Genomic DNA, 72,089 nt, shown 5'->3' on the forward strand with positions numbered 1-72,089 from the left:
AATTGAAGTTGGGGGCGAAGTCTGGCTCCTGTAGGAGTCCGGACGAAGTCTATCTGTAATTGAAGTCGTGGGCGGAGTCCAGCTTCCGTAGGAGTCCGGGCGAAGTCTGCCTACAGCCGGAGTCATGGGCGGAGTCTGGCTCCCGTAGGAGTCCAGACGAAGTCTACCTGCAGTCGGAGTCGGGGATGAGGTCCGACTCCCGTAGGAGTCCGGGCGAGGTCCAGAAGATGGTCGATCATCATGGAAATTTGGGTGGAGTCCGTCCTTCATGAAGAATTCGGTCAACACTGGTGGGGGTTTATCCGTCAGCAAAACTTGGGAGTGTTGCAGAGGCTCGACCTCCTGGGAGGTTTGAAGAGACGTCGTCGGAGGTCGGAAGTCGGTTGGATCCCCGGAGGGTCACTCATGTCACGAACTTCGGCTGGGGGGTATTTTATACCCAACATAGATGATTATGCTCCATATAAGTATATGAATTATAAAATGATAAATGTTATCTGGCAGATTCATCATAAGAAATATATCTTCCAAAATAGAACTCATATATTATGATGAAGTCTTTAAAACTACTACCAAAATGATAAAGGAGAATTTATCATGTGATTCTTAAATCTAGCTCGCGACCAAATAATACAATTATTACAAGGATGATAATTGTATCGAGTGTAGGTCATTGTGTGTCACATTAGTTGGTTATCCTCTTAATCAAGATGTGTGGTGACACGGATATGGCATATGGGTGATTTGTAGGAGTACATTTCACTGAGCGTGATCACTTTTGGAGCACTCTGCTGTCAAGGGTTGCTCTGATGGGATATGGTTATATGTGTCCCTCAGACTTAAGGCTGCCTCGGTGACTTACAAGTAACTCACTGTGCTTTGATGTCGGACTATCCAAATTTTTAATTTAGTAATGGAAGATTTCTGGGTACAGTCAAGTACTTGTGAAGTCTGAGTGCGAGTCAAGATGGAATTGACCACTCTAAGTAAAATTGGAGATGATGCATCATTGTGTTTCAATTTAGCAAAATTTTAGCCAAAGTAGTCCTAGTAAGGAGTCACAGGATTTTTAAGATTGAGACATAATGTGGACCACTCATTCTGGGTTGACAATTTAACCTAAAGTTGTCATTGAGCATCGAGTGTCTAAGGGATGAATTATATGGTAACTATATCCACATGGATTATAGAGTGTTGTTGGGCATACATTCTACCTATCCAAACATTGGATCCCATTGCTAAATGGTTACATCAATTAGTATAAAAATTGTTCTTGTACTATCGGCTTAGATTCGAACCTATGGGGTCACACACATAGAAGTACCTGTCTGATCAAATGGCTGATCGACGATTATGAATCATTAAAAGATTTAATTATCAATTTAATTGATGATTAATCTTATGCAAAGATTGAAATAAATAATTTACTAATGATTGATAAATTAGAAGAATAATTAATTAACAATATGATTATTAATTGGCTTAATTTCATTGAGCAATGGGGATTGGATTAGATCTAATTGAATTGGATTCAATTAGATTGACTTTGGATTGATTGGATGCAGCCCTATTGAATGATAGGGCTTGTTCTAATTGATCTCAGGGATCCAAAATTAAATTAACGGGATTAATTTGATGTAGGCTTTGATTGAATCAAACTCTATTGGATAATAGGCTTGATCAAGCCCTATTATCAAATAGCTTTCCTGATCTCCATCAAGAATCAATCTCTTGATCAATGGAGTTTTAATCTAACCAATTGGAGCCTAATAATTGGACTAAGATCCAATTAGTTAGTTTGTTATAACTAATTTCTAAGTTAGTTAGGATTGGATCCAAGAATTAGTTAGAATTTGACCTAGATCTTGAATCCTATTTGGAATGGGACTTAACCAACTTGGAACCAACCCATGTGCTATATAATCTTCACCCCACACCTCTCTTCACCATGAGAATTCCTCATGCCCCAAAGAAGATGCACCCCCTCTCTTCTCTCTTCTCTCTTCTGTGAAGAAAAGGAGGCATCCCTCCCCTTGTTGTCGCCAAAAAAAAAAAACAAAAAAAAGGAAGAAGGGGGCATCCAAGAGTTGGATGCCCCATACCTCATGCATCTTGTGTCTCCTCTTCTCCTCCCTTCTTGAAAGGATTTTATGAGAGTTTATTGCTAATTTTTGAGCATCAAAGAGAGGCATCTTTGCTAGTTTACAGTAGAAAATTGGAGAAGAAAAGTTCTTCCCAAAGAGAGATAGATCAATGATGAAGAAGGGTCTTCTCTCTTATGCGCAGTCCTAAAGAAGAAGTTCTTCTTTCAAATTTTTTTTCTATATTTTTTTAAGATAAAAATTAGATTAGATCTAATTTTTAATATGAATATTTAAATAAAAAATATCAAAAAAATATGATTGGGCTTTTGGGGCTCCTTAGAGTTCAAGATCAAGGAAGAAGAAAGGTTCTTTTTTCTTGTGCGCAGCCTTGAAGAAGGAATTCTTCTTTCAAATTTTTTTTCTATTTTTTTTTAAAATAAAAATTAGATTAGATCTAATTTTTAATATAAAAATTTAGAGAAAAAATATCAAAAAAAATTTGGTTGGATGTTTGGAGCTTCCTGGAGTTCTAGATCAAGGAGAAAAAGGAAGAAGAATAGAGAAGAACGGTTCTTCTCTTGGGTCTCTCCTTTAGATTCTTCTAGGACTCAAGAACTCATATGATTTTTAGCATGAAAAATTAGATTAGATCTAATTCTTATCATAAAAAATTAGAGAGAAAAAGTTCTTCTCAAAGATATAAAAGGAAGAGAGAAAGGTTCTCTCTTATGCATGAGAAAATTGAGAAGAAAGGATTCTTCTCTTGATCTCTATTGTAGATATCAGATGCATGAATCCAAGAAGAAAAGGAGAGGGTCTCCTTATCCTTCATCTTCATTATATTTCTCTTAGATCATCTAAAGGATGGTGTCCTCATGAGCTAGCACTTTCAAAGAGATTGATCAGCATAAGGGCTTCGTGTGGATACCTGTAGAGGTCGGATGTGTGTGCGACTGTCAAGCATCATCAAGAACCAACTATCATGGATTTTGGATGCGATGATCCACTATCCATACTTAGGTATAAGATTTTAATCTCAATTAATATTAAGATGTGATCTAAATATAAATTAGATATCTTGTCGAATTTTAAATTTCAGATGTGCATACATGCATATTAGTGTATGTCATAGATCTTGTATGGTGATTTAGATTTGATTTATGCATGCATTGTAGATTAAATTATTTAATCTATATATATTTTACTATAAAATTTTTAAAAATACATGCACATCACCCACCATGCTTTTCTTCATAGTGATCCACTTAGAAGTTGGCCAAAATCCTTCCAAACTGGTGTGCTGATGCAGCCTTTTCTTCTCAAAAATACTGCTAACTTCGAACTCAAAGTACGACCACACTGAAGCCCAGTCACCTTCAATTTTGCCACCAAATCATGCCAAGAAGATACTCTTCAAATATCTTACAACTTAGAATTTGATTTTGGGCTCCAACACATGGAAAAATCAAACCCTAGGGCAAACTAGCAATGCTTGCTAATTCTCTCGCACCCTTCTTACAACTTTTGCCTCTCAATTTTTTCTTACTTTTTTCTTAGATTTTTTTCAAATTTTTTTTTCTATTTTACAAGCCAATTACCTCTGATTTTTATCCAAAATCTAGCACCTGATCCATATGGGATGCCCTATATAAATAGGTGACCATGGGATATGAGGAAGGACCAAGGGGCACCAACTTTTGGCGCTCCACCTTCTCATATGGTGAAATAAATCATAGTAATTTGTTTTGGCATAGAAGAGCCTTCATATAGAAGGACTCCTCCTCTTCTGTGTCCTATAAATATCCCATGTAAAATTAGCATGAATTCATTACGGTTTTGGAAGAGAATACTAGGCGATAGGATAAGGTAAGAGCTTTCATTAAGAAGAACTCTTCACCTTCTCATGTTAATTAAGAGTGGGTGGCATTATTGTTTTGGCATAAAACCTGATGGGTACAGAGGAGTCCTTCCATACTTGAAACTATTCTAAGTTGGATAAGAACCCAATTAAATTGGATCCAATCCCATTAGGTCAAAAATAACTGGTCTAGTTTAGCTCAAACACTTTGAACTGAAGCAATTTAAGAACTTGGGTTAATACAATGTACTGGCATATCAAATTAATCCTTAAAATTTATATTAAATCCTAATTAAATTAGATCAAGATCAAATTCTAAAGTTTAAGACCCATTGGGTTCCAAATCTAGCTAGCAGTGGACACAAACTCTCGATGTAATCTTAATCCGATCAGATTAGGTCAGCTCAAGAGTCCCAATCAACTAGAACTCTTCCCAATTAATTTTTAAATTAAACTCTTTTAATTCTAATGAGTCTATAAGTTAAAATTGATATCTAGCAACATATCATGACTATCTGAAAGATTTAGAATTTTGGTGAGAAATTATCAAAATATCCTTCAGTGGCAAGTTACTGTGTAACTCAATCCTTTAATCAAACAACATCCCAGATGAGCTGTGGGTATGGAAACATGTCAAACCTAATTACTTATATATATGTATCTTGATCAGAAGATGATGATTCAATTGATGATAAAATAGAAACTCTTTTTTAATTATCATCCTGCTTTGACCAAAGACTTTCAGAATCATCGACCTATGAGATCACATAGGATGTTCGCTCTTCTTATTAGGAGTGACTGATCCCTTATTGATCACTCACAACCTCCATGCACACTTCACCACATCCAAAATACTCCACACAAGGATCAGAGAATCAAGTTAGAAAGTGAACCAAAATATGGATTCATGTACACAAGGTATGTATGCAAAGTACCATGGCATTCTCAGGTTAAACGATCACTTACAAAACTCCCACTAGAGAATCATTAGTTGACATGTAAATGAGACTCCATCAGATGTTCTCTCACAAGTCTATTCAGTGAACTCTCACTCTTTAATGAGCATCCATATCTTTGTATTAGTGTCACCACATAAGTGGTTATGAGATCAACCACCCTCATCTCTGAGCATACATAGGATATGCCAGTCTTACCGATATTATTGATCCCTGACACAATGAACCAATGACTGAAAATATTTTAGGTCATGGCTATCAAGATTTTAGGTCTCACTGGTATGATCTCATCACGGCTCTAAAACCATTGTCTAGACCTATGGAGTTTGTTATAATCTTAAAAATAATAAGATGCAGCATATAATGAATCAAAAAATTTTATTTTATTAATAATATTAACGTTAATTACATGAGTCTGGAAGATAAATTACAAAAAATATTCTATCGCATTCCGTGTGCGATTGACTTGTAGGGCATTATTCTTTCAGAACCATGTGCATTAAGAAGACTAGTGAGAGTGCCATTGTCTTCTTGGTCTTGTATGTAGATGATATACTGCTCATTGAGATGACATTCCTATGTTGCAATTGGTCAAAACATAGCTATCTCAAAAGTTCTTCATGAAAGACTTGGGCAAAGCATCCTATATACTTGGTATAAAGATCTATATGGATAGATCAAAAAGGATGCTTGGCTTGTCATAGTCTAGATACATAGGTCTTGTGCTGAAGAGGTTCAACATGGAGGAAACTAAAAGAGGTTACTTATCCGTGAGTCATGGCATACAATTCTCTAAAAAGATATCTCCTAAGACACTTGAAGAGAGAAATAGAATGAGTTCTATTTCTTATGCTTTGGTAAAAGATGTCGAATGAGTTCTATTCTATGAGTCATGGCATACAACATGGAGGGAAGTAAAAAATGTCTCCAGTTTTAAATCAGATCCACCATATATGAGAAAAATATCTCTAGTCCTTTTCAAGTACTTGAGTATGTTTTTCACAGCTTTTCAATGATCCTCCTTGGGATCAGCCTGAAATCTGCTTACAATGCCTAAGACATAAGCCACATCAGGTCTGGTACATAACATAGCATACATTATTGATCTTACAGTCAAAGCATAAGGAATAGAACTTATTCTATTTCTCTCTTCAGGTATCTTAGGAGACATCTTTTTAGAGAGTTATATGCCATGACCTATGGGCAAGCAACCCCTTTTACTTCCCTCCACATTAAACCTCTTCAATACAAAGTTAATGTATCTAGATTGGGACAAGCCAAGCATCCTTTTTTATCTATCCCAATAGATCTTTATACCAAGTATATAGGATGCTTCACCCAACCCTTTCATGAAAAATTTTTGTAGCAGCCATATCATGATCGATTGCAATATTGGGATATCATTTTCAATGAGTAGTATGTCATCCACATACAAGATCAAGAAGACAACAGCACTCCCACTAGTCTTTTTGTACACACAAGGTTCATCCATATTTTTGATAAAGTCAAACGATTAGACTATCTTATCAAAATTGATGTTCCAACTCCTTGATGCTTGTTTTAATCCATAAATAAATCTATCCAGCTTGTATACCTGATTTGCTCTCCTACTAGAGATAAATTTCTCTGGCTAAGTCATATAGACTTCTTCCTCAAGAATTTCATTGAGGAAGGCAATCTTGACATCCATCTATCAGATCTCATAGTCATGGTATGCAGCAATAGCAAGCATAATCTGAATAAACTTGAGCATGACTACCGATGCAAAGATTTTTTCATAATCAATATCTTATTTTTATCTGAAATCTTTTGCCACCAGCCTGGCCTTATAGGTCTCTACCTAGCCATCTGCTCCAATCTTCCTTTTGAAGACTCATTTGCAGCTTATTGGGGTCACACCCTCAGGTGCATCAACCAAAGTCCAAACTTGGTTGGTATACATGGAGTTTATTTCGGATTTCATGGCATTAAGCTATTTGTCAGAGTCACTACTCATGACAGCTTTCGAATAGGTCATGGGATCATCATTCTCAATGATGTAGGATGTGTCATCATTCTCAATGACAAACCATATCTGAGTGGTATATCATGCACTCTACTTGACCTTCGGAGAGGAAGTGTGTATAGTGGCTGTGCCTCAATAATGGGCACATCTGGTTGAGAATCATTTTGTGAATCCTGGATGGGTTGTAGATTTTAAACTTTCTCAAGTTCAACAAACCTCCCACTGCCTCCTTGGATAAACTCTTTCTCTAAAAAAATGGCATGCTTACCAACAAACACTTTTTGTTGAGTAGGAAGATAGAAGTAGTATCCTATACCCTCCTTGGGATAACTCACAAATCTACATCGTTTTGATCTAGCATCCAGCTTATGTCCATAAATATTTTTTACATAAGTCGGGTAACTCCAAATCTTAAGATGTGTAAGACTGGATCTTTTTTCTTTCCATATGGAGTGCTAGAGATAGATTTGGAAGGCACTTTATTAAAAACATACGTTGCGGCTTCGAGAGCATATCCCCAAAAGGAGATCGAAAGATCCATGAAATACGTCATGGACCACACCATATCTAATAAGGCGTGATTTTTTCTTTCTACAATTCTATTTAATTATGGAGTATAAGGAGGTGTTCACTGAGTAAGTATTTCATTTAATTTTAAATGTTTGAGGAACTCACTAGTCAAGTATTCTCCTCTTCGATCAGATCGAAGAGCTTTAATACTTTTATCAGTTTGTTTCTCAACTATTCTTTGATACTCTTTAAATTTATCAAAGGCTTCAGATTTGTATTTCATTAAATACACATATCCAAACCTAGACATATCATCAGTAAATATGATGAAATAAGAGTATCTACATTTGGCTTGAGTTGACATTGGATCACAAACATCAGTATATGCAAGATCCAAAATGCCACTCGCCCTATCTCTATGTCCAGTAAATGGAGTCTTGATCATTTTTTTCATGAGACAAGATTCACAAATTTTATATGATTCAAAATCACAAGGATCAAAGAATTTATCTTTGTGTAACTTGTTAATTCTTGACTCATTTATATGACCAAGTCGGTAGTGCCAGAGGTATGTGACATTCACATCCTCTTTCTTTCTTTTCTTCATATTATCAACATGAAGTACATTATCATTAAGTGATAGAAATAAAAGACCATTATCAATATAAGTATTTTCATAAAATTTATTAAAAAAATATATAGAATAATCATTATTCTTTGCTTTTATTTTAAAACCTTGTTCTAATAACAATGGCACAGACATAATATTTCTAACGGTATTAGAAATATAATTATAGATCTTCAGTTTCAAAACTTTGCTCAAAGGCAACTTCAAAATTTGAGTTTCCATAGCTTCGGCCTGAATGGACTCTCCACTAGCGTCGAACAGCTCAAAGTCACCTTTACTTAGACTCTTTATTCAAACTCTTTATTTCAATACCCAAGAATCTAAAATGGAAGTACTTAATGATATATTAGTTTGTATCATTTACAAATCTTTAGCAATATTTGCTAGTTTCACAGTTACAAGGTATTCTTTGCAATTTCCCTTCCAATGCTTCTCTTTGCCACAATGATAGCAAGTACCTTTGGCGGATACCTTCTTTACCTTTCTCTTGGAGATGCCAGCCTTAGGGTTTAGCTTTTTCTTAAAATCCTTCTTGCCTTTCTTCCTGTTGATCTTATCGACAAGAAGAACCAAAACTTTTTCGCTCTTAAAATGGCTCTCTGTTGTTTTCAACATATTCAACAGTTCAAGCGGGCTGATGTTCTGTTTATTCATATGGTAATTTATGACAAATTGAGAGGAGTCAGGGAGAGACTACAAGATCAAATCCTGGCTAAGTTCATGAAAGAAGAGTGCCCTATAAGCCAATCGTAAGTATGCTGCGATAGAATTTTTCTTTATAATTTTCAACTCATATAATGATATTTATTATTTAATAATAAAATGAGATATTGATTCATCATTTTAGTTGCATCTTATTTTATCTAAGGTTATGATGAACTTCAAAGATTAGGATAATGATTTTAGAAGATATGAATGGGTCATGTTAGTGAGACCTAAAATCTTAAAATCTTAATCTTTAAATATTTCTGATCGCAAGAGCATTAAGTTGGGGATCAATATTTCGGATAGACTGGCACATCCTATGTATGCTCAATAGAGAGGGTGGTAGATCTCACTAGCCACTTGTGTATAGGATACTAATACAAAGATATAGATGCTCATTTAGAAATGAGTCTACTAAATTGACTCAATAAAAGAGAACATCTTATGGAAGCCTTACTTGTATGTCAAAGATGGTTCTCAAAGTGAGAGCTGTGCAAGTGATCCTAAGACCTGAGATCACCATGAAATCTTGAGCACATAAATCTATATTTTGGTTCATACCCAAGCATAGTATTAAGATATGTATGGGGTGTTCTAGATATGGTAGAGTATATATGAAGGTTATGAATAGGTCAATATGGAATCGATCACTCCTAATAAGAGGAGATCACACCCTATGTATTTTTATTTCAAGATGACTCAAAAAAAGTCTTTTGGCCAAAAATAAGAAGAAGTTTAGAAAGAGTTTCTAATGCTTCACATTGGAGTCATCATTAGTTAATGGAGAATCAATATGAATATGTGTTTGAGTTTGACATGATTCCATACTCATAAATATATTCAGGATGCAGGGATGATCGAAGGATTGAATTACACAGTAACTTGCCACTGAAGGGCATATTTTGTATTTCTATCAAATTTTATATCTTCTAGGTAGTCATGATATGTTACTAGATATTAATTTTGACTTATAAGTTTGATCAAATTAAAGAGTTTAATTCGATCGTCAATTAGAAAAGATTCTAATTGTTGAACTCGGATCAGCTCGATTAGACCTAAATCGGTTAGATTGAAATCTAATTAAATTTGATCAACTTACACCCGAACCTACTGCTAGCTAGATGTGGAATCCAATAGATCACACACATATAAAAATTGATCAAGGATCCTTTGGATAAGATTGATTGAAATTTTAAATTCAATCAGGATTCTCGGTAAGCATACTAGCACGTGTGGAAACCCTAGCTCCTTGGGAGATCAATTTGGTCTCATATCTTGCTAATTTACTAGCCTAATTTGGTGACCAATTGGGTCTAGCTGTGCCACTTGGAAGCAACCAAAAAGAGGCACCACATCTCTTAATTAATGCCAAAAACCAAGAGTCCAAATTGTGAAGGACTCTTGGCGCAAATAAGTAGAGCGCACGCGCTCTTTGGTTTTGGCTTATAGAAGGACTAAGAGTCCTTCTACTTTGGATCTCTAATTTTTATGGCAATAATATCAGATCATAAACCACCTATCATGCCATTTAAAGTATGAAAAAACATTAGGATTATGCATGGAATTTTTGCTGGAACCTTGCCGCACGCATGAGAGGTCTTCTAGATGCATGAAGAGATGCAAAGATTCCTTCTATTTAAGGAGTCTTAGGTGACAATTTTATGTAGTATTTTTTCTTGATAATGATCACATTTAAATGCTGATTATGTGTGACTAATCTGAAAAATAATTAGATGATGGAACATTGCCTTTGATGCCCTTTTCTGGGCGCATGCAGGCGCGACAGAGAGAAGGCATTCGCACATCTCTCTGATGAAGAATCCTTCTCTAGTTTAAACTCTCATCCAAATGGGGTGTCACTTGTTGATAGCCTTCCCATTTAATTAAGGATTATGTGGCAAAAATTCATGGAAATCTAAAATCAGAAGAGATGCCAAATGCATCTCTTTCTGGGCATGCATGCGTGAGAGGGAATTAATCGATGTATCACACCTTGAAGAGTCCTTCTGTCTGAAGACCCTCAGATCTGTGATATGAGAACCTGATATGGCTTTCCAGATAAATCATGCCTTCTCTATTGGTGCCCCATCTGGTGCTATAAATAGGGGATGGCAGATGGATTGATCATTCAATTCTTACGTCCCCTATCCACTCCCTCTCTCCCTCTTTTACAACTCTAGGGTTTAGAACAAAGACTTATTCTTTTAAGACAAGCCTAATCCTAATAGCTCTAAGGATTTAAGAGGTCTAAAAGAAGGTGTTCAAGTCTAATAGATGGTTCTGAGAGGTTCAGACTCAGGTCTGAAGAAAGGTCTGATTGATTGGTGGCTAGTTGAGTTCTAGGGGCTAGAACTCTTGAAGCAAGATAAAGAAGGAGCACTGTCTTTGGTCTAATTTCTGTGTGGATCATCGTTGGAGGATGGACACTTGGATGCCTCATGAAAATTAAATTAATGCTATCAATATTCTTCTTATCCAAGTTTAATTTTATTATGCTTTGATTGTTCTAGTCAAGGGTTGCTGGGCATTAGGGTTGCTAGAGCATCAGATGTTTTGAATGAAAATTTTTAATACCTAACCCTTCCACTGCATCATTAAAATCTAATAGTAGTATCAGAGCCTACCTTGATCTATATAATCAAAGATTAAAATATTATCTTGATTGAGTTTTTGGTTTGGTTCAAGTTGGGTCAAGGGTTGAACCCAATTGAACATTCAAAACCTAGCATGTCTTAAAGATATGGTTTAGTTAATTACATGATGTATTTATAGAATCTTTCTTAGTAGCTTAGTACTTGAATTGGGATTCATCACTAGGCCATCCGATCATAAGAGTAAGTAAGGTTTAAAGATTCTCTCTTTCCATTTCATGGGGTACTCTTATGGTGTGTAGAGGTGCCACTGTGATGTCTCAAGAAGAAGAACCGCGAAAAGAGTATTTTGTATTCATGCATATGATATACTTAAGTTGCTATGTTATAATCATATTGTATGATTATGATTTCATATCTTAGAGATATGATTAGATGCTATGATTAGTTGTGATGATTGTTAAGATACAACTATAATAGTGCATCATTATGATTGATTGAATTAGAATGTGCATGAGACCATTAAAGCCCTCATAAAAATCATATTAAGTCGTAGTGTTGTGAACCAGAAGTTGACCTATTTTGTTGAATCAATTAATCATTTGATATCTAAGCAGTGTTTTAAGTACGGTGGTTCTTTAATTGGTTCCATTTGCTGGCCTGACCAATTTTTATTGGTGTCTAAGAAAAGCAACGGAGGGATCCCCACCAATCTTAATACTTTTCTGGCTAATTGTATTAGTTTGAATCTTGAATAAAGGTTACTCAGTGTTTTGAACACTACACATGCCTTCCTTCATACCTAGTCAACATCCTATCAAAAATCATAGTAGGTTTATTGTGATATCCACAAGGCTTGCTATAGAGATTGATGTGGATTTGTCTTGGTGCATTTTATATGCTTTATGGCATATTTGGATATGTTGCTTTGTTGTAATATCTATAAGGACAGTATTTTTTAGATATGACTATATGAAAATGAAGGGTCTGACTTAACTAAAAATACTTATTGTGATATCCACAAGACTATGAGTATTTTTAGAGGTAAAGATTATGTTGAGAATTGTATGAGATGTAATTGGATAGATTTTCCTACCTTTGAACTCATTGAGATTTGTTATGATATCCATAAGATTTCATTGAGAGATTAGGGTCTCAACCCCATTAAGAAATCAAATTAAGATTTCTTGTTTATCATAGGAGAGGGCTATGGTATCCGATAAAATAATGGAAGACATACCTAGCTAAAAATCTCATCTAGTTATGCATGTCAAACATGAGTGATCTGTCTATACTATTATTCTTTGTTTATATAGATTTAACTCTGTATTATGACTTCTTTATTTTCACTACATGAAATCATAAATAAAAATATGTTGATCAATCCAAACTATGTGGATTGGTTGAGAAACTTACAAATTAGGTTCGTATCAGAGATAAACTCTGATGTTCTGGATATTTCTAACTCTAGATCAATCAGTAATAATAAGAAAGCAAAAGAACTCCCCATGGATATTATTTATGGCAAATTTAGATATTAAAAAAATAATTGCAAGAATTATCTTACAAAATTGAAGCAGGGTGCAAGTACAGCATCAAAAGGTGTGTATATGATACAGATCGATTTTTTATTGAGTGGCTCAGACTCTGATACTTGAGTATTGGATACCATCTGTAGATCGTATATTTATAATTCATTACAGCAACTATAGAATATTAAAAATCTGAAATGAGATGACTTTGAGCTTTATGGTGCAAGTGGAGAATCCATTAGCATAGAAGCTATGGAAACCTGTATGCTTGATTTATCTTAAAAAAAATTTTAAAATTAAAAGACTATTATTATATACTAAAGATTATTAGAAATATTATTTCTATACCTTTGTTATTAAAATAGGGTTATGAAATAAGGCAAATAGAAAATAGATGCTCCATTTTCTTTTTTAATGAATTTTATGACAGTGATTATATTGATAACAATCTTTTAATTCTTATACTTAATAAAAAAAAAATTTATATTGAAAGAAATATGAAAATAAAGAAAGAAAATATGAATATCACATATCTCTGGCATTGCCATCTTGATCATATTAGTGAGTCAAGGATAAACAAGTTATATAAAAAATAATTCTTTGACCTATATGATTATGAATCATTGAAAATTTATAAATTTTATCTCATGGATAAGATTATCAAGACTCCATTTTTTGGACATGGAGAGTGGATGAATGAATTATTAGCCCTAGTACATACAGATGTATGTGAACCAATGACAACTCAGGCTAGAGAAGGATACACCTATTTTATCACCTTTACAGATGATCTATCAAGGTTCGGATATATGTATATTATGAAATATAAATCTGATGCTTTTGATAAGTTCAAGGTATTGAGAATAGTGTCCCAAAGCCAATCGTCAGCCTGTTGACGATTGTGTTTATTTTTGTATATGTACATGAATTATGAATTAATAAAAATAATTTTAATATTTTTTCATCACAAAATGTTTCATCTTTTAATGAACTCTTATGTTGTGGTGAAGTCCTTAGGACTATTTAGACTCGACAAAGGAGGATTTGTCATTTAGTCCTTAAATCTGTTCACGACCAAATTATACGTTGTTACCAAGGACGACAATGTTTATCAAGCATAGGTTGTTGTGTGCCATATAGATTGGTTGTCCTCTTAATCAATGAGTGTGGAGACACTGGTATGGCATACAAGTAAGATGTAAGGGTACATCTGTACTGAACGTGACCGACTCCGGAGCTATTTCTGCTGTCAAGATTTGCTCTGATGGAATATGGGTATAAATATTTCTCCAACCTGAGACCGCCACGATGACTTGCAAGCAACTCACTGCACTTAGGCACTGGACTACCTGAATTTCTAATTCAGTGACGGAAGGCTGCTGGGTGTAGTCAAGTACTTGACTTGTCGGTGCTTGTGTCAAGATGGGATTGACCACTCCAGTTTAGGAGCTATGTACAGTCGTATTTTAATTTAGCAAAATCTTGGCCAAGGTAGTCCTTGTGAGGAGTCACAGGACTGTTTGAGTTGAGCATGATTCGGATGATCTGATCAGGGTTGACAGTTTAACCCTGAGTCATCCTAAACACAGGGGTCAAAAGGATGAATTATACAGTAACCATATTCATATAGGTTCTGAGTGTTGCAATTGTGACTCTTCGACCTATCCGAATATCGGGTACCATTGCTAGATGGTCACTTCGATTAGTACAGAAATTGGTTCCTATGCTATCGGCTTAGGTTCGAACCTGTGGGGTCACACACTTAGAGGTTCCTATCTGATCTGATGGCTGATGAAGAGTCCTAATGCTCGTGGACTATGAGTCCTATGTGTCTGGGACTCTGTGATCAAGAATCAAGATTCTCTGATCACGAGTCCCACATATTTTGGGTACCGAGGTCAAGAGTCTCACTGATTTGGGACTCTTCGATCAGGGTTACATATCGATGAATTTTGATGCCCGATTACCTATCAGATTTGGACTCAATATTTATGAGAGATTTAATTAGTAATTTGATCGCTAATTAACTCAATTTGATTGAGTAATTATTTTTGGATCAAGTCCAATTGAATTGGATTCAGTTGGGTTTGACCCGATTAGGTTAAGAGTTGACCTAATCGTCGAGATGGTTTGGTCCCTGATTTGATCAGGGGTTGGGCTTAATTAATTCTTGATTTTTATTGATCTTAATTAAGCCTAATTAAGTTGGGTTTAAATTAATCTAATTGGGCCTAACTTATTTGATTCAATTAGGTTGGTTTAAATAATGAAACCACCTTGACCCATTCTCCCTGCGCCACCTCACTTCCACTGTGCCCATTTAAATTTATGAGAAGGAAGTTCTCATGAATTTTTCTTCATGCAAAGCCCTCCTCATGCCCTACTTTAATGCACCAAATGAGTGGATAAGGATGATTGGTTGGCCATTCAAATTTAAAATAAAGTTTGAATTTGAATGAGCAACCAATCTTAGCGCCTTGACCTTATCCTCTTTTAGCGCCCCATTTATTATGCAAGAAAATGTTTCTCATGAAATCACTCACACACAAATTAAGCCACGCCCTCCTCTTCTCACACCTTTAGTGGATAGGGATAAATTGGTTTCCATTTGAATTCAAAATTTGATTTGAATTCAAATGTGCAGTTACTCATCTTTATCCTCTCACGTGGATAAGACGTTTGACATTATTTTAAAAGGAGGAGAAGAGTGGGGCGTGTGCAAGAAAAATCTTGGAGAGAAAATCTGGGCATGAGGAATCCTTGTGTGTAAGGTGAAGGTCAATATCCTTCCGAGAGAAAAAGAAAGAAAAGAAAGAAAAAATATGCGCAGGGTTTCAGTGAGTTCTTCAGGATTTCAACTTGGAGTTCGGGAAGTGAGAAGGTGAGCTACGAGTGTCGTGAGCCCATCAAATTTTAGGAATATCTTCAACATCCTCTCAAGCATGTTTGCTGATGATCCAGAGCATTCAAAGAATTAGCAGACATCAATCGAAGGATTTCGATCAGCATCAACCGTCGAAAGGGCTCTACAACGAGCTAGCACTCGTGTGAAGTCGATCAGATCGGGAGCTTCGTGTGGATGATCCACAGAGGTCAGACACACTGTGTGGCTGCATCACGATGATCAGACTCTCTCAACGGTGATCAGATTGTGACGATCTACTATCCGCACAAAGGTATTGTGTTCTGAACACATTACAGTAAGTGTTTACTGTTCAAATTCGAATTTCAAATTTAAATACATGCATGCTATATATCATATTTAGATCCTAGTATAGGATAAATTCTTATTAATTAATTAGATTAATTTATAATTTTTACTATAAAATAGTGATTTTGAAAAATTTTAAAATTACCATTTTACCCCTATACTGAATTTTCTTACAAATGGTATCAGAGCGGGTTCTTAGATATGACATATATATTTGTATGCATAGATTAAGTTGTAATCTAAAAGTTTAAATTTGAAATTTAAAATTTAAAATTTAAAATTTGAATTTTGAAAGTTGTTCGAAATTCAAAATTCAAAAATTTGAAATTCAAAATTTAAAATTTGAATTTTGAAATTTAAAATTCAAAATTCAAAAATTTGAAATTCAAAAATTTGAAATTTAAAATTTGGTTGAAATTTTAAATTTGAAATTCAAAATTTAAAATTCAAAAATTTGAAATTTGAAATTTGGTTGAAATTTCAAATTTAAAATTCAAAATTTGAAATTCAAAATTTGAAATTCAAAAATTTGAAATTTAAAATTTAAAATTTGTTTGAAATTTGAAATTCAAAATTTAAAATTTTAAATTTAAAATTTAAAATTTGAAATTTAAATTTTAAAATTGGTATATTTAGATATACTTGATCCAAGTACCAAGTAATCGAATTGGGTTGGTTGCCATGGTCGTCCGGTCATAGGAGAAAAGTAGGGTTTAAAGGCCCTCTCTTCCCATTCGATGGGGTCTCCTATGGTGGTAGGGGTGCCGATGCGATTATATCCCATGCAGATGAAGCAGCAACAGGAATATTCATGATTTATTTTGATTGAGTTATTTTCTGTTATATAATTAGTAATAGGATTGCTATTTATGAAATGTGCTGATATATTTGTGTAATGAGTCAACATATTTGATGAATAGAAAATAAAACCTTTCAAATTTGAAAATTATTTTTGAAATACTAAATACTGACCCATCAGCCCAAATACTTAATTAAAAAAATTAAGTGTTATCTAGTAGGTCTAGAATTATGAATTAAGACCTAAGACAATTGCATAAACTTGTGGGTTAATGGGTTAGATGGATTAGGTCCATAATTGGGTTAGACATAAGGTTAGCTTAAAGAAATGGACTAAATTAGAGTAATTGGTCAAATCTAATCAAAAGTTGAATTAGATTAGGTCAAGGATACTCTAGACTCAACTCCAATAGTTATAGTTGAATGGGTCCATGTCTTTAACTAGACCAAGATGGACTTAATTCATGGCTACGCGGTGGAACCCTATTTACTAAGTTGATCAAATTAAAACTAATGAACCAGTTGGTGTCTAAAGTAAGTTTGGCAGTTTGACCAATGGTTTTTAAGTGGGAGCTACTCACAGTGATTCGATCTCTGACGAGTTAATGGCTTATCCCCACCACTGATCTCACTTACCTGACCAACCTGGTGAATTAGGTTTTGATTAGATCACTTGATGATTAGGACTCACCCATGTCATTAGGTAAATCAGTTTGACTGATTTAGGTGCTCCTAATGCTAGCTTTAAGTAAATCCTTTTTTAATCTGACTTGGTGAAGTCAGTGGAAGGATTGAAATTGGTTGGATATTTTCTTCTCATCTATTCTTTAATAAAATCCTCAAAAATTATTAGGTCCTAAAAATGATTAAGTTATATTGATAACTAAGTCATAGCCTCCCATTAAGTGAGTGATAATGAGTCCATTAGTTTAATAATCATTGGAGGCCCAAAGGCCTGGTGCTTATTGACTAATGGAATTATCATTCATAGTATGATAATTTGGTTTGAGTCTTTCTGATGGTGGTTAGGTTGGCCGACCAAAGTCGGGCTTGATCATTTATTGGTCTGATTCACCAAATCAAATCATGTTAATGGTTGGACCTAACCAGATTTTTTCAGTGGAGGCCAAAGCCTACTGATTAGGTTCTGGGATAAAATTAATTACTAGAAGTTGTTTAGAGAAATAACTGGATATGAACCTACCCATAGATGCACATGGGTTGACCAACCAAAGTTGGGCTCGTGTGTAGTCTGTGTGGATTCTAGTACCCACTAAGGAATTAAAGTAATTCTTCGAATTGGAGGTTGAGGCTACCAATTCGTAAAAATACTGGGAGAAACTTTAGACTAAAGTCCAAGTCTTTAGTATTAATAATTTATGTACTAATATAGGTCTGGTTTTCCTTTATGCAGCTATGGCCACTACCCTATCGCTCCGGTCATTATTAGATAATGACAAGCTCATGGGACCTAATTTCGATAGCTAGTATCAAAAATTAAAAATCATCCTTGAGCATGAACGGATCCTTTATGTAGTAATGGATCCGACACCTGAGGAGCCAGCCCTGAACGCTAGAGGGACGGTCCGAGACACTTACCAGAAGTGGCTCAACGACCGCACCAACGTTCGGTGCATAATGCTGGCGGCAATGAATGATGAGTTCAGTCGCAGGTTCGAGAACGCCCAGCCACAAGAGATGCTTCAAATGTTGAACGACTCTTTTGGCATGCCTGATGACGTTGAAAGGCACAAAACTAGTTGTGCCATTTTCAACGCTAGAGGGACGGTCCGAGACACTTACCAGAAGTGGATCAATGACCGCACCAACGTCTGGTGCATAATGCTGGCGGCAATGAATGATGAGTTCAGTCGCAGGTTCGAGAACGCCCAGCCACAGGAGATGCTTCAAATGTTGAACGACTCTTTTGGCATGCCTGATGATGTTGAAAGGCACAAAACTAGTTGTGCCATTTTCAATGCTCGGATGAGGGATGGAGCCTCAATCACTGATCATATACTGTACATGATCAAAATGATTGAGCACCTAAGTAAACTGGGTTTTCCCCTGCACGAGCAGTTCGGTAAGGATGCGATCCTTAATTCTCTGCCCAAGTCCTTCCTTCCCTTCCTTACTCATTTTTGAATGACAAAGCCAGCAGTAAACTACCACGGCTTGTTGGGGTTGCTGCAGAACTTTGAGAAAGACCACCAGCTCCATAAAGAGTCGGTGAATGTGGTGGGAGGGTCTTCTTCTGATCGTCGACCCTTTAAGAAAGGGAAAAAGAATAAGAAGAAGAAGAAGAAGGTGTAGCTGCATACTGGGACGTCTACACAGGGTCAGACCAAGAAGCGCAAGCCCAACCAGAGCCAGGCAGAGTGCTTCTTTTGCAAGAAGCAGGGGCACTGGAAGAGGAACTATCCTCTATACATTGCCTCACTGGACCCGAACAGGCCAAAGAAGAAGCAAGGTACTTATATGATAACACCTTGCAACTTTTCCATTTGTGATACTACTGCCTGGGTATTGGATACCGGAAGCCCTTATCATATTTGCAATTCGATGCAGGGTCTGCAGGTCAGTAGGAGATTTGATGAAGGCGAGAGGTTTCTGAACGTTGGAGATGGAAGCAAAATTCTAGTTCTAGCATTAGGAATCATGAACCTTGTAATCAATTCTCGAAATATAATTCTGAGTGAATGTCACTATTGTCCAAGCTTTTTATTAAATATTATTTTTGTAGGCCTTTTGGCCATGAACGGTTATCAATTTTTAATAAAAGGAAACGTTTGCAATATCATTTTGAATGGTGTTACAATATTTATTGGACAACTTTATAATGGAATTTACTTTCTATCATAACCTGTTAATGTGGTTCAAACCTCCGGTAAATGCCCTAGAATAGATAATATGTCTGAAGTCTACCTTTGGCACTGTAGGCTAGGTCATATCAATAAGAACAGGATAAACAGGTTGGCTCAAGAAGGAATTCTTGAATTAGGTGATTGTGAATCACTTCCAACCTGTGAGTCCTATCTTCTTGGTAAAATGACCAAGTCACCTTTTACTGGAAAAGGTGAGCGAGCCAGTGAACTCTTGGCTCTGGTACATTCTGATGTTTGTGGACCTATGAGCTCAAGTGCAAGAGGCGGATATTTCTACTTCATAACCTTCACAGATGACCTATTGAGGTATGGGTATGTCTATTTAATGAAGCATAAATCGGAGTCGTTTGAAATGTTCAAACTATTCCGAAATGAGATAGAAAAATAAACTGAAAAGTGTATTAAAACTCTTCGATCTGATCGAGGAGGTGAACACCTTTCCAACGATTTTCTGACATACTTGGGGAGAATGGGATTCTCTCTCAATGGACACCTCCTGGAACACCACAGCATAATGGTGTGTCTGAAAGGAGGAATTGGACCTTGTTGGATATGGTTCGATCCATGATGGGGTTTGCTGGTCTGCCGATCTCTCTTTGGGGATATGCACTCGAATCAGCTTGTTACTTTCTAAATAGGGTTCCGAGTAAGTCTGTAACCAAAACGCTATATGAGATATGGATAGGACGTAAGCCAGTACTCTCACACCTTAGGGTTTGGGGGTGTCCGGCTTATGTTAAACGTTTAATTACAGACAAGCTTGGACCTAGGTCTGACAAGTGTAATTTTATAGGGTATCCAAAAGAGACCAAAGGGTATTACTTCTACTTAGCTGATGAGCAAAAAGTGTTTGTCAGCCTTAAGGCAATCTTTTTGGAAAGGGAGTTCCTTGGTGAAGGGACTGTTGCCTCTAAGGTTGAACTTGATGAAATTCGACAGGTGAAAAATCTGACGCAAGTTGCTAAACCTGAACCTGATTTGATTAGATCAGATCCGGAGCCCATTGTTCAAGCACCCTTAAGGCGATCTGGTAGAGTACCACGTCAACCGGACAGATACTATGGTTTTTTGGTCTGAGATGATGATCCTATCAAACTTGATGAAAACGATGAGGATCCGATCACCTACATGGATGCAATGCAGAGACCCGACTCTGAAAAATGGCTAGAGGCCATGAAATCCGAAATGGAGTCCATGAAGATCAACGATGTGTGGACATTGGTTGACCCACCTGAAGAAGTAAAATCCATAGGGTGTAAGTGGGTCTTCAAGAGGAAGAGGGGCACAGACGGAAAGATGAAAACCTATAAAGCCCGTCTGGTTGCCAAGGGATATCGTCAACGTTATGGTATAGACTATGATGAGATATTTTCTCCTGTGGCAATGCTCAAATCTATTCGGATTATGCTTGCGATAGCTACCCATCTGGACTATGAAATCTGGCAGATGGATGTGAAGACTGTGAGAAAAAATTCAGTGCAGGGGTAAAATGGTAATTTTAAATTTTTTTCAAAATTATGATTTTGTAATGGAAAAATATTAATTAATCTAATTAATTAACATGAATTTACCCTACACTAGGATCTAAATATGATATATAGCATACATTCATTTAAATTTGAAATTCAAATTCGAACAGTAGATACTTTACTGTAATGTGTTCAGAACACAATACCTTTGTGCGGGTAGTAGATCATCACAATCTGATCACTGTTAGGAGAGTCTGATCATCACGATGCAGCCACACAATATGTTTGATCTCTGTGGATCATCCACACGAAGCTCTCGATCTGATCGACTCCTCACGAGTGCTAGCTCGTTGTAGAGCCCTTTTGACGGTGGATGCTGATCGAACTCCTTCGATCGATGTCTGTCGACTCTTCAGATACTCTAGATCATCAACAGATGTGCTTGAGAGGATGTTGAAGATCTTTCTGAGATTTTGTGGGCTCACGACACTCGTAGCTCACTTTTTCACTTCCCGAACCCCAGGTTAAAACTCTAGGGAATTCACCGAAAACCTCGCACCCACTTTTCTTTCTTTTCTTTCTTTTTCTCTTGGAAGGATATGGACTTCTTTCTCATGCACAAGACTTTTCACATCCCAAAATTTTTTTTTCAAAAATCTTCTTCTTGCACGCCCCACTCTTCTCCTCCTTTTACAACAACGTCAAACGTCTTATCCAAAAGAAAAGATAAAGATGAGTAATTGCACATTTGAATTCAAATCAAATTTTGAATTCAAATGGACACCAACTCATCCCTTATCCACTAAAGGTGTGAGGCATGGCTTAAATTGTGCATGGAGTGATTTCATGAGAAATTTTTTCTCATGTAATAAATAGGACGTAAAAAAAGGGATAAGGTGCAAAGATTGATTGCCCATTCAAATTCAGACTTTATTTTGAATTTGAATGGCCAACCAATCATCCTTATCCATCCATTTGGCACATTAAAGTGGGGCATGGAGAGGGCTTGGTGTGAGGAAAAAATTCATGAGAAGTTCCTTCTCATGAATCCAAATGGGTGCAATGGAAGTGAGGTGGCGCATGGAGATTGAATCAAGGTGGTTTAATTATTTAAACCAACCTAATTGAACCAAATAAGTTAGGTCCAATTAGACTAATTTAAATCCAACTTAATTAGGCTTAATTAGTCTCAATAAAATCTTAATCAAATTAGGGATTGACTAAGTCCAACCCCTGATCAAATCAGGGACCAAACCATCTCGACGATTAGGTCAACTCTTAACCTAATCGGGTCAAACCCAACTGAATCCAACTCAATTGGACTTGATCCAAAAATAATTACTCAATCAAATTGAGTTAATTAGTGATCAAATCACTAATTAAATCTTTCATAAATACTGAGTCCAAATCCGATGGGCAATCAGGCATCAGAATTCATCGATATGTAAACCTGATCGAAAAATCCCAACCAGTGGGACATTTGACCCCGGTACCCATAATGTGTGGAACTCATGATCAGAGAATCTTGATTCTCGATCACTGAGTCCCAAACATGTAGGACTCTACATCAGCAATCAGATCAGATAAGAACCTCTAATGTGTGTGACCCTGCAGGTTCGAACCTAAGCCGGTAGCACAGGAACCAATTCCTGTACTAATCGAAGTGACCATCTAGCAATGATACCCGACGACCGGATAGGTCGAATGGTCACAATCACAACACTCAGAACCTACGTGAATATGGTTACTGTATAATTCATCCTTTTAACCTTTGTGTTTCGGATGACTCAGGGTTAAACTGTCAACCCTGATCAGATCATCCGAATCATGCTCAACTCAAATAGTCCTGTGACTCCTCACAAAGACTACCCTGGCCAAGGTTTTGCTAAATTGAAACATGACTGTACACAGCTCCTAAACTGGAGTGGTCAATCCCATCTTGAGACACACACCGACAAGTCAAGTACTTGACTACACCCAGCAGCCTTCCATCACTGAATTAAAAATTCAGGTAGTCCAGTGCCCAAGTACAGTGAGTTGCTTGCAAGTAACCATGGCGGTCTCAGGTCGGAGGGATATTTATACCCATATTCTATCGGAGCAAATCTTGACAGCAGAAATAGCTCCGGAGTTGGTTACGTTCAGTGCAGATGTACCCTTACATCTCACCTGTATGCCATACCAGTGTCTCCACACTCATTGGTTAAGAGGATAACCAACCTATATGGCACACAACGACCTATGCTTGATAAACATTGTTGTCCTTGGTAACAACGTATCATTTGGTCGTGAACAGATTTAAGGACTAAACGATAAATCCTCCTTTGTCGAGTCTAAATAGTCCTGAAGACTTCACCACAACATAGGAGTTCATTAGAAGATGAAACATTTTGTGATAAAAAATATTAAAATAATTTTTATTAATTCATAATTCATGTACAAATATAAAAATGAGCACAACCGTCAACAGGCTGACGATTGGCTTTGGGCACTATTCCCAGCAATCTCCCACTTGGCCTAAAGCCAATCGGTGCAGTATCTAATACCCATCTTCGACTTGTAGTTGTCGAACTCCTTCACCGCAATGGCTTTAGTGAATGGGTCAGCCAGGTTCTCCTTCCCGTCGATCTTCTGAAGATCGACGTCACCTCGATCCATAATTTTTTGAATGAGATGGTAGCGGTGCAGAATATGCTTCGTACGTTGGTGTGCCTTTGGTTCCTTCGCCTGAGCAATGGCTCTAGAGCAATCACAGTAGAGCAGAACTGGACCAACAAGGGAGGGTGCTACTTCGAGCTCGGTGATGAATTTCCTCAGCCACACCACTTCTTTGGCAGCATCTGATGCAGCGACATACTCCGCCTTGCAAACTGCATCAGCCACTGTGTGCAGCTTGGAAATTTTCCAACAGATAGCCCCACCATTAAGGGTAAAAATAAATCCCGACGCACTTTTACAATCATCATGATCAGACTGGAAACTAGAGTCTATAAACCCTATAAGTCTCAAGTCCGATTCACCATAAACAAGCCACTGGTTCTTAGTATTTCTTAAATACTTCAGGATGGTTTTAACAACCTTCCAGTTATTCTCCCCTGGATCAGATTGGTAGCTACTCACTACCCCTAGTGAGTATTCTACATCTGGTCGTGTACATGTCATGGCGTACATGATAGATCCCACTGTCGAAGCATATGGAATCCTACCCATACGCTCTCTCTCTTGAGGTGTTGTCGGACAATCCCTCTTCGAGAGAGAAATTTCACGGAAGATAGCTTTTCTTGAAATTCTCCATGCTGAACCTCTTCAGCATAGTATCTATGTACGTAGACTGAGATAAATCAAGCAACCTTTTAGATCTATCCCTATAGATCCTCATCCCTAGGTTGTAGGAAGCTTCTCCCAAATCCTTCATGGAGAACTGTGACGACAGCCAAATATTTATTTCCTGTAATGTAGGGACATCATTTTCGATTAAGAGAATATCATCCACATACAATACAAGAAATACCACTACTGGACCATTAGCCCACTTATAAATGCAGGGCTCTTCTCCGTTCTTAACGAAGCCATACGTCTTGATCATCCTATCAAAATGTATGTTCCAACTTTGGGATGCCTGCTTAAGTCCATAAATGGACCTCTATAGTCTACACACCTTAGACTCATCAGTGGATGTGAATCCTTTAGGTTGTATCATATACACCTCTTCATCCAGCTCTCCATTTAGAAAAGCTGTCTTTGTTGGGAATAGTGTCCCAAAGCCAATCGTCAGCCTGTTGACGGTTGTGCTTATTTTTGTATTTATACATGAATTATGAATTAATAAAAATTATTTTGACATTTTTCATCACAAAATATTTCATCTTCTAATGAACTCCTATGTTGTGGTGAAGTCCTTAGGACTATTTAGACTCGACAAAGGAGGATTTGTCGTTTAGTCCTTAAATCTGTTCGTGACCAAATGATACGTTGTTACCAAAGATGACAATATTTATCAAGCATAGGTCGTTGTGTGCCATATAGATTGGTTGTCCTCTTAATCAATGAGTGTGGAGACACTGGTATGGTATACAGGTGAGATGTAAGGGTACATCTGCACTGAACATGACCGACTCCGGAGCTATTTCTGCTGTCAAGATTTGCTCCGATGGAATATGGGTATAAATATCCCTCCGACCTGAGACCGCCACGGTGACTTGCAAGCAACTCACTGCACTTAGGCACTGGACTACCTGAATTTTTAATTTAGTGATGGAAGGCTGCTAGGTGTAGTCAAGTACTTGACTTGTCGGTGCGTGTGTCAAGATTGGATTGACCACTCCAGTTTAGGAGCTGTGTACAGTCATGTTTTAATTTAGCAAAACCTTGGCCAGGGTAGTCCTTGTGAGGAGTCACAGGACTGTTTGAGTTGAGCACGATTCGGATGATCTGATCAAGGTTGACATTTTAACCCTGAGTCATCCTAAACACAGGGGTCAAAAGGATGAATTATACGGTAACCATATTCATGTAGGTTCTGAGTGTTGTGATTGTGACTCTTCGACCTATCCAGACATTGGGTACCATTGCTAGATGGTCACTTTGATTAGTACAGAAATTGGTTCCTGTGCTACCGACTTAAGTGCGAACCAGTGGGGTCACACACATTAGAGGTTCCTATCTGATCTGATGGCTGATGTAGAATCCTACATGTTTGGGACTCAGTGATCGAGAATCAAGATTCTCTGATCATGAGTTCCACACATTATGGGTACCGGGGTCAAGAGTCCCACTGGTTGGGACTTTTCGATCAGGGTTACATATCGATGAATTCTGATGCCCGATTGCCCATCAAATTTGGACTCAGTATTTATGATAGGTTTAATTAGTGATTTGATCGCTAATTAACTTAATTTGATTGAGTAATTATTTTTGGATCAAGTCCAATTGAATTGGAATCAGTTGGGTTTGACCTGATTAGTTTAAGAGTTGACCTAATCGTCAAGATGGTTTGGTCCCTGATTTGATCAGGGGTTGGGCTTAGTCAATTCCTGATTTGATTCAAATTTTATTGAGCCTAATTAAGTTGGATTTAAATTAGTCTAATTGGACCTAACTTATTTGGTTCAATTAGGTTGGTTTAAATAATTAAACCAACTTGACCCAATCTCCATGCGCCACCTCACTTCCATTGCACCCATTTGAATTCATGAGAAGGAACTTCTCATGAATTTTTTCCTCATGCCAAGCCCTCTCCACACCCCACTTTAATGTGCCATATGAATGGATAAGGATGATTGGTTGGCCATTCAAATTCAAAATAAAGTTTGAATTTGAATGGGCAATCAATCTTTGTGCCTTATCCTTTTTTTTACGTCCCATTTATTACATGAGAAAAAGTTTCTCATGAAATCACTCCATGCATAATTTAAGCCATGCCTCATGCCTTTAGTGGATAAGGGATGAGTTGGTGTCCATTTGAATTCAAAATTTGATTTGAATTCAAATGTGTAATTACTCATCTATATCCTTTCTTTTGGATAAGACATTTGACGTTGTTATAAAAGGAGGAGAAGAGTGGGGCGTGCAAGAAGAAGATTTTTGAAGAAAAATTTTAGGGTGTGAGAAGTCTTGTGCATGAGAAGGAAGTCCATATCCTTCCAAGAGAAAAAGAAAGAAAAGAAAGAAAAGTGGGTGCAAGGTTTCCGATGAATTTCTTGGAGTTTTAGCCTGGGGTTCGGGAAGTGAGAAAGTGAGCTACGAGTGTCGTGAGCCCACAAAATCTTAGAAAGATCTTCAACATCCTCTCAAGCATGTCTGTTAATGATCCGAAGCATCCAAAGAATCGACAGACATCGATTGAAGAAGTTCGATCAGCATCGGCCGTCAAAAGGGCTCTACAATGAGCTAGCACTCGTGAGGAGTCGATCAGATCGGAAGCTTCATGTGGATGATCCGTAGAGGCTAGACACACTGTGTGGCTGCATCGTAATGATCAGACTCTCCCGACGGTGATCAGATTGCGGCGATCTACTACCCGCACAAAGATATTGTGTTCTGAACACATTACAATAAAGTATTTATTATTCAAATTTGAATTTTAAATTTAAATACATGCATGCTATATATCATATTTAGATCCTAGTGTAGGATAAATTTATGTTAATTAATTAGATTAATTAATATTTTTTTGCTGTAAAATCATGATTTTGAAAAAGTTTTAAAATTACCTTTTTACCCCTGCACTGAATTTCTCCACAAATGGTATCAGAGTGAGTTCTTAGATATGATATATATATTTGCATGCATAGATTAAGTTGTAATCTAAAAGTTTAAATTTAAAATTTGAAATTCAAAAATTTAAATTTTGAAAGTTGCTCGAAATTCAAAATTCAAAAATTTGAAATTTGAAATTTGAAATTTAAAATTCGAAATTCAAAATTCAAAAATTTGAAATTCAAAATTCAAAATTTGAAATTTTTTTAAATTTTCAAATTTGAAATTTTGTTAAATTTTCAAATTTGAAATTCAAAATTTAAAATTCAAAATTTGAAATTCAAAATTTGAAATTCAAAAATTTGAAATTTGTTTGAAATTTAAAATTTAAAATTTAAAATTTGAAATTTGAAATTTAAATTTTGAAATTGGTATATTTAGATATACTTGATCCGAGTAGCAAGTAATTGAATTGGGTTGGTTGCCATGGCCGTCCGATCATAGGAGAAAAGTAGGGTTTAAAGGCCCTCTCCTCCCATTCGATGGGGTCTCCTATGGCGATAGGGGTGCCACTGCAATTATATCCCATACAAATGAAGTAGCGAAAGAAATTAATTGTAAAGGTTCAATTGTGAAATTTATCATGAATGTGTTAGATTAGATCTAAAAGAATATTCATGATTTATTTTGATTGAGTTATTTTCTGTTATGTAATTAGCAATAGGATTGCTATTTATGAAATATGCTGATCTATTTGTGAAATGAGTCAACATATTTGATGAACAAAAAATAAAATCTTTTAAATTTAAAAATTATTTTCAAAATGCCAAACCCTGACCCATCAGCCCAAATACTTAATTAAAAGAATTAAGTGTTGTCTAGTAGGTCTAGAATTGTGAATTAAGACCTAAGACAATTGCATAAACTTGTGGGTCAATGGGTTAGATGGATTAGATCCATAATTGGGTTAGACCTAAGGTTAGCTTAAAGAAATGGACTAAATTAGAGTAACTGGTCAAATCTAATCAAAAATTGAATTAGATTAGGTCAAGGATACTCTAGACTCAACTCCAATAGTTGTAGTTGAATGGGTCCATATCTTTAACTAGACCAAGATGGACTTAATTCATGGCTACGTGGTGGAACCCTATTTACTAAGTTGATCAAATTAAAATTAATAAATCGGTTGGTGTCTAAGGTAAGTTTGGCAGTTTAACCAGTGGTTTTTAAGTGGGAGCTACTCGCAGTGATTTGATCTCTGACGAGTTAATGGCTTATCTCCACCACTGATCTCACTTACCTGACCAACCTGATGAATTAGGTTTTGATTAGATCACTCGGTGATTAGGGCTCACCCATGTCATTAGGTAAATCAGTTTGACTGATTTAGGTGCTCCTAATGCCAGCTTTAATTAAATCCTTTTTAATCTGACTTGGTGAAGTCAGTGGGAGGATTGAAATTGGTTGGATATTTTCTTCTCATCTATCCTTTAATAAAATTCTAAAAAAAAATTATTAAGTCCCTAAAAATGATTAAGTTATATTGATAACTAAGTCATAGCCTCCCATTAAGTGAGTGATAATGAGTCCATTAGTTTAATAATCATTGGAGGTCCAAAGGCCTGGTGCTTATTGACTAATAGAATTATCATTCATAATATGATAATATGGTTTGAGTCTTTCTGATGGTGATCAGGTTGGCCGGCCAAAGTCGAGCCTGATCATTTATTGGTCTGATTCATCAAATCAAATCATGTTAATGGTTGGACCTAACCAGATCTTTTCAGTGGAGGCCAAAGCCTACTGATTAGGTTCTGGGGCAAAATCAATTACTAGAAGTTGTTTAAAGAAATAACTGGTTATGAACCTACCCATAGATGCACATGGGTTGACCAACCAAAGTTGGGCTCGTGTGTAGACTGTGTGGATTCTAGTACCCACTAAGGAATTAAAGTAATTCCTCGAATTGGAGGTTGAGGCTTCCAGTTCATAAAAATACTGGGAGAAACTTTAGACTAAAGTCTAAGTCTTTAGTATTTATAATTTATGTACTAATAGAGGTCTGATTTTCCTTTATGCAGCTATGGCCACTACCCTGTCCCTCCGGTCATTATTAGATAATGACAAGCTCATGGGACCTAATTTCGATAGCTGGTATCGAAAATTAAAAATCATCCTTGAGCATGAGCGGATCCTTCATGTAGTAACGGATCTGGCACCTGAGGAGCCAGCCCCGAACATTAGAGGGACAGTCTGAGACACTTATCAGAAGTGGTTCAATGACCGCACCACTGTTCGGTGCATTATGCTGGCGGCAATGAATGATGAGTTCAGCCACAGGTTCGAGAACGCCTAGCCACAGGAGATGCTTCAAATGTTGAACGATTCCTTTGGCACGCCTGACGACATTGAAAGGCACAAAATTAGTTGTGCCATTTTCAGTGCTCGGATGAGGGATGGAGCCTCAGTCACTGATCATGTACTGTACATGATCGAAATGATTGAGCGCCTAAGTAAACTGGGCTTTCCCCTGCATGAGCAGCTCGGTAAGGATGCGATCCTTAATTCATTGCCCAAGTCCTTCCTCCCCTTCCTTACTCATTTTTGAATGACAAAGCCTGTAGTGAACTACCATGACTTGTTGGAATTGCTGTAGAACTTTGAGAAGGATCACCAGCTCCTTAAGGAGTCGGTGAATGTAGTGGGAGGGTCTTCTTCTGGTCGTCGAACCTTTAAGAAAGGGAAAAAGAAGAACAAGAAGAAGAAGAATAAGTAGGTGCAGCTGCATGCTGGGACGTCTGCACAGGGTCAGACCAAGAAATGCAAGCCCGATCAGAGCCAGACGGAGTGCTTCTTTTGCAAGAAGCAGGGGCACTGGAAGAGGAACTGTCCTCTATACATTACCTCCCTGGACCCGAACAGGCCGAAGAAGAAGTAAGGTACTTATATGATAACATCTTGCAACTTTTCTATTTGTGATACTACTGCCTGGGTATTGGATACCGGAAGCCCTTATCATATTTGCAATTCGATGCAGGGTCTGCAGGTCAGTAGGAGATTTGATGAAGGCGATAGATTTCTGAACGTTGGAGATGGAAGCAAAGTTCCAGTTCTAGCATTAGGAATCATGAACCTTGTAATCAATTCTCGAAATATAATTCTGAGTGAATGTCACTACTGTCCAAGCTTTTTATTAAATATTATTTCTGTAGGCCTTTTGGCCATGAACGGTTATCAATTTTTAATAAAAAGAAACGTTTGCAATATCATTTTGAATGATATTACAATGTTTGTTGGACAACTTAATAATGGAATTTACTTTCTATCACAACCTGTTAATGTGGTTCAAACTTCCGATAAATGCCTTAGAATAGATAATGTGTCAGAAGTCTACCTATGGCACTGTAGGCTAGGTCATATCAATAAGAACAGGATAAACAGGTTGGCTCAAGAAGAAATTCTTGAAGTAGGTGATTGTGAATCACTTCCAACCTATGAGTCCTGTCTTCTTGGTAAAATGACCAAATCACCTTTTACTAGAAAAGGTGAGCGAGCCAGTGAACTCTTGGGTTTGATACATTCTGATGTATGTGGACCCATGAGCTCAAGTGCAAGAGGTGGATATTTCTACTTCATAACCTTCACAGACGACCTATCGAGGTATGGGTATGTCTATTTAATGAAGCATAAATCGGAGTCATTTGAAATGTTCAAACTATTCCTAAATGAGGTAGAAAAATAAACTGAAAAGTGTATTAAAACTCTTCGATCTGATCGAGGAGGTGAATACCTTTCCAATGATTTTCTGACATATCTTGGGGAGAATGAGATTCCCTCTCAGTGGACTCCTCCTGAAACACCACAACATAATGGTGTATCTGAAAGGAGAAATCGGACCTTGTTGGATATGGTTCGATCCATGATGGGGTTTGCTGGTCTGCCAATCTCCCTCTGGGGATATGCACTCGAATCGGCTTGTTACCTTCTAAATAGAGTTTCGAGTAAGTCTGTAACCAAAATGCCATATGAGATATGGATAGGACGTAAGCTAGTACTCTCGCACCTTAGGGTTTGGAGGTGTCCGACTTATGTTAAACGTTTAATTACGGACAAGCTTGGACCTAGGTCTGACAAGTGTAATTTTATAGGGTACCCAAAAGAGACCAAAGGGTATTACTTCTACCTAGCTGATGAGCAAAAAGTGTTTGTCAGCCTTAAGGCAATCTTTTTAGAAAAGGAGTTCCTTGGTGAAGAGACTATTGCCTCTAAGATCAAACTTGACGAAGTTCGGCAGGTGGAAAAATCGACACAAGTTGCTGAATCTGAATCGGATTTGATTAGATCAGATCCGGAGCCCATTGTTCAAGCACCCTTAAGGCGATCTGGTAGAGTACCACGTCAACCAGACAGATACTATGGTTTCTTGATCCAGGACGGCGATCCTATCGAACTTGATGAAAACGATGAAAATCTGATCATCTACATGGTGCAATGCAGAGACCCGACTCTGAGAAATGGCTGGAGGCCATGAAATCCAAAATGGAGTCCATGAAGGTCAACGATGTGTGGACATTGGTTGACCCACCCGAAGGAGTAAAACCCATAGGGTGTAAGTGGGTTTTCAAGAGGAAGAGAGGCGCAGACAGAAAGGTGGAAACCTATAAAGCCCATCTGGTTGCCAAGGGATATCGTCAACGTTATGGTATAGACTATGACGAGATGTTTTCTCCTGTGGCAATGCTCAAATCCATTCGGATTATGCTTGCGATAGCTGCCCATCTGGACTATGAAATCTGACAGATGGATGTGAAGATAGCTTTCCTAAACGAAGAGCTGGATGAAGAGGTGTATATGATACAACCTGAAGGATTCACATCCACAGATGAGTCTAAGGTGTGCAGGCTACAGAGGTCCATTTATGGACTTAAGCAGGCATCACGGAGTTGGAACATACGTTTTGGTAAGACGATCAAGACACATGGCTTCATTAAGAACGGAGAAGAGCCATGCATTTATAAGTGGGCTAATGGTCCAGTAGTAGTATTTCTTGTATTGTATGTGGATGACATTCTCTTAATCGGAAATGATGTCCCTACATTACAGGGGATAAAGATTTGGCTGTCGTCACAGTTCTCCATGAAGGATCTGGGAGAAGCTTCCTACATCCTAGGGATGAAGATCTATAGGGATAGATCTAAAAGGTTGCTTGGTTTATCTCAGTCCATGTACATTGATACTATGCTGAAGAGGTTTAGCATAGAAAATTTCAAGAAAGGCTATCTTCCAATAGGCCATGAAATTTCTCTCTCAAAGAGGGATTGTCCGACAACACCTCAAGAGAGAGAGTGTATGGGTAGGATTCTATATGCTTCGACAGTGGGATCTATCATGTATGCCATGACATGTACACGACCAGATGTGGCATACTCACTAGGGATAGTGAGTAGATACCAATCTGATCCAGGGGAGAATCACTAGAAGGTTGTTAAAACCATCCTAAAGTATTTAAGAAATACTAAGCACCAGTGGCTTGTTTATGGTGAATCGAACTTGAGACTTATAGGGTTTATAGACTCTAATTTCCAGTCTGATCACGATGACAGCAAAACTGTGTCGGGATTTATTTTTACCCTTAATGGTGGGGCTATCTGCTGGAAAAGTTCCAAGCAGCACACAGTGGCTGATTCAGTTTGCGAGGCAGAGTATGTCACCGCATCAGATGCTACCAAAGAAGCGGTGTGGCTGAGAAAATTCATCATCGAGCTCGGAGCAGCACCCTCCCTTGTTGGTCCAGTTCTGCTCTACTATGACAGCTCTGGAGCCATTGCTCAGGCGAAGGAACCAAAGGCACACCAGCGGACGAAGCATATTCTGCGTCGCTACCATCTCATCCGGGAAATTATGGATCGAGGTGAAATCGATCTTCAGAAGAACGACGAGAAGGAGAACCTGGCTGAACCATTCACTAAAGCCATTACGGTAAAGGAGTTCGACAACTACAAGTCAAAGATGGGTATTAGATACTGCACCGATTGGCTTTAGGCCAAGTGGGAGATTATTGAGAATAGTATCCCAAAGCCAATCGTCAGCCTGTTGGCGGTTGTGCTCATTTTTGTATTTGTTCATGAATTATGAATTAATAAAAATTATTTTGGTAATTTTCATCACAAAATATTTCATCTTCTAATGAACTCCTATGTTGTGGTGAAGTCCTTAGGACTATTTAAACTCGACAAAGGAGGATTTATCGTTTAGTCCTTAAATCTGTTCGTAATCAAATGATACGTTGTTATCAAGGACGACAACATTTATCAAGCATAGGTCATTGTGTGCTATATAGGTTGGTTGTCCTCTTAACCAATGAGTGTGGAGATATTGGTATGGCATACAGATGAGATGTAAGGGTACATCTGCACTGAACGTGACCGACTCCGGAGCTATTTCTGCTGTCAAGATTTGCTCCGATGGAATATGGGTATAAATATCCCTCCGACCTGAGACCGCCATGGTGACTTGCAAGCAACTCACTGCACTTAGGCACTGGACTACCTAAATTTTTAATTCAGTGACGGAAGGCTGCTGGGTGTAGTCAAGAACTTGACTTGTCGGTGCGTGTGTCAAGATGGAATTGACCACACCAGTTTAGGAGCTGTGTACAATCATATTTCAATTTAGCAAAACCTTGGCCAGGGTAGTCCTTGTGAGGAGTCACAGGACTGTTTGAGTTGAGGATGATTCGGATGATCTGATCAGGGTTGACAGTTTAATCCTGAGTCGTCCTAAACACAGAGGTCAAAAGGATGAATTATACAGTGACCATATTCATGTAGGTTCTGAGTGTTGCGATTGTGACTCTTCGACCTATCCGGACGTCGGATACCATTGCTAGATGGTCACTTCGATTAGTACAGGAATTGGTTCCTGTGCTATCGACTTAGGTTCAAACCTGTGGGGTCACACACATTAGAGGTTCCTATCTGATCTCAAAGGGTCGACGACCAGAAGAAGACCCTCCCACAATATTCACCGACTCCTTATGGAGCTGGTGATCCTTCTCAAAGTTCTGCAGCAACCCCAACAAACCGTGGTAGTTCACTGCAGGCTTTGTCATCCGAAAATGAGTAAGGAAGGGGAGGAAGGACTTGGGCAATGAATTAAGGATCGCATCCTTATTGAGCTGCTCGTGTAGGGGAAAGCTCAGTTTAGTTAGGCACTCAATCATTTCGATCATGTACAGTACATGATCAGTGACTTAGGCTCCATCCCTCATCCGAGCATTGAAAATGGCACAACTAGTTTTGTGCCTTTCAACATCGTCAGACGTGCCAAATGAGTCGTTCAACATTTGAAGCATCTCTTGTGGCTGGGCATTCTCGAACCTACGGCTGAACTCATCATTCATTGCCGTCAGCATAATGCACCGTACGGTGGTGCGGTCGTTGAGCCACTTCTGATAAGTGTCTCGGACCGTCCCTCTAACGTTCGGGACTGGCTCCTCAGGTGCTGGATCCGTTACTACATAAAGGATCCGCTCATGCTCAAGGACAATTTTTAATTTTCGATACCAGCTATCGAAATTAGGTCCCATGAGCTTGTCATTATCTAATAATGACCGGAGGGACAGGGTAGTGGCCATAGTTGCATAAAGAAAAATCAGACCTCTATTAGTACATAAATTATAAATACTAAAGACTTGGACTTTAGTCTAAAGGTTCTCCCAGTATTTTTATGAACTGGTAGCCTCAACCTCCAATTCGAGGAATTATTTTAATTCCTTAGTGGGTACTAGAATCCACACAGACTACACACGAGTCCAACTTTGGTTGGTCAACCCATGTGCATCTATGGGTAGGTTCATAACCAGTTATTTCTCTAAACAACTTCTAGTAATTGATTTTGCCCCAGAACCTAATCAGTAGGCTTTGACCTCCACTGAAAAGATCTGGTTAGGTCCAACCATTAACATGATTTGATTTGGTGAATCGGACCAATAAATGATCAGGCCCGACTTTGGCCGGCCAACCTGACCACCATCAGAAAGATTCAAACCAAATTATCATATTATGAATGATAATTCTATTAGTCAATAAGCACCAGGCCTTTGGGCCTCCAATGATTATTAAACTAGTGGACTCATTATCACTCACTTAATGGGAGGCTATGACTTAGTTATCAATATAACTTAATCATTTTTAGGGACCTAATAATTTTTGAGGATTTTATTAAAGGATAGATGAGAAGAAAATATCCAGCCAATTTCAATCCTCCCACTGACTTCACCAAGTCAGATTAAAAAAGGATTTAATTAAAGCTGGCATTAGGAGCAGCTAAATCAGTCAAACTGATTTACTTAATGACATGGGTGAGCCCTAATCACCAAGTGATCTAATCAAAACCTAATTCACCAGGTTGGCCAGGTAAGTGAGATCAATGGTGGGGATAAGCCATTAACTTGTCAGAGATCGAATCACTGCGAGTAGCTCCCGCTTAAAAACCACTGATCAAAATGCCAAACTTACCTTAGACACCAACCGGTTCATTAGTTTTAATTTGATCAACTTATTAAATAGGGTTCCACCGCGTAGCCATGAATTAAGTCCATCTTGGTCTAGTTAAAGACATGGACCCATTCAACTACAACTATTGGAGTTGAGTCTAGAGTATCCTTGACCTAATCTAATTCAACTTTTGATTAGATTTGACCAATTACTTTAATTTAGTCTATTTCTTTAAGCTAACCTTAGGTCTAACCCAATTATAGACCTAATCCATCTAACCCATTGACCCACAAGTTTATGCAATTATCTTAGGTCTTAATCCATGTATACAAGGTACCATGGTGATCTCAGGTCAAAGGATCACTTACACAACTTCTACTAGAGAATCATCAGTTGACATATAAATAAGACTCCATCTGATATTCTTTCGCAGGTCTATTCAGTAAAGTCATTCTCTAATGAGCATCCATACCCTTGTATTAGTGTCACCACATAAGTGGTTGTGAGATCAACCATCCTCATTTCTGAGCATACATAGGACATACCAATCTTACCGGTATCATTGATCTCTGACTCAATGAACCAACGACTAAAAATATTTTAGGTCATGGCTATCAAAGACTTAGGTCTCACTGACATGATCTCATCATGACCCTAAAACTATTGCCCGAACCTATGGGGTTCATTATAATCTTAAAAACAATAAGATATAGCATATAATGAATCAAAAATACTTATTTTATTAATAATATAAATGTTAATTATATGAGTCTGGAAGATAAATTACAATATATACCCTATCATATCCCATATGCGATTAGCTTGTAGGATATTATTCTTTCAATCTCCCACTTGCACTAAAGCCAATCGCCCCTATACTTGATCCCCATGCTATCAAGGTGGCGGTCAAACTACTGTATTGATAAGGCCTTAGTGAATGGGTCCGCTATATTGTTCATGGTGTCAACTCGCTCTACAATCACATCGCATCTTTCTACTATCTCTCGAATGAGGTGGAACCGTCTTAGGATGTGCTTGGATTTATGATGAGATCTTAATTCTTTGGGTTGAGCAACTGTCTCAGTATTATCACAATAAAGAGGCATAGGTTGTTCAATCTCTAGAACCACATTCAATTCTGTAATGAATTTCTTCATCTAGACAGCCTCCTTAGCAACCTCATTAGCAGTAATATACTCAGCCTCAGTGACCGAGTCAGTAACATTTTGCTGTTTAAAATTTTTTCAACTTACTGCAACACCATACAGAGTGAACACATATCCAGATATAGATCTGCTATCATTCGGATCAGATTGAAAACTAGAATCGATATAACCTTTCAGTTTTAAATCGGATCCACCATATATTAGAAAAACATCTAAAGTCCTTCTCAAGTATTTGAGTATGTTATTCACAGCTTTCCAATGATCCTCTCTAGGATCAGCCTGAAATTTGCTTATAATATCCAAGGCATAAGACACATCAGGCTTGGTACATGACATAGCATACATAATCGATCCTACAGCCGAAGTATAAGGAATAGAACTCATTCTATTTTTCTCTTTAGGTGTCTTAGGAGACATCTTCTTAGAGAATTGTATGCGATGACCTATGGGCAAGTAACCTCTTTTACTTCCCTCCATGTTGACTTCTTCAACACAAGATCAATGTACCTACACTGAGACAAGACTAGCATCCTTTTTGATCTATCCCTATAAATCTTTATACCAAGTACATAGGATACTTCACCCAAGTCTTTCTTGAAAAACTTTTATGATAGCCAAGTCTTGATTGATTGCAATATCGGGATATCATTCCCAATGAGCAGTATGTTATCCACATACAAGATCAAGAAGATAATAGCACTCTCACTAGTCTTCTTGTACACACAAGGTTCATCCATATTTTTGATGAAGCCAAACGATTTGACTGTCTCGTCAAAATGGATATTTCAGCTCCTCGATGCTTGCTTTAATCTATAAATAGATCTATTCAGCTTACATACCTGATTTGCTCTCCCACTAGAGATAAATCCCTTTGACTGAGTTATATAAACTTCTTTCTCAAGATTTTTATTGAGGAAGGCAGTCTTGATATCCATCTACCAGATCTCATAGTCATGGTATGCTGCAATAGCAAGCATTATCTGAATAGACTTGAACATGACTATCGGCAAAAAGATTTCTTCATAATCAACACTTTATTTTTGTCTGAAACCTTTTGCCAATAGCCTGGCCTTATAGGTCTCTACCTGGCCATCTGCTCCAATCTTCTTTTCGAAGATCTATTTCTAGCTTATTGGGGTCACACCCTTAGGTGCATCAATCAAGGTCCAAACTTAGTTGGTATACATAGAGTCTGTTTCGAATTTCATGATATTGAGCTATTTGTCAGAGTCACTACTCATGACAACTTTCGAATAAGTCGTGAGATCATCATTCTCAATGATATGGGATGTATTGTCATTCTCAATGATAAACCCATACCTGAGTGGTATATTACGCACTGTACTTGATCTTCAAAGAGAAGGTGTGTGTAGTGGCTGTGCCTCAACTATGGGCATACTGGTTAAGAAATAATTTGTGAATCCTGGATGGATTGTAGGTTTTGAACTTTCTCAAGTTCAACAGACCTCTCACTACCACCTTCTTGGATAAACTCTTTCTTCAAAAAAATAACATGCCTACCAATAAATACCTTTTGTTGAGTAGGGTTATAGAAGTAGTATCCTATACTCTCCTTGGGATAACCTACAAATCTGTATTTTTCTAATCTAGCATCCAGCTTATGTCCATCAATATTTTTCACATAAGCTGGACAACTTCAAATCTTAAGATGCTTAAGACTAAGATTTTTTTTCTTTTCATATTTCATATGGAGTGCTAGAAATAGATTTAGAAGGTACTTTATTTAAGATATATGCTGCGACCTCGAAAGCATATCCCTAGAAGGATAGCGGAAGATCCATGAAACACATCATGGACCGCACCATATCTAATAAGATGCGATTCCTTCTTTCCATAATTTTATTTAATTGTGGAGTATAAGAAGGTATCCACTGAGAGAGTATATCATTTTATTTTAAATAATTGAAAAACTCACTAGATAAGTATTCTCCTCCTTGATCAAATCGAAGAGCTTTAATACTTTTACTAGTTGGTTTCTCAACCATTTTTTGATACTCTTTAAATTTGTCAAAGGCTTTAGATTTGTATTTTATTAAATACACATATCCAAACCTAGACCTATCATCAGTAAATATGATGAAATAAGTGTATCCACCTCCATCTTGAGTCGATATTAGACCACAAATATCAGTATGTACAAGGTCCAAAATGTCACTTGCCCTTTCTCCATGTCCAGTAAATAGAGTCTTGATCATTTTTTTCATGAGACAAGATTCACAAGTTTCATGTGACTCATAATCATAAGGATCAAATAATTTATCTTTGAATAACTTGTTAATTCTTGACTCATTTATATGGCCAAGTCGACAATGCTAGAGGTATGTGACATTCACATCCTCTCTCTTTCTTTTCTTCATATTATCAATATAAAATACACTATCATTAAGTAAAAGAAATAAAAGACTATTATCAATAAAAGCACTTCCATAATATTCATTAGAAAAATATATAGAACAATCATTATTCTTTACATTTATTTCAAAATCTTGTTCCAATAACAATGGTATAGAAGTAATATTTCTAATGACATTTGGAATATAATAATAGGTCTTTAGTTCTAAAACTTTGCTCGAAGGCAACTTCAAAACCCTGGTTCCTATAGTTTTAGTCTGAATGGACTCTTCACTAGCGTCGAACAGCTTGAAGTCATCTTTATTCAGACTCTTTATTTCGATAGACCTTGGAATGATTTGCAAAAGTATGAATCACAGGCAGTATCTAATACCCAAGAATCTAAAAATGAAGTACTTAATGATAAGTTAGTTTGTATCATGTACAAACCTTTGGCAACGTTTGTCGGTTTCATGGTTGTAAGGTACTTCTTGCAATTTCTCTTTCAGTGGCCCTTCTTGCCACAATGATAGCAAGTACCTTTGGCAGAGATCTTCTTCTTGGAGATGCCAGCCTTAGGATTCATTTTTTTCTTAGAATCCTTCTTGTCTTTTTTCTTGTTAATCTTATCGACAAGAAGAACTAGAGTCTTTTCACCCTTGAAATGGTTCTCTGCTATTTTCAATATGTTCAATAGCTTAGGCAGGCTAGTGTTCAGTTTGTTCATATGGTAATTTATAACAAACTGAGAAAATGAGTCAGAGAGAGACTGTAGGATCAAATCATGGCTCAGTTCGCTGTCCATAGCAAAGCCCAACTATCCCAGATAAGTGATCAAATCAATCATCTTCAAGACATGTATTTGCACAGAGGTGCTTTCAGTCATGCGGGGAGGGAACAACTACTTTGATATCTTATATCGAGTAGTTTGACTTTATTCCCCATATAACTCCTTAAGATTAAGGAGTATAGAGGGAACATCCTTGTCCTCATGCTACCTCTGAAGCTCGTTGCTCATGGAGGCAAGCATGATACATTTGATAGTCACACTGTCATCTTTTCATATCTTGTATGTGGCCTTTTCCTCTTTGGAAACATCTTCTCCAAAGGAGTCTGGTGTAGGTGTGTCCAAAATGTAAGAGACTTTCTCCTGAGTGAGAATAATTCTCAAGTTTTTTAATCAGTCTATGTAGTTAAGAACGATCAATTTGTTTGTATCTAGGATGCCCCTAAGTGATAGTAAGGATGCCATGTGTATAGTTAATCTATAATAATAAGAACATAATATAAGCGGATGACTCATGATGACATTCACAACTAGATTAGGACTTTTGTCTAATTGTGTCTCTCATTATCTTATCAAACTTCATAGCCCTCATCTATTAAAGTCGAGAAACATACTAATATTTCTTAGAGGGGTTGAGATTCTTATTCCTCACAAATACCTTGTAGATAGCACAACAAGTATTCATGAGTTCAAGATGTTGGGTTTCGGTGGCCCAGTGGAAGGGTTAGGTGTTTAAAATTTTTATTCAAAACACTCGATGCATCAAAAATCCAAGTACCCAGAAATCCTTGACTATAATAATCAAGGTATAATAAATATAAATTTGGATAAGAAGTATACTTGTAGCACTAATTCTAATTTTCACAAGGCATCCAAATGTCCGCCCTCCAACAGTAATCCATATGAAAATTCAACCAAGACAGCGCTCCTTCTTCACCTTGCTTCAAGAGTTCTAGCCCCTAGAACTCGACTAGCCTCATACCGGTCAGGTTTCTCCAAGAACCTGACTCCATCCTTTCAGAATCTCCTCTGGACTTTTGATTCTCCTTCTTTAAAATCCTTACAACCCTTGTTAGGATCAGATAAGGCTTTGTCTTAATTCTCAAAGCCTTATCCTAAAACTAAGATAGGTTGTAAGAAAAAAAGGAGAGCAACGGAGATAAAATTAGAAACCCAATCTGAATACCTCGAACATCCAATGTCCAGATCCTTTAATAGCCACTAGAGGGATGCCAAAAGAGAGAGACATGCCTCATCCAAGAGTCCTATCTGATCTGATTATTAGAGATAAGAGTTTCTTCAAGCAGAAGGACACTTATCAATGATACGTCCATCAGCACCCTCATCTGCGCGTGTGACCAGAGAAGGGATGTTTTTGCATCCCTTCTCAAATCTACAAAAATTATCAAGGATAGGAGATTCAATCTTGATTTTAGAAAACCTAAAATAATATGAAAAAATCCATGAAGAGATGTGATCTCACATCCTTTCATGCAAAGTCTGATCACCATGTGCACGCGCACGCAAGAAAGATCCCAGCATCCATTTAGCCATCTGATAAGTCTGGAAAAATTCCAAAAAATTCACCAAAAATAGCTTATCAAATGTGAAATATTATCACAAAAAATAGTTCTAATTTGAAAGTATTTAGTTAGGAGAAGAACTCTCCAAATTGAAGAGAGATGTGATGCTTTTGCGCGCACATGCCAGACATCCTTCTTTTTCTAATTTTTTTCTCCACCCCAAAAATTCCAAAAAAAATACATCTCATACTTTGAGATGTGCATTAGAGGATGGAGGGTGATGTGGGATGCCACACACATCTTAATCCCATACCAACATGATTTTCTCTTCTACTCACGCCAACACTTGCGCGCAAATAATTTTTGCACCAAGAGTCCTTTTCAATTTGGACTCCTCATATTTTGGCATTAACATAGGATGTGACACCCTAATTTGGGCTACTTTTAGGTGGCATGACCTGACCCAAATGTTCACTAAATTGGGCTAGCTAATTAGCAAGGGATGAGACCAAATTGATCTCCAAAGGAGCAAAAGTTTCCACACGTGCTAGCATGCTTATTGGAACCATGATTTAGTCCAAAATTCCAATCAATCTGTTTCAAAAGGATTCTTGACTAATTTTTATATGTATATGACCCATTGAGTTTCACATCTAGCCAGTAGTAAGTTTGGGTTCATGTTGATCAAATTTGATTAGATTTCAATCTAATTGATTTAGGTCCAATCAAGCTAACCCGAGTTCAACAATTAGAATCCTTTCTAATTGACAATCAAATTAAACTCTTTAATTTGATCAAAAATCTATAAGTCAAGATATTGATGTCTAACAATATATCATGACTACCTAAAAGATATAAAATTTAATAAAAATATCATATATACCCTTCAATGGCAAGTTACCGTACAATTTAATCTTTCGATCATCCCTGCACCCTGAATATGTTCATGAGTATGGAACCATGTCAAACTCAAACACATATTCATATCAATTCTCAATTAAGTAATGATGACTCCAATTAAAAAGTACTAGAAATTTTCTAATCTCCTTCCTGCTTTTGGCCAAAAGACTTTTTTCGAGTCATCTAGGATTGAGAATACATAGGATGCGATCTCCTCTTACTAGGAGTAATCGATTCCATGTTGACCTACTCACAACCTCCATACACAATCCACCATATCCAGAACACCCCATACATGTCTTAATGTCATGTCTGGGTATGAGTCAAAATATGAGTTCATGTGCATAAGATTCCATGGTGGTCTCAAATCTAAGGATCACTTGCACAACTCCTACTTAGAGAACTATCTTTGACATGCAAGGCTTTCATAAGATATTTTCTTTCATCAAGTCAATTCAGTGAACTCATTTCTCAAATGAGCATCCACATCCTTGTATTAGTATCATACACAAGTGGCTAGTGAGATTTGCCACCCTCTCCATCAGTATACATAGGATGTGCCAGTCTATCTGGAACATTGATCTCCAACTCAATGCTCCTATGACCAAAAATATTTAAGATTAGAATTTTAGGATTTTAGATCTCACTAGTATGATCCATTCATATCTCATAAAATCATTGCCCTAATCTTTGAAATTCATCATAATCTGAGATATAATAAGATACAGCTAATATGATGAATCGATGCTTCAAATAATAAATATCATAACATGAGTTGAAAAATTATAAAAAAAAATTCCATCGCAACACACTTGCGATTGGCTTATAGGACACTCTTCTTTCCATCTCCCACTTGTACTAAAGCCAATCGCCTTTGTATCTCATAAAATCAAGATGGTGATTATGTAGCTGCTATGGTATGGCCTTAGTGAATGGATCTGCTATATTGTTCTTTCTGTCTACTCATTTAAGGACAACATCTTGTCTCTAATGAGATAGAAGTGTCTGAGGATGTGCTTGGATCTATAATGAGATCTAAGTTTTTTAGCTTGAATAATGACCCCAGTGTTATCACAATAGAGTGATATTGGTCCTTCATTCTTAGAAATGATTCATAAATCCATGATGAACTTTTTTCATCCAAACAGCTTCCTTAATGGCTTCACTAGCAGTGATGTATTCTACCTCAGTAATTGAGTCAGATACTATCTACTGTTTGAAACTCTTCCAACTCACTGTTCCTCCATTTAGGATAAGCACATACCTTGATATTGACTTGCTATCATCCAGATCAGATTGAAAACTAGTTTTAACTCTGATCCTCCATCATATATGAGAAAAATATCTTTAATCCTTCTTAGGTACTTCAAAATATTTTTCACAGCTTTCCAATGATCTTCTCCTGGATCAGCCTGAAATCTGCTAGCTACGCCCAAAGCATAAGCTATATTAGGCCTGGTACATAGCATGGCATATATTATTGATCCCATAACCGAAGCATAAGGGATTTCATTCATCCTCTTCCTCTCCTCTAATATCTTAGGATATATTTTCTTAGAGAGACGTATACCATGACTTGTAGACAGGTAACCTCTCTTACTTGCCTCCATATTAAATTTTTTTAATATGAGATCTATGTACCGTGACTGGGATAAGCCTAACATCCTTTTAGATCTATCTCTATAGATCTTTATACCCAGTATATAGGATGCTTCACCTAGTCTTTCATGAAAAACTTATTCGATAGCCAAGTCTTGACCGATTGCATTATTGGGATATCATTTCCAATGAGCAGTATGTCATCGACATACAAAATCAAGAAGACAATAGCACTCCCACTTATCTTCTTATACACACATGGTTCATCTTTATTTTTGATAAAGCCAAACTCTTTGACTGTCATATCAAATCGGATGTTCTAACTCCTCGAAGCCTGCTTCAATCCATAGATGGATCTCATTAGCTTGCATACTTGATTTGCCCTTCCACTTGAGACAAATCTCTCTGGCTAAGTTATATAGACCTCTTCCTCTAGATTACTATTGAGGAACACAATCTTGACATCCATTTGCTAGATCTCGTAATCATAGTATGCCGCTATAGCAAGTAAAATTCTGATGGACTTCAATTCTTTGCCTTTGTCTGAAATCTTTCACCATCAACCTAGCTTTGTAGGTTTTTACTTGGCCATCTGTTTCGATCTTCTTCTTGAAGATCCACTTGCACCCTATTGGGGTCACACCCTCAGGCGCATCAATCAAGGTCCACACTTGATTGGTATACATCAAGTCCATCTCAAATTTCATGGCTTCCAGCCATCTGTCTGAGTCTCTACTCATGATAGCTTCCGAATAGTTGAGTGGATCATCATTCTGAATGATGTTGATCGAATTATCATTCTCAATGATAAAATTATATCTCAAAGGTACTTGATGCACTCTATCTGATCTTCAGAGAGGAGGTATGTATTATGGATGTACCTTATCTTTGGGTACTTCTGATTGAGGATCTTCTTGTGGTTCAATTATAGATATTTCTAGATTGGTTTGTAGATTATGAACTTTTATAAGTTCAATATTCCTCCCACTGCCTCCTTCTTGGATAAATTCATTTTTCAAAAATATGGTATGCCTACTAACAAACATCTTTTGTTCAGTAGGATGGTAGAAGTAGTATCTATTAATTTTCTTAGGATACCCTACAAATCTATACTTGTCTAATCTAGCACTAAGCTTATATCCAAAAATATTTTTGACATAAGCAGGACAGCCCCAAGTCTTAAAATGTTTAAGATTAGGCTTCTTTTCCTTCCATATCTCATATGATGTGCTTGGAACAGACTTTGAAGGTACTCTGTTTAATATATATATGGCAATCTCTAGGGCATATCCCCATAAAGATATTGGGAGATCAGTGAAGCATAATATATACGACACCATATCCATTAAAGTATGATTCTTTCTTTCTACTACACCATTTAACTAGGATATATAAGGAGGGGTCTATTCAGAGAGAATACCTTTACTCTTAAGATGATCAAGAAATTCAATGTATAAGTATTCTCCTCCTTGATCTGATCGAAGAACCTTAATATCTTTTTCAGTTTGTTTCTCGATCATACATTGATACTCCTTGAACTTATCAAAAACTTTAAATTTATGTTTCATAAGATACACATATCCGAACCTTGATAGATCATCTGTAAAGATAATAAAATAGGAGTATCCTCCTCTAGCTTGAGTTGTCATCGATCCACATACATCTATATGTACTAGGGCTAACAACTCATTCACCCTCTCTCCATATTCAGAAAATAGAGTCATGGTCATCTTACCTATGAGATAAGATTTATAAGTTTTCAATGATTCATAATCATATGGGTCAAAGAATTTTTCTTTGTATAACTTGTTAATCCTTGACTCACTAATATGACCAAGACGACAATGCCAGAGATATGTGACACTCACATCTTCTCTCTTTCTTTTCATATTTTTTTCAATATGAAAAAATATTTTTATTGAGTGCAAGAATTAAAAGATTGTTATCAATATAACCACTGTCATAAAATTTATTAGAAAAGAAAATGGAGCATCCATTTTTATTAGCCTTATTTCATAACCTTGTTTTAACAACAAAGATATAAAAATAATATTTCTAATGACCTTTGACATGTAATAACAGTCTTTCAATTCTAAAATTTTATTCAAAGGCAAATCAAGCATACAGATTTTCACAGCCTCTGCGCTAATGGACTCTCCACTTACGTCATAGAGCTTGAGGTCACCTCTTTTCAGATCTTTGATATTTTGTAGTCGCTGTAATGAATTACAAATATGCGATCTACAGGTAGTATCTAATATCCAAATATCAGAGTCTAAACTATTCAATGAAAAATAGATCTATATCATATACACACCTTTTGGTGCTATACTTGCATCCTGCTTCAATCTTGTAAGATAATTCTTGCAATTATTCTCTGAATATCCAAATTTGCCACGAAATAAATAGATGATATCCATATGGACATCATTTGCCTTCTTATTAGTATTGACCAATCCAAAGTCAGGAATATCCAGAACATCAGAGTTTTTCTCCGATGTAAACCTAATTTTCAAGTTTCTCAACCAATCCACATATTTGGATCGATCAACATAGTTTTATCCATGGTATCATGCAGTGAAAGTAAAGAAGCCATAATGTAAACTTAAATCTATATAAAAAATAATAGTATAAGCAGACCACTTATGTTTGACATGCATAACTAAATGAGGATTTTTAAATTAGTTAGATCTCCCACTATTTTATCAGATACCATAGCCCTCTCCTATGGTAAATGAGAAACTCTAATCTGGTTTCTTAGTGGGGTTGAGATTCTAATCCCTCAATGAAGTCTTGTGGATATCACAACAAATCTTAATGAGTTCAAAGGTAGAAAAATCTATCCAATTGCAACTCATGCAACTCTCAACATAATTTATCTCTAAAAATACTGATAGTCTTATGGATATCACAACAAACTATAGTACTTTTAGTTAAATCAAATCCTTCATTTTTATACAGTCATATCTGAAAAATGCTACCCTTGTGAATATTACAACAAAGCAACATATCCAAAATATAACATAATGCATCTAATATGCATCAAGATAAATCCACATCAATCTCCATAGCAAGCTTTGTGGATATCACAACAAACCTACTATGATTTTTGATAGGATATTGACTAAGCATGAAGGAAGACATATGTAGTATTCAAAATACTGAGCTATCTTCACTCAAGATTCAAACTAATCCAATTGATCAGAAAAGTGTTAAGATTAGTGGGGGTCCCCCGTTGCTTTTCATAGAAACCAAGAAAATTGATCAGACCAGCAACGGAATCAATTAAATAACCACCGCACTTGCAACACTCCTTAGACACCAATTGATTAATCAATTCAAAAAATTGGTTAGCTACTGGTTCACAATACTATGACTTAATATAATTTTTATGAGGGCTTTAATAATCTCAAGCACATCCTAATTCAATCACAATGATGCACTATTATAGTTGTATCTTAATAATCATAACAACTAATCATGGCATCTATTCATATCTCTAAGATATGAAATCATAATCATACAACATGATTATAACTAAGTATCTCAAGCATATCACATATGTATGAAGTACAAATAACATGCATGAATACAAAATACTCTTTTCGTGGTTCTTCTTCTTGAGACATCACAGTGGCACCCCTACACACTATAAGAGTACCCTAATGAGTAGGAAGAGAGGATCTCTGAACCCTACTTGCTCTTATGATTGGATGGCCTGATGATGAACCCCAATTAGAGTACTAAGCTACTAAAAAAATTCTACACATACATCATGTATTTTATATTTAAAATATATCTCTAAGACATACTAGGATTTGGATGTTCAATCGGGTTCAACCTTTGAACTGACTTGAACCAAATCAAAAGCCCAAGCTTGATCACAATCAAGATAATAATTTAACCTTTGATTATATAGATCAAGGTAGGCTCTGATACCACTGTTGGATTTCGGTGGCGCAGCGAAAGGGTTAGGTGTTTAAAATTTTCATTCAAAATACTCAATACACCAAAAATCCAAATGCCGAGAAACCCTTGACTATAATAATCAAAGTACAATAAATATAAATTTGGATAAGAAGTATACCCATAGTACTAATCTTAATTTTCATGAGGTATCCAAATGTCCGTCCTCCAACGATGATCCATATGAAAATTAAACCAAAGACAGCGCTCCTTCTTCACCTTGCTTCAAGAGTTCTAGTCCCTAGAACTCGACTAGCCTCATATCGATAGGTTTCTCCAAGAACCTGACTCTACCTATTGCCTAGATATGGAGCCCAGAGGGGGGGGGGTGAATTGGATCTTTTTAAAATTTTTAAGATTAGTGCACTTAAGTAATATGCTAAAGTATTGAGTGGAGTGAGTTGATTTGCAATGAAAATGAAATCAAACACAAATAATATGTAAGCAAGTATAAAGCACAAATAACAAGAGATGTAAGAACAATAAACACAAAGAATTTATAGTGGTTCGGTGCCAACCTTGCACCTACATCCACTCTCCAAGTCTGTACTTGAGAATTCAACCACTAAAAGAATTTCAAAAATATAACACGTCAGACAACCCCGACCCTTGCTATCCAAGCAAGAACACTTATTTTTCAGATACAAGCCAACCCTCAACAATCTGATTTCAAGTTTGGATCAATCCAATCAGATTTTGAAACCCCCCAAAACTTAAAAACCCAAAATACAATGTGAGAAAAACAAGATACAAAAATTTTAGCACAAAATCTCCTTAAAAGAACACAATAAATGCAATAGAAATATAATACTTAAGGGGAAGAAGCTTTTGCTGAATACCCTCAATGAATTGCACACTTGATTACAGCTGGAGAGTGGTTGGTGAGCTGATTGAATGTGTATTTTCTTCTATTTTAGAGATTTTTGAACTTTTCAAGGATGTGAGCTTTGAATACTTGCAAACTTATGATTTTCTACTTCAATAGAACATTTATAATCACCATTTGCTCCTAAAAATATCTTAGTATCGATTTAGAGCCATTGGAGAGTATTTAATATGCATTAAATGCATCAAAAATGGACTGAAAACTAGTCGTTATGTGTGTTCATCAGAATGGGACATCCCATGGGGTGCCCCACTGGCAGTGGGACATCCTAAGGGACGCCCCAATTGGCCAGATAGAAAATTTAGCTTTATGTTTTGGTCTCAGGATCTCAGAGGTCATCCCACATGGGTCGCCCCATTGCATGGGTTTTCCCATATGGGTCGTCCCACTGCGTGCCATGAGTCAAAACAATACGTGTCAGCTACCCAATGAAAGGAGATGACCCAATGAAAGGAGCTACCCAATACGTGTCAAAATAATACGTACCAACCCAATTTTTCATGCATTTAAGGTCCAAAATTTATCAGAATACTTCTAAATGATCTCAAATGGATTCAAATTAATTTGACACTCTCAAGAGACCTTGAAAACTTCTTCAAATTATAGAAATTTCAACTTTGGCATACTTGATAAGACTTTTCAGATCCAATCTTTTGGAATACCTAAAACATCACAAAAATATTTTTTAAAGATAAGAAACTCATTAGTAGTCTCTTTAAATGGTTTACGATCATCAAAATCAATTCTTGGAGCAACAATCTCTCTCTCTTTTTAATGATGACAAAATATTTGAGTATTCACAAAATAAGTCCATAAAGCTAAAAGAATTTGAGTTTGTGGAGCACTTGTAGGAATATGCCAAAGATTAAACATAGAGAATCATAAGATACATATTTTTAATAAATTTTAATATTTTAATTCATTTTGCTAAAATTTATTTGTGAAGATATCAGAGTTTTTTTTCATGATTATTCTTAATTAGTCAAAATTCTCTCCTTTCTTGTATGAAATAGATAAAAATAATTATTTTGATCATTTTGAAAAAGATCTCCTTCTTTCTTATATACAGAGTATTCAATTTGTAAAATTTTTTTCATTGAAGCAAAGATGGTTCATAAAAAATTTTGTTATTCTCTTCCTTGTTTTTAGTATCAAAGCAATAAATGTAAAAGGAATGTTTCTTTCTCTTTTTTCATTTTGATATCAAGGCAAGGATGAAACCATTAGAACAAGAATTAAAAGAGAAAGAATTGGAGTATTTTGTAAAATCAAAAATGAATATATCAAGATATTTTGGTATCAATACAAAAGTAAAATTATCAGAGCAATTTTTCAAAAGGTATTAAAATGAAGGTAAAGATAGATGTAGCAGAGTAAAAAAAACAGAATGTATCAGAGGCGTATCAGAGCAAAATATCGTATCAAAGTAAAAAAGTTAAAAGGTTCAGATGAGATAGACAAGACTACACTACTTTAATACCATTCCATCCATTCTCCCTCTTTTTGACATCATCAAAAAATGGACTAGTGGGAGTAAGATTTTTCATGATTGCATATCTGGTATTAAAGCAACAGTGTAGCCTTCCAAATGTAACAATCATTCATTCATTCATTCATCCAAAAAGAACAGAAATGAGCCATATAAAATGATAATAACCTCATTGATTAATTACAATAAAAAGAGAGGTTACAAGAGTCATAATATATATCTATGAGCACAAGGCTCTCATACATTCAACTACTAAAATAAAGTACAATAACAAAGTAACCTAAAAAGTCTAGTATAAAAAGATCAGATCAGTGAGAATGGGCATCGAGCTCAAGATCAAGATAGGTAAAATATGATCAGCCTCATCCTCGATCGAAGGATTTAGTCTGAGGGGAAGATGTCAGAGGACAGAATGCAATGGGCTTGACAAAGGCTAGCTCACTAGATGCGGAGGGCCTAGACAGAAGCTGAGTCCTAATAGCATCAAGCTGGGATAAGACCCTCCTTACAGAATCTTGGAGCCCATCTAAATCAGCAGATATGAAGTTTCTGGAGTCTCTGATGTCTACACGAATCAGCTCAAGAGAAGAATGAAGCTGGCTATGGAATCTTTCTATCTCTCGAGCTAAATCATCCAACTAAGGTGAAGAGGTGGTCAATGTGCTCGCTCCTACTGATAGAGAATCTAAAATCCGTCTGATCTCTCTCTCAATATCAAAAATTCTGCCACTGAACCTAAGTAGGGAGCTCTCTATACTTTCCAGTCTAGTACTCAGATCAGACAAGAGCTCCATCAATGAGGATATGTGTGGCACAACAAAAAAGTTGGAGGAAGGATCAGAAAAAAAACTCGACGGAGGCTGGCGATACTGCTGCTATTGCTGCACCTATTGGAGAATCTACTCTTGATACTGCTAAAACTGATGGAGCTGCTGAAAAACCTGATCCTGAAACTATTGCTGCTGAACAGATAGAATTTCTGCCACTCTCTCAGCCAACAGTCCCATATCATCATCCTTCAAACTAAAAGATGGCATGATACGGCTTGATGGGGGTACTCTGACTGAGGATCCTGTCTCAGGCTCTGATACAGGGTGATCAACTAGACTCTGCCTAGGCACAGGTCATGAAGATGGACCCTCCCCCTCAGCATGCTCCTTCTCCTCATCATCCTCCTCCTCAGCTGTAGCTGCATGGCCTTTGGCCCAACGACCATCAACTCTGACAAAATCTATGCGTCGAAGGGAGTGATCGTTGTAGGTGTTGGTGTATGACAGTCTACAAATAACCTCTCCCTCAAAGCTCACTCCAGACTCCCTAAAAATCACTGTGAGAGCCATACCATATGGCAAGGGAGCCTTGGATCTGTTCAAGGCTTCCCTCATGGCATCAATCATTAGAAAAGGTAGGTTTCGGAGAGTCTCAGAAACAACATGGTGCATCAAGCAGATATCCTTACCAGTCATCAAATCATATCTTCCCCTTCTGGAGAAGAAAATCCTAGACACCATGTGGTGGAGCAACCTCATCTCTACACTCAGATTCTTGGCTTCAATTTTTAAAAATTCTTCTACATCCTCTCTTCCAAGGATAGTCCTGAGTCTAATTTTCTTTTTGGAAAGCTTATCTAGGCAACTACCCTCACAAAGCATCTGAAGGAGTCTACCTAGTCTAGGTGCATTCAGAATAATTTGGACACCCTTCACTATAGATCTCAAAACTCCATCAGAGAAGTCTAATTTGAGTAAAATTCTTTGACAAGATCAATATACATAGGTTCAGATAAATTACAGAAAAATTTCCATCTTTGCTTAATCAATTTCCCTCCAATGGAAAAACCATCACTCCTCAAGAAATGAAAATCTACATTTCTTTCCAGAGCTATTTTTCTTATAGATAGAGGGATCTTACTTGGTGTAATCGGTGGAGAAGCTTGAGTTGGTGCTTGAGCTGCCTTCTTCCTCCGTTCCTTAGCCTCCAAAGACCTTACAGACTTCCTTCTCTATGGCAACCTCATTTTGGGGACCATTGTCCCAAAGAGAAGAGGAAAATCGATCAAGAGGGTAGAGAGGGATGAGAGATGAATGGAAATGAAGAGGAGAAGAGGGTTTAGGAGTGTTTCTCATGGATTTTGTAGGTTAGGACTTGAAATTTGGTGAAGATTATGAGGGCAAGCCATGAGAGAGAGAGATAGCTTAAGAATTTGGGATGATGATCCAAAGTTTTGTGAGGTTTTGAGGTTAGTGGAGATCTAAGAGAGGATTCTTAGATTTGGGATGAGAGGAAGAGAAAGGATTTTGGGGTTAGAGTCGCTCCAAATGAGTTTTAAATGAAATAGGAAATAGGTTGGCTCAAGGGAGAAAGACCATACCCATTCAATTGGGACGTCCCATGGGATGCCCCATCTAGGGTTGCATCAGATGATGGAAAAAATATTTAAACATGAAAAAAAATTCAAGAGAAAAAAATTTGAAATGGGTTATATCGAGTTGAGATGATCATGAGAAGTTCAGATAAATTTTGGTATGATTTTTGATTGAATATTTCAATGAAAAAAATTTGAGAAGGTATCTAAATAGCACTGATAATTTTTTAATTATCTTGAAAAAATCTCAAAAAAAAGATAAATGGCTCCCAAAATTAAGATAATGAAGTCAAAAAATTTTAGAAGAATTTTGGGAGTGAAATTATGATTGAAGTTCAAGCAAAAGGGTCTAAGATGCCCAATTTCCTTCTAATTTCATAAAATTTATTTTCATTTAGTACTTTGATGAAAATGTCAGCTAGTAGTTTTTCAGTGTTTATGTATTCAAGTGTTATATCATTATTTTGAATATGTTCTCTTATAAAATGATGTCTAATTTCAATGTGTTTTGACCTAGAGTGTTGTATTGAATTTTTGCTCAAATTGATGGCACTAGTATTATCACATCTTATTAAGATATTTTTAAGTTCAATACCAAAATCTATAAGTTATTGCTTAATCCACAGGATTTGAGCACAGCAACTTCCAGCTATAACGTATTCAACCTCGGCCATACATAATGCTATCGAATTTTTCTTCTTACTAAATCAAGAGATTAAGTTCACTCCTAAAAATTGACAAGTTTCACTAGTACTTTTTCTATCTAGTTTACATCCAGCAAAGTCTGTATCTGAGTAACCTATTAAGTCCATAGAAGATTGTTTTGAGAACCAAAGTCTTAGATTTTATATTTCTTTTAAGTATCTAAAATTTCTCTTAACAGCATTTAAGTGAGATTCCTTAGGATTTGACTAATATCTAGCACACATGCATACACTGAACATTATATCAAATCCACTAATAGTAAGATATAATAAAGAGTCTATCATGTCTCTATAGAGCTTTGAATCAATATTTTTATCATGTTCATCTTTTTCTAATTTATAGAAAGGGGTCATAGGTGTACTTACAATTTTTGAGCTCTCCATTTTAAATTTTTTTAATAGTTCTCTTGTGTACTTACTTTGGATAATGGAGATCTCTTCCTTTATTTTCTTAATCTGGAGTCCAAGAAAGATGGTGAGTTCTCCCATCATGCTCATCTCGAACTCTCCCTGTATGAGCTTGGTAAATTCTTGGCACAAATCTTCATTAGTAGATCTAGATATAATATCATTAATATATATCTGTATAACTAAAAATTTTTTATCTTTTCTTTTTATAAATAGAGTTATATCAATTTTTTCTCTTGAAAAACTATTTTCTAATAAGAACTTACTTAATCTTTCATACCAAGCCCTAGGAGAATGTTTTAATCCATACAATGCTTTGTTTAATTTAAATACATGATCTAAAAATTTATGACTTTTAAAACTTAGAGGTTGTCAACATATACTTCTTCAGCAATATAACTATTTAGAAAAATATTTTTAACATCTATTTGATATAATTTAAAATTTATAAAATAAGTAAAAATAAGTAGCATTCTTGTGGCTTTTAATCTAGCAACAGGAGCAAATATTTCATCAAAATCAATTTCTTCTCGTTGATTATATCCTTTAGCAACTAATCTTGCTTTATTTTTTATTATATTTTTATCTTCATCTAATTTATTCCTATATACCCATTTAGTTTCTATTATGGGGTGATTTTTAGGTTTCACAATCAGTGTCTATATATTATTTTTTTCAAATTGATTTAGCTCATCTTGCATGACAATTATCCAGTTATGATCTTTTTCAGCTTCATCTATTGTTTTAGGTTCTAGGTGTGAAACAAAAGCTACATAATTACAAACATCTCTAAGAGAAGATCTAGTTCTTACTCATTATATCGGATCATCAATTATTAATTCTTTAGAATGATTGTGGACATACCTCCATTCTTTTAGAAGATTACTTGTATCTGGAGGTTGTTCTTGAATGTTTAATGCTTTCATCCTCATATTTTTCATCCAATTGATCTTTGTTTCGCTCATTTGAATCATTGATGGTGAGCTCTTTCATTCTATCTTCTATGATACCTGCATCATCAACATCCTCTCTTTTCTTTGATGGAAGGTCATTAGTTTCATCAAAAACTACATGAATTGACTTTTTCACTACTAGTGTTCTTTTGTTAAATACTCTAAAGACTTTGCTAGAAGTGGAATAGTCAAGAAAGATAGCTTCATCAGATTTAGCATCAAATTTATCTAAGCTATCTTTGTCATTATTTAAAATAAAATATCGACAATCAAAAATATGAAAATAGACTATATTAGGTTTTCTACCTTTTCATAATTCATATGGTATTTTTTTTAAAATTGATATTATTAAAGCATGATTTAAAATATAACATGCTATGTTAATTGTCTCTGTCCAAAAATATTTCAAGAGTTTGCTTTCACATAGCATGGTACGAGCTATTTCTTCTAGGATTCTATTTTTTTTCTCTACAACTCCATTTTATTGTGGTGTTCTAGGTACTGAAAAATTATGATCTATGCCTTTTTCATCACAAAATTTTTTAAATTTTTTATTTTCAAATTCAGTGCCATAGTCACTATGAATAGAAATAATTGGTCAATCTTTTTCATTCGAAATCTTTCGATAAAACTTTAAAAATATAGAAAATGCTTCATCCTTAGATGCTAAAAATAAAACTCAAGTAAAATGTAAAAAATTCTCCATAATTATAAAACCATATCTTTTACCTCCTAAACTAGTTGTTCTTGTAAGACCAAATAAATCTATATGTAAGAGTTCTAAAGGTTTAAAAGTTGAAACAATGTTCTTAGATTTAAAGAAAACTCTTGTTTGTTTACCTAATTGACATGCATCACAAATTTTATCTTTGTCAAAATTAATTTTTGACAAACCAAAAATTAAATCTTTTTTAATGATTTAGAAAATATATCTATACTAATATGTGCAAGCCTACGTGTCAAAGCCAACTAGTTTTATTAATTTTAGCATTCATGGCCACAAGGTATTGCATGTTTTGTATGGAGAGATTATCCAAATCAACCATGTATATATTATCATGCCTATGTCCAATGAATCTAATGCTAACATCAGAGGGACTGGTTACAATGTACATAGATGATTCAAAAACTACTTTGTAACTTTTATTACATAATTGACTAATACTTAAAAGATTATGTTTAAGACCATCTACAAGTAATATATTTTCAATACAAGTGGAGGGAGTGATACCAATGTTACCAATGCCAATGATCTTTTCTTTGTCATTATCTCCAAAGGTGACAATCCCTCCATTTTTGGCTTTCAATATGATGAATTGAGATTCATCACCGATCATGTGTCTTGAGCATCCACTATCAAGATACCACTTCCGTTTTGTTGTTTGGGATGCAAGACACACTTGCACATATAAAGTCAAGTTTTAACCTTAGGTATCCAATCTAACTTGAGTCCTTTGGGGTTAGTCACAATGGTTCTTTTTGAAATCCATATTTTTTTAATATTTCTATCACCAAATTTATTTGATAAACATGAATAAGCTTTATGCCCTTCTTTGCCACATTTAAAACAAGTAATATTTGGTAATTTTTTTATGGATGCATTGATAAAAATATTTTTCAAAAATTTTTATTTTCTAAGAGTGTTATACCCAAGTCTGACTTAATCATATACAGCTTTTTGACTATCAATGATCATCTAAAGTTTGTTTGAACTTAATGTAAATCTATCAACTATAGGTTTCAACTTGGTTACCTCTTTCTTTAGTTTTTGATTTTCTTTTAAAAGAGTTTCATTTAGGCTTGAAATTTTATCTTTTTTTTAATAGAGATTGATTCTTTATTTTTAATTCTTTATTTTTATTATCAACTTTTTCTTTCTTTAGCTAAAATTTGGTTTCTTAATTTTAGATTTTTATTTTTTATTCTTAATTCTTTTAGATCATCCAAAAGTTTATGAAAAGCTTCTTGCAGTTCATCATAAAAAAAATTATTTTGAGTTTCAGGGGTTATCTTATTTTCATATACCATAAGGCATAGGTTGGCTTCTTCATGAGATTCTTCATCTGTGGTGGAGCCATCACTGTCGCTCCATGTAGCCATCATAGCTTTTTTCTTTTTGAACTTTTTTTGACCTTTCTTGAGTTGGGGACATTCTGATCTGAAGTGGCCCGGCTTCTTGCACTCATAACAAATGATGGACTGTTCTTTTTTTTTTCTTTACTTGGCTCCTCCTTAGCTGGTGGTCTTCTCTTGGTCCCTTGTCTCCTTCTCATGAAGCATCTAAATTTTTTGGTGATTAGGGCCAAATCCTCATCTTCCTCGTTGTTCTCTGATTTTTTTGTATCTTCTTCATTTTGAACTATCAACTTGAGAGCGATAGTCTTCTTTCTTCTAGTCTTCTCCTCAGAGTGTTGCTTCATGGTCAGCTTATGAGTCATAAGGAATCCAAGTAGCTCCTCTAATGGTAGAGTATTTAAATCCTTGACTTCTTGGATTGTAGTGACCTTTGCTTCCCACGATCTTGATAAAAAATTGAGTACTTTTCTCATAAGATCATTATTAGAATAATATTTGTCAAGACTTTTCAGACCATTTATGATGTCAGTGAAATGAGTGAACATTTGAGTTATTGACTCTTCAGGTTATATTTTAAACAATTCATAGTTGTGCACAAGCATATTGATTTTTGACTCTTTTACTTGGTTTGTGCCTTCATGTGTAACTTTTAACCTATCTCAAATTTCTTTAGCTGAATTACAAGTAAAAATATGATTAAATTTATTTACATTTAAAGCACAATATAAAATATTCATGATTTTAGCATTGAGCTGAGCAATTTTCTTATCAAATTCATCCCATTCATCTTCTGACTTAGGGAGAGACACACCATCAATCAATTTAGTGGGTGTGTGTGGTCCATTTACTATGATACTCTATATATCATAGTCAAGTACTTGAATAAAAATTTTTATCCGAGCTTTTCAATAGGTATAGTTTGATCCATTGAAAAGTGAAGGTCAGTTTGTGGATTGCCCCTCAACTAGGGATGTGCCAAATTGGGCTGCCATTGACCTTTGGCTCTTGATGGTTAAATCAAGCAAGGGCTAGAGCACCAAGCTCTGATATCACTTGTTGCCTAGATATGGAGCCCCAGAGGGAGGGTGAATTGGGTCTTTTTAAAATTTTTCAGATTAGTACACTTAAGTAATGTGCTAAAGTGTTGAGTGGAGTGAGTTGATTTACAATAAAAATGAAATCAAATATAAATGATAGGTAAGCAAGTATCAAGCACAAAGAACAAGTAAAAAGATACAAGCACAACAAACACAGAATTTATAGTGGTTAGGTGCCAACTTTGTAGCTACATCCACTCTCCAAGTCTCTATATAGAAATTCAATCCACCAAAAAGATTTCAAAAATATAATACATCAGACAACCCCGACCCTTGCTATCCAAGCAAGAATACTTATTTTTTGAATATAAGCCAACCCTCAACAATCCGATTTCAGGTTCGGATCAATCCAACCGAGTTTTAGAATCTCTCAAAACTCAAAAATCCAAAATACAATGTGAGAAAAATAGGGTACAAAAATTTCAGCATAAAATCTCCTTAAAAGAACATAATAAATGTAATAGAAATACAATACTTCAGGGGAAGAAGCTTTTGCTGAACATCCTCAATGAATTGCACACTTGATTGCAGTTGGAGAGTGGTTGGTGAGCTGATTGAATGCTTCTTTTCCTCTCTTTTAAGAATTTTTGAACTTTTCATAGATGTGAGATTTGAACACTTACAAACTTATGATTTTCTACTTTAAGAGAGTATTTATAATCACTATTTGCTCTTGAGAATATCTTAGTATCGATTTAGAGCCGTTGGAGAGTATTTAATGCATATTAAATGCATCAAAAATAGACTGAAAACTAGTCATTACGCATGCTCGTCAGAATGGGATGTCCCATGGGGCGCCCCACTGGCAATGGGACATTCCATAAGATGCCCCAATTGGCCAGACAAAAAATTTAGCTTTTTGTTTTGATCTCAGGGTCTCAGAGGTCATCCCACATGAGTCACCCCACTGCATCGATCATCCCATATGGGTCATCCCACTTCGTGTCATGAGTCAAAACAATGCATGAAAGCTACCCAATGAAAGGAGATGACCCAGATGGGTCGTCCAATTTTGTACCAACTCAAATTTTCATGCATTTAAGATCCGAAACTTATCAGAAAACTTTCAAATACTCTCAAATAGATTCAAATTAATTCAACACTCTCAAGAGGCTTCAAAAATTTCTTCAAATTACAAAAACTTTAATTTTGGCACACTTGATAAGGTGTTTCAGACTCAATCTTTTGGACTACCTAAAATATCACAAAAATATTCTCCAAAGATAAGAAACTCATTAGTAGTCCCCTCAAATGGTTTGCGATCATCAAAATCAATCCTTGGAGCAACACCACTCTCTCAGAACCTACTCTGGACTTCTGATTCTCCTTTTTTAGAACCCTTACAACCTTTGTTAGGACCAGATAAGGCTTTGTCTTAATTTTCAAAGCTTTGTCCTAAAACTAAGATAGGTTGAAAGAAAGAAAGGAGAGCAACGGAGACAAAATTAGAAATCTGATCTGAATGCCTTGGACACCCAGCACCCAAGCCCTTTTATAGTCACTAGAGGGATGCCAAAAGAAAGAGACATGCCTCATCCAAGAGGCTTATCTGATCTGATTATCAGAGATAAGAGTTCCTTCAAGCAGAAGGACTCTTATCAATGATACATCGATCAGCACCCTCATTTGCATGTGTGACCAAAGAAGCGATGTTTTCGCATCCCTTCTCAAATCAAAAAAATTCACAAAAATCCATATGGATAGGGGATTCAATCTTGATCTCAAAAACTATAAAATAGTGGTCAAAAAATCTATGAAGAGATGTGATCTTGCATCCTTTCATGCAAAGTCTGATCACCACGCATGTGCACGCATGAGGAAGATCCCAGCATGCATTTGGCCATCTGATAAGTCTGAAAAAAGTCCAAAAAAATCACCAAAAATAGCTTATCAAATGTGAAACATTATCACAAAAACTAATTCTAATTTGAAAGTATTTGATTAGGAGAAGGACTCTCTAAATCACAAAGTGATGTGATGCTTTTGCACGCACGTGTCGGACATCCTTCTTTTTTCTAATTTTTTTCTCCACCCAAAAATTCTAGAAAAAAAACATCTCATACTTTGAGATGTGCATCAGAGGATGGAGGGTAATGTGGGTTTCTACAAATATCTTAATCCCTTGCCAAAATGATTTTCTCTTCTACTCATGCCAACACTTGCACGCAAATAGTTTTTGCACCAAGAGTCCTCAATTTGGACTCCTCATATTTTGGCTTTAACAAGGGATGTTGTGCCCCAATTTGGGCTGCTTTCAGGTGGCATGACCTGATCCAAATGTTCACTAAATTGGGCTAGCTAATTAGCAAGGGATGAGATCAAATTGATCTCCAAAGGAGCAAGAGTTTCCACACATGCTAGCATGCTTACTGGAATCCTGAATGAATCCAAAATTTCAATCAACCTTTTTCAAAAGAGTCCTTGGCAATTTCTGTATGTGTGTGACCCATTGGGTTCCACATCTAGCCGATAGTAAGTCTGGGTACATGTTGACTAAATTTGATTAGATTTTAATCTAATCAATTTAGGTCCAATCGAGCTAACTTGAGTTCAACAATTAGAATCCTTTCTAATTGGTGATCGAATTAAACTCTTTAATTCAATCAAAAATCTACAAGTCAAGATTGACATCTAGAAACATATCATGACTACTCAGAAGATATAAAATTTAGTAAAAATATCAAATATATATTTCAGTGATAAGTTATCGTGTAATTCAATCCTTCGATCATTCCTGCATCCTGAATATATTCATGAGTATGGAACCATGTCAAACTCAAACACATATTCATATCAATTCTCATTTAACCAATGATGACTCCAATTAAGAAGTATTAAAAACTTTTTCTAATCTCTTTCCTATTTTTGGCCAAAAGATTTTTTTCGAGTTATCTAGGATTGAGAATACATAGGATGCGATCTTCTCTTACTAGGAGTGATCGATTCCATGTTGACCTACTCACAACCTCCATACACACTCCACCATATCCAGAACACCCTGTACATATCTTAATGCCATGCCTGGGTATAAACCAAAATATGGGTTCATGTGCACAAGCTTCCATGGTGGTCTCAGGTCTAAGGATCACTTGCACAACTCCCACTTAGAGAACCATTTTTGACATGCAAGTAAGGCTTCCATAAGATATTTTTTTTCATCGAGTCAATTCAGTGAACTCATTTCTCAAATGAGCACCCACATCCTTGTATTAGTGTCCCACACAAGTGGCTAGTGAGATCTGCCACTCTCTCCATCGAGCATACATAAGATGTGCCAGTCTATTTGAAAAATTGATCTCTGACTCAATGCTCCTACAATCAGAAATATTTAAGATTAGAATTTTGAGGTTTTAAATCTCACTAGCATGACCCATTCATATCTCCTAAAATTATTATCCTAATCTTTTGGGTTCATCATAATCTTAGACATAATAAGATATAACTAATATGATGAATTAATACTTCAAATAATAAATATTATTACATGAGTTAAAAAATTATAAAAAAAATTCCATCGCAGTACACTTGTCATTGGCTTATAGGGCACTCTTCTTTCACAAGAGTAGGTAACTCTTTACCAATTGTACCTTTACAATTCTCAATATTTTTTTTTCTGGCCTCTAGATCACATATAGCCTTATGGATAGCACAGCAAACTATAGTGTTCTAGTTAAGTTGACTCTTCAATCCCATATGGTCATACTTAAACAATGCTACCCTTGTGGATAGCACAACAAAGCAACACTATTCAAAATATGCCATAAGCATCAATATGCACTTGATCAACATCATATCAATTTTAATAGTGTTGGTGCAAAAATCCGCTTGCGCCGGAGAAGTTGGAGTCGAGGGAGTCGCGGTCGCCGCCGGGACCTGCAAAAGAAGTCTAAACTGGAGATGGGGTTGCTCCGGTAAGACCCTCCGACGCTCAAGTCAGTTCTCTGCCTCAACAAGAATGGAGTGCTTGAACGAAAATTTTAGCAGAGTTTCTAGGCAAAAATGAGAGCTTATAGAATAATGTATCTGGGGTTCCCCTTTTATAGACGAAGGGGGCAACAAATTGATAGTGACGCCTGAAACCGCCTGGTCGTGGGTTGCCCAACACCAGGAGGATTTTATTGCGGAGGGTAATGGAGCGGGATCGTGGCTACAACCGTGGCTCGCCATGTGGAATCAGTTACGGGCAGTGGAGTGGCGTCTACTATCGTGACTCATCAGGGAGTGGTGGAATCACACAGAATCCGCCGTAGAGAGTGGAGCAGAGTCGTGGCCGTTAATACGGCCTGTCAGGGAGTAATGGAGCTACACAGGGTTCGCCGCAGGGAGTGGAGCAGAGTCGTGGCCGTTAATACGGCCTGTCAGGAAGTAATGGAGCTACACAGGGTCCACCATAGGGAGTGGAGTAGAGTCGTGGCCGTTAATACGGCCTGTCAGGGGGTCCAGACTTGTCAGCCGAAGCTCGGTTGGAGTCGGTGGCGAGGTCCGGTACCCGTAGGAGTTTGGGCGAGATCTTCCCGCAGTCGGAATAGAAGACGGAGTCTGACTTTCGTAGAAGTCCAGACGCAGTCTACTTGCAGTTGGGGTCGTAGGCGGAGTCCGGCTCCCGTAGAAGCCTGGGCGGAGTCTTCCTACAACTGAAATCAAAGGCGAAGCTCGGCTCCTGTAGGAGTCCGAACGAGGCTTACCAGCAGTTGAAGTTGGTGACGGAGCCCGGCTCCCGTAGGAGTCCGGGCGGAGTCTTCCTTGCAGCAGAAGTTGTGGACAGAGCCCGGCTCCCGTAGGAGTCCGGGCGGCTGAAGTCGGTGGTGGAGCCCGGCTCCCATAGGAGTCCGGGCGGAGCTTCCTCGCAGTAGAAGTTGTGGGCAGAGCCCGGCTCCCGTAGGAGTCCGGGTGGAGTCTTCCTTGCAGCAGAAGTCGTGGACGGAGCCCGGCTCCCGTAGGAGTCTGGGCGGCTGAAGTCGGTGGCGGAGCCCAGCTCCGGTAGGAGTCCGGACGGAGTCTTCCTTGCAGCAGAAGTTGTGGACGGAGCTCGACTCCCGTAGGAGTCTGGGCGGCTGAAGTCGGTGGCGGAGCTCGGCTCCCGTAGGAGTCCGAGCGAAGCTTCCTCGCAGCAGAAGTTATGGGTGGAGCCCGGCTCCCGTAGGAGTCCGAGCAGAGTCTTCCTTGCAGTAGAAGTCATGGGCGGAGCCTGGCTCCCATAGGAGTCCGGGGGGCTGAAGTCGGTGGTGGAGCCCGGCTCCCGTAGGAGTCCGGGCGGAGCTTCCTCGCAGTAGAAGTCGTGGGCGGAGCCCGGCTCCCGTAGGAGTCCGGGCGGAGTCTTCCTTACAGCAGAAGTTGTGGACGGAGCCCGGCTCCCGTAGGAGTCCGGGCGGCTGAAGTCGGTGGCGGAGCCCGACTCCCGTAGGAGTCCGGGCAGAGCTTCCTCACAGCAGAAGTTGTGGGCGGAGCCCGGCTCCCGTAGGAGTCCGGGTGGAGTATTCCTTGCAGTAGAAGTCGTGGGCGGAGCCCGGCTCCGGTAGGAGTCCGGGCAGAGCCCGGCTCCCGTAGGAGTCCGGGCAGAGCCCGGCTCCCGTAGGAGTCCGGGCGGCTGAAGTCGGTGGTGGAGCCCGGCTCCCGTAGGAGTCCGGGCAGAGCTTCCTCGCAGTAGAAGTCATGGGCGGAGCCCGACTCCCGTAGGAGTCCGGGCGGAGTCTTTCTTGCAGCAGAAGTTGTGGACGGAGCCTGGCTCCCGTAGGAGTCCGGGCGGCTGAAGTCGGTGGCAGAAGTTGTGGGTGGAGCCCGACTCCTGTAGGAGTCCGGGTGGAGTCTTCCTTGCAGTAGAAGTCGTGGGCGGAGCTCAGCTCCCGTAGGAGTCCGGGCATCTGAAGTCAGTGGCAGAGCCCGGCTCCCGTAGGAGTCCGGGCGGAGCTTCCTCGCAGTAGAAGTCGTGGGCGGAGCCCGGCTCCCGTAGGAGTCCGGGCGGAGTCTTCCTTGCAGCAGAAGTCATGGACGGAGCGATGGAAGTTCACCAACAGTAGTCGAAAGTATAGAGGGTCGATCCCGCCAAGAACTTCGACCGAGAGAATTTTATACCCAACACCAGTCCCCCCACTTCCGAGTTTGAATTTCGAATGAAGGAAGTACGAAGAGGTTGTCGCAGCCGAAGTTCTCCCTCTGACGTCCGCGCGCAACCATCCTTGGATATGTCGGCATTTAATGTGCGCATACCGGAGCCCTTTTTCTGATTAGGGTGACCCGAAGAGTATTTTCGGAACCCCCATCGGGATGTGATCCCAAGCATCGCGCCATAAAAATTTGCGAACAGTCAACCCTCGGTAGCGGCGAGTGGGAGGTGCGGGACACGTGGTGAGCACTGGTCGGTCTAGGGACACTCGCCACCATAATTGCGCTGATATCCGCTGCCTATTTAAACCCCCCACCCTTTCTTCGGGGGCCTTACCTCGCCTGAAGGACGACACCTTTCCTTCGTCTGGGAGCTTAGCCACTCAGCCACTCCATCGGTGCCCCTGCCAACTCCGAGCGTCCTCCACGCCGGTCTTTGCCATCTCCCTGCCGTCTCCAGCCCCCTGATTCCTCTCTAAGGGGTTCACCCGCCAGGGCCTCCGCCTCGGAGGCCATCCTCAAGAGGATGTCACGGGCTTGGAGGAGGGCAAGGAGGAAAATAGCAGTCTGCGAGTTCTCCAGTCATCGAGCGACCGTTGAAGATTCCCGTCGCTTCAAAGGGGGCTCGAGGGAGAATTCCTTCAACAACAGGGGTTTAATAACGGGGACAGTCGGTGAAGGTGTTCTGCCTGAGAATTTTGGAGTAGCAAGACAGGGTGACACCAGTCAAGAGGGCAGAGCTGTCGTCACAAGCTGTGGCGGGATCCTTGATGTCATCGGGGCCGAGGGACCAGAAGCGGTCGGCGTCGACGGTGGGGCAGTAAAGCTTGTTGCGGGGATGGTGGAAGTAGCGCATGTCGACCTTTCCAGAACACTTAGGATGGTGGTTGTCATGGAGCATTCGGTGATGGCACGTATCTCTGGCACCATTGCTGCCTCCGGGGTAACTCTAGTTCTTCTTGAAACAGGTCTCCATCGCCGCTGTCGTGGCCCTTACTGCCCCCTGGAATCTATCCCATCCTTTTCCCCATAGGGTTGGGATTTCGGAGGTGGAGCAGAACAAGGCGGGGGCGAGAGCCGATGGGCTTGTCACATGCACTAGGAAATGCAGTTGGGAAGGACAGAAATGGGAAGAGAAGTTTGCAGCTTGAAGTGTTCTCTAGTGTATCCCTTCCAAGCCGTGTACTTGAGCCCTGTAATAATATATTCTTTTCCGGCCCTCCGGGTCTTGTAACGTACATCTTGTTAGTCGAAAAATGAAGAGGTGATTTTGTTACCTTGTCCGTACTTTGCATCGAATCGTTGTCTGCCAGACTTTTTCTTTGCCGTTGTTATTGTTGTGTTCCCTTCCCCTCTCCCTTTTTTTTTTTTTTGACATCGTCCTTAGGTTACCGGTGGTTGTCACGCCGGCTCGCCTTTTAGTTACCCCCTTCCTTCAACCCCAATGGCTCTATAATGCATACGAGAAGGCAATTTTCCACTATCTTTTTTCTCATGCATTGAATTGTCGTTTGCCGAGCTTCTTTTCGGCCCTTGTGTCGTTTGGAGGTACCCAATTGCCATCGCATCGACCCATCATTTTCATCCGTGGTCGCAGAGTCGTCAGGGGCCATTCGGGTTTGGCGCCCCCATCAGGGCTCAGGCTCGGAGGTCTGAGCTTCCGTCACCCTGAGGAAGTTGTCTTACCTTGGGTTTGTGTTGAAAGCTGGGGTTTTTGATGAGAGTCCCAGTCCTTGCCGAGACAGGGTTCTCTGCATCTTGGATGCTGTTTGTTTTTCATTCGTCGTTGACGTGACCCATCACCTTTTTTTTTTTCACTTGAAATTTTTCCTCCGCTTTTGGGGAGGCTACGGGAGTTCGGCTCCCGTAGGCGAAGTCGGGGCGTAGTTTGGCTCCCATGGGAGTCCGGGTGGAGTCTTCCTGTAATTAAAGTCAGGTGCGAAGTCCGGCTCCCGTAGGAGTCCGGACAGAGCTTTCCAGCAGTTAAAGTTGGTGACAGAGCCCGGCTCCCATAGGAGTCTAGGTGGAGCTTTCCAACAGTTGAGGTTGGTGACGGAGCCCGGCTCCCGTAGGAGTTCGGGCGGAGCTTACCAGTAGTTGAGGTTGGTGACGGAGCCCGGCTCCCATAGGAGTCCGGGCGGAGCTTTCCTTGTGAGGGGACCATTGGGGAAAGTCTCCCCCCCTTTTTTTCTTCTGATCTTCGAACGATCGGACTTTAGATTGGCGTCGGGATGAGGTTCTTCTCCCATTCCTGTCGTAACAGGTTTCTGCTCTGGTTAGGATGGGGTCCTCCTTTTGTCTCTAGCAGGGCTGTGGGGTCACGTATGGGCATTGTAGGGCCTCTCCCCTCATCCGATCTATAGGAAACCGAGCCTTCGACTTTGCTCAAGTTAGGGCGAGGTTCTCCTCCTATCCCTAACAGGGCTGTGGGGGTGCGTACGGACGTTGTAGGGCCTCTCCCCCCATCCGGTCTAAAGGGAACCGGGCCTTCGACTTTGCTCAAGTTAGGGCGAGGTTCTCCTCCTGTCCCTAACAGGGCTGTGGGGGCGCGTACGGGCATTGTAGGGCCTCTCCCTCCATCCGGTCTAAAGGGAACCGGGCCTTCGACTTTGCTCAAGTTAGAGCGAGGTTCTCCTCCTGTCCCTAACAGGGCTGTGGGGGCACGTACGGGCGTTGTAGGGCCTCACCCCCATCCGATCTAAAGGGAACCGAACCTTCGACTTTGCTCAAGTTAGGGCGAGGTTCTCCTCCTGTCCCTAACAGGGCTGTGGGGGCGCGTACGGGCGTTGTAGGGCCTCTCCCCCCATCCGGTCTAAAGAAAATCGGACCTTCGACTTTGCTCAAGTTAGGGTGAGGTTCTCCTCCTGTCCCTAACAGGGCTATGGGGGCGCGTACAGGCGTTGTAGGGCCTCTCCACCCATCCGATCTAAAGGGAACCGGGCCTTCGACTTTGCTCAAGTTAGGGCGAGGTTCTCCTCCTGTCCCTAACAGGGCTGTGGGGGTGCGTACGGGCATTGTAGGGCCTCTCCCCCCATCCGATCTAAAGGGAACCGGGCCTTCGACTTTGCTCAAGTTAGGGTGAGGTTCTCCTCCTGTCCCTAACAGGGCTGTGGGGGCGCGTACGGGCGTTGTAGGGCCTCTCCCCCCATCCGGTCTAAAGGGAACCGGGCCTTCGACTTTGTCGAGATGAGGTTTCCCTCTCGCTTCCGAGACAATTTGTTTGGATTGTCCTGTGGATGTAGGATAGTGCCAAAGACATGTAGATGTACAACTTTTAGTTAAAATGAAGTTATTGGTAGTACATTCATAAGTTCTCCGAGCTCCATGGTCGTGAGAGGTCGGCTCCTCTGAGCTCCTTAAGATAATAAGTTTCGGGCCGAACTACTCCTTTGACCTCATATGGGCCTTCCCAGTTAGGGGCGAGCTTCCCTCGATCCTAAGGCTGCGAGACAGCGGCTCGTCGAAGCACTAGATCTCCTGCTCTGAAGACTTTGTCCTTGACCCGGGCATTGTAGTATCGAGCGACTTTCTGTCTGTAGGCTGCCATTCGAACCTGAGCTATCTCCCGTCTTTCTTCCAGCAGGTCGAGGTTGGCTTTAAGACTTTGCAAATTTTGATGTTCGTCGAATGCTACGACTCGCACCGATGGGAGTTTAAGCTCAATTGGGATGATGGCCTCCGTACCGAAGGCCAAAGCAAAGGGGGTTTTCCCTGTGGGCAACCTTTGGGTAGTTCGATACGCCCACAGCACATGATAAAGTTTGTCTGCCCAGGTTCCCTTCGCCTTTTCAAGCCTTGTCTTAATCTCCTGCAAAAGGGTTCTGTTAGTTACCTCAGCTTCGCCGTTCGCCTGAGGATGGGCTACCGATGTGAAGTTGTGGGAGATGTTTAGATCTTCGCAGAATTCGGCAAATTTTGCCCCCACGAATTGCTATCCATTATCAGTGATTAGGGTTCTAGGCAGACCGAACCTACATACGATCGACTTCCAGACGAAATCTTGCACTTTTGCTTCTGTGATTTTTGCCAGTGGTTCGGCTTCAACCCATTTGGTGAAGTAGTCGATCGCTACAAGGAAGAACTTTCTCTGCCAGATGCCATAGGAAAGGGGCCAAGGATGTCCATCCCCCACTGTGCAAAAGGCCATGGGGCACTCAAGGGCGTGAGCTCAGTGGCAGGCTGTCTCTGGATGTTAGCGTATCTCTGGCATCGATCGCACTTTCTGACATATTCGATTGAATCATGATGCATCATCGGCCAGTAATACCCTTAGCGAAGCAACTTGTGGGATAAAGATCTAGCCCCCAAATAGTTTTCGTAGATTCCTTCATGCACTTCCCACAAGGCGTAGTCAGCTTCCGAAGGCCGGAGGCATCTTAAGAGGGGCAAGGAGTATGATCTCTTGTACAATTTGCCCTCATAAAGGATGTACCGGGAGGCTTGGTTTCGAAGCTTCCGAGCTTCTTTCGCATCCTGGGGGAGAACTCCATCTCTGAGATAGATTACCAGGGGGTCGACCCAGCTGGGCTCGTGGTCAATTTCCATCACGGGCTGCGACTCTTCTGTACTCGGGTGCTTTAGAACTTCAAAGAGAACGCCCTTGAGCAGTTCGTCCGGAGCTAGCATCGCCAGCTTGGAGAGAAGGTCAGCCCTGGTATTTACCGACCTTGGGATCTATTTGATGTTGAAGCTGCTAAAGGTGGAGACGAGTTCCTTCACCCTTTCAAGGTATTTGGCCATACTATCCTCCCGTGCTTCATAACTTCCACCGACTTATCCCACTACTAGTTGAGAGTCACTGTGGACCCGGAGCTGGTCTATTCCCAGCTCTTTGGCGACCCTTAGTCCCACAATCAGAGCTTCATATTCCGCCCCATTGTTTGTTGCGGGGAACTCAAAATGCAGAGCATACTCCGCGATGATTCCCTCCGGACTGACCAAGATTAGGCCTGCACCCACGCCTGACATGTTGGAAGACCCATCCACATAGAGGGCCCAAAAGCGATCAGAGGGATCCGCTTCTTCTTTGGGGGAGTTCGGTCGGGACTTCAGGTCGTCGATTTCACTTTGTTCAGGTTCAGCCTCCTCTAGGATAGTACACTCCACTATGAAATCTGCCAGCACTTGGGCCTTCACTGCTGGCCTGGGTCGATAGTTGATGTCAAATTCTGTGAGCTCGATCGCCCACTTTGCCATCCTCCCAGAGGCGTCCGCCCGGTGCAAAATCGCTTTGATCGGTTGATCAGTGAGCAGCGTCACGGTGTGCCCTTGAAAGTAGGGTCGGAGCCTCTGGGCTGCAATCAACAAGACGTAAGTCAATTTTTCTAATTTGGAGTACCTGATCTCGGCGTTCCTCAAAGTGCGGCTGACGTAGTAGATTGGCCGTTGGACTTTCGCTTCTTCTTTGACAAGGACGGCCGCAAGAGCCATGGGAGAGACCGCCAGGTATAAAAATAGTTCCTCCCCAGGCTCCAGCTTCGCCAACAACGGGGGTGAGCCAAGGTAGCTCCTTAGTTCCTCGAATGCTTGTTGGCACTCGGGGGTCCAACAGGAGTTCTTGGGCTGCTTGAGGGTTTGAAAGAAGGGTAAGCACCGTTCGGCCGACCTTGCGACGAAGCGATTCAGGGCCGCTATCCTCCCTGTGAGGTGCTGAACTTCTTTTATCGACTTAGGGGCGGCCATCTCCTGGATGGTGCAAATTTTCTCTGGATTGGCCTCGATCCTGCACCCCGACACCATGAAGCTCAGGAACTTTCCCGAGGTTACCCCGAAAGCACATTTAGTTGAGTTCAACTTTATTCTATATTTTCAGAGAGCGTCGAAGGTCTCCTCAAGGTCGGTGACGTGATCTCTGGAAGATTTGCTCTTTACGAGCATATCGTCCACATAGACCTCCATGTTACGGTCGATCTGCTCCTTGAAGATTTTGTTCACCAGCCGTTGGTAGGTTGCGCTCGTATTTTTGAGGCCGAAAGGCATGACCCTGTAATAGTAAAGGCCATGATTAGTGATGAAAGCAGTCTTTTCTTCATCTTCCGACGCCATTCTGATTTGATTATAGCCGGAGAACCCATCCATGAAGGTGAGGAGCTCATGGCCCGAGGTCGCATCCACCAGTTGATCGATTCTGGAAAGGGGGTAGCTGTCCTTTGGACAGGCCTTGTTCAACTTTTTGATGTCTATGCACATCCTCCACTTGCTGTTTGCTTTTTTGACTAGGACAACATTGAAAATCCAATCAAGATAATTGACTTCCTTAATGAATCCGGCTTTAAGAAGCTTGTCCACTTCCTCGGCTATCGCCTTCTGCCTCTCCGGTGCATGACCTCGAATTTTTTCTTTCGTCGATCGATGCTTTGGATCGACGGCCAGGCGGTGCTCCATGACCTCCGTGTCAATCCCTGACATGTCTGCTGGGACCCAAGCGAAAACGTCCGCATTCCTTCATAGAAAATCAATGAGCCACATTCGCACCTCCTCCTCCAGGTTGGAGCCGATCATCACTACATGCTCTGCGCTCCCATCATTCAAAGGGATCGGTACCAGATCTTCGATTGGGGTGCCCCTCTCTTCGGTGAGGTCATCGCGAGCATCCAATCCATCAACGGGACAAGGGTCAGATTGGTCGTTTCTTTGTAGGGCTATGCTGTAGCAGTGCTTGGCTAGGGCTTGGTCTCCCCGGACCTCTCCGATCCCCCGGCCAGTGGGAAATTTCAACTTCAAATGGTAGGTTGACACGACGGCTCGGAGAGCATTGAGACCAGGTCGGCCGAGGATTGCATTGTAGGCTGACGGTGCCTTCACCACCAAGAAATTCACCAGAGCCCTGGATTGCCTTTGATACTGACCTGCGATCACAATCAGAGTTATCATTCCTTCTGTTGGAACAGCGTCGCCGGTAAACCCTACCAGAGGGGTGCTAATCGATCTCAAATGGCCGTCAAGGATGGACATTCTTGAAAAGGCATCGTAGAACAAGATGTCGGCCGAGCTTTCAATGTCGACGAGAATGCGACGGACGTTGTAATTTACGATATTCATGGAAACTACGACCGCGTCGTTATGAGGGAATTGGACCCCCTGGGCATCTTCTTCAGTGAAGGTTATGGGCTCTTCAGTCCTTTGCCGCTTGGGGGGTACGGCTGGTGCATTGGTTGCTTCCTGCCGGGATCCTCCCGAGATGGTGTTAGCGAAATCCGTAGGAGGTCGATTGTCTAACTACTCTATGCCGGTGACCATTGCCGGAGGATACAGGGCTCGGGAAACCAGAGGTGGGATCGGGGCCCGAGGTATGGCTGCTGAGACTGTAGGTAGCCGTGCAGATGCTTCGCGAGAAGACATCGGGCGAGGACCCAGTGGGGGAAAGGAGGAGCGGGTGCCGGAGGAGATGATTAGAGGTGGCCTCGTTGAGCGCTCCTTTAAGAACAAGGATACTGAGAAGACACAGGCCCTTCCTCTAGCGCCAATCCTGTTGGTGCAAAAATCCGCTTGCGCTGGAGAAGCTGGAGTCGAGGGAGTCGCGGTCGCCGTCGGGACCTGCAAAAAAAGTCTAAACCAGAGATGGGGTTGCTCCAACAAGACTCTCCGATGCTCAAGTCAGTTCTCTGCCTCAACAAGAATGGAGTGCTCGAACGAAAATTTTAGCAGAGTTTCTAGGCAAAAATGAGAGCTTATAGAATAACGTATCTGGGGTTATCCTTTTATAGACGAAGGGGGCAACAAATTGATAGTGACGCCTAAAACCGCCTGATCGTGGGCCACCCAACACCAGGAGGAATTTATTGCAGA

Source organism: Elaeis guineensis, chromosome 2, assembly GCF_000442705.2.
Source record: "Elaeis guineensis isolate ETL-2024a chromosome 2, EG11, whole genome shotgun sequence".
Lineage (NCBI taxonomy): Eukaryota > Viridiplantae > Streptophyta > Magnoliopsida > Arecales > Arecaceae > Elaeis > Elaeis guineensis.